The sequence below is a fragment of the Ascidia mentula genome, chromosome 7 (genome assembly GCF_947561715.1).
Source record: "Ascidia mentula chromosome 7, kaAscMent1.1, whole genome shotgun sequence".
In the NCBI taxonomy this organism is placed as follows: domain Eukaryota; kingdom Metazoa; phylum Chordata; class Ascidiacea; order Phlebobranchia; family Ascidiidae; genus Ascidia; species Ascidia mentula.
The window spans coordinates 17185341-17246444 of record NC_138572.1 but is presented as its reverse complement, the minus strand read 5'-3'; the positions used below and the strand labels follow the sequence as shown (position 1 = coordinate 17246444).

Below are 61104 nucleotides of genomic sequence, written 5' to 3'. Positions count from 1 at the left end.
CCAAATGATCTAGTTTCGTGCCTTTCATCTATAAACGAAACCTAGTCAATTGCCTTTTACATAGAGCGTACAAAAATGTGCTCCACTTACCAAGGATTGCATGATGAGTATTGCAATATTTCTCGCATGCTCATTAATAATGGCTTTCCATCCCATTTCATCTCCACTTGCATTAGGCGTTACGTCAATTGTCGGTATACTACCGTGAACGTGAAATCTAATTCTGGAAACACTTTACATCCAACACCATAAACCAGCACTGAACGTGGATGACAGCTCCAAACCCCTTTACCTATTCAACATCTAGGTCCGTACTGCAGCCTGACACATTGCTAATGATGACGTCGCTGCTGTGCTTTCATGTTGTTGTCACGTGACATGCCTCTGGCTTGTTGCGCGCTGTTGCTGTTTCCCTTCTGCCTGCTCAGTCCTTTATTACCCCGACGCTTTTCTTGCATGCGCTCATTGTAGTACCGATGATGAACCCAGTTAGTTTTCGAAACGTTTCCGTTATCAACTCCAAATATTTTGCACCCAAGCATGTCAAATTTATTTAGCAAATTATTTCGCAGACTGATGTTTTCTGTATTTTGTAAGAGGATAATCAGACCGCTGTAAGTACAACAAAGATTCTGCGACTAGATGCACACACTGTTGCTAAAGTCTTTAATTGTTTCACAGAAAAATGGAGGAAAATAATAAAAAAATTAATGCGCTTAAGTTGGTCAGTCTATGTTTGCACACGATTTCCAACCACGGCTTTGGGGAGCCATCCTGCATATGGTCGTTCGTCATTTTTGATAACCCAGAAGCTATATCAAACTGGGTATTACATAAACTGTTACGAGGTTCGGGCCCAAGCAAGTTAAGGTTAACCACACTAAGCGTTTCGGGCCCAATGCAATGGCCTAACGGTCAACCACATTCATACACAAGTGTTGCGACCTATATGCCAATTATGAGCCTCAATCCGGGTCTTGACAATATTATTTATGATCGATAGGAAATCCTGGCAAACATTCCAACAATATTTATTTCCATTAACAATTTTGGATACGAAATTAACATGCGCAATTATACCAACGCCAAACTGAGTGAATTTACGCCCAAACGTTCAGGCAGAATTGAACAGTACCAAATCACAAAACCAATGAACTGAGATGAGCGCAGTACAGCTGCGCTGCCCTGCCTCGGCCCTCCGCTAAACGCACACGGAAAATTACATTATTTAAACCGTAAAGAAATAAAGTGATCTAAAAATACCAATTACCCAGTGGAGTGAGACGCCAAAATGACAACTGGCCATGCAACCTTAAGTCCAATAATGCAACCGTTGACATGTTCGTAAAATCACGTTACAACAAGGTAAGTTTAATTTTGTCATGACCGGATCCGGAAAGTTATCAATCAAATCCGGCCGGATAAAGTTAAGGTTAACCACACTTTACAAGCGTTCAGCTAAACCTTTGCTAGCTAGTCGGTAACCACATCACAATGCAATGGCCTAACGGTCAACCACATTCATACACAAGGTAAGTTTAATTTTGTCATGAACCTCATCCTTGTGCAGAACGTTCCGACTATCTTCGTTGGTTAACCACACTTGCGTTCAACTGTGCCTTTGCCCTTACAGAATGATTTATGCATTTAAAATTGATCTTCCTTGGCTTAATGTAGTGAATAGAGTAAATAAAACCATTGTTTGCATCGTGTGCATTCAATCCAGACAACTTCCGAAGATTCGTCACCTTTATCTTTGCACGATTTGCACACACCTTTGTTTGTTGTATTAGTAAGGCATTTGTCAGCAATGACGTTTAGGATTTGCAATCGGTACCCTTCTTTGTAGTGCTTGAGCTACAGTTGATATGGTGTGTTCAAACATGCAAGTCAATCATAAAGCCAACCACACAAATTTCATCTGCAGGCAATTTGTCATCAAGCGATTTCAATTCCAAAAAGGATCTTGAATGAGGTCCATTTTGCAACGCTTTTTTATGGGATAATAAATTTTAATGAAGCCAGTTATACTTTTGATTTCTGATACTTTGGGCTAAGCCAAATTGCGACATGGAAACATAGTATTAGGCTCCTTCATGATACGTGCTTTGCAAAAAGAACTTTCTTTTGAAACTTTTAGTTGTTTGTTTTTGCATTTTGGTAACTTGGTGCAACGGTTGCATCATATTTGCATACTTTCCAACACGAGAGGCATAAGTATTTGGTTTGGGCCGCTTACGCGGTAGTTCATCATGAGAACCTTGTAAAGGTGTCGGTACTTTTCTTTTTCTTCTCAAGGATGTGAATTTTGGTGATTGTATTATTCTCAATCCAGCATTAATGGAACATGCCTTGGAAATCTCAGAACATCTGAACACCCTTTTTCCAATAATTGCTCTGTAGTCACACCATATGAAAGATCTGAGAAAAATTTAATCAGGTCAACAAATTTCCGATGTGTTTGTTTCCAACTTTTGGTGTCTTTTTCTGAATTAACTTGCGAAGTGCTGTGTTTTTAATGTTGTTGTTGAGTCAACAATTTCTTCAACATGTGTATCATGACAAACATTTCCAGGAGAGATTTGATCCACAACAGCAGGATCCAAAACCATGTACACTGACCACTCTGGTAGGCTATACCAACCAATATCTGAAAGCATGGTAAAAACTGCAGTAGTGTAAAATCAATGCATGTTCACTTTGGAAATTCACTACACATTGTTTCCTATTCTACAAATTCTACCTTCCTCAACATTCACAGACTATCCTATTCGTTTAATACAATGTTGTACCACCATCTTTTGTAGATAGGTGGGAATGTTTTCATTGTAACTTCTGTAATTGTTGATGACCGCAAGTTTTCTTGTTGTATCTATTCAAAATGTGTATTGTCATTGAGCTCTGGTAAAGCACTAGTGGTAAAACACAATAACTTACTTGTTCCAATCGTTTGGCAAAAAATCCTTGTGTAAAATAGTAATTAGTCCAGACAGGGACTTATCAATCGGACATGACATTCTTTTAAAACACGATTTTGTCTCTCCACACCATTGTTTGTGCGAATGAGAACCTTTAACTCAGTTACTTCGCTTGAAAAATAACCCAAAATGTGTTTGGCGTTTTGTTCCACGCCTGACACTAACGCAGCTACTTCATCTGTGGTCCACCTCGGTGCACGCTTTTTCACTTTGTTAAAATCTATCGTCAAGTGTTGCTATCTTAGCATGAAATACTGCAAGTCAACAAAAACACAGGCAAAGAGGTCCTTCTTTCCTAAAAAGTGACGCATTCTCTCCTTTTCGTTGCTCGGCATACCATTTTCCGTATCGCGTTCCTCGCTAATGTCTGTTTCAGCGAGCTCGGTAGTGTAGCGAACAACTTCTCATCATGCCGCCCCTGGTTCAAATGTGACTTCATACGAACGAAACGGAAAAGCAATCACGTGAACAATGCAGCATCCGAGTGTGTGGTTTTAATTTACCAAAATGTTTTCATGTATCTAACTGTTATTTGTTAATTTAAAGATTGAAACTAAAATAAATTGCAGAAGCATAAAAAAACAACAACAAGAATCAGCAATGGTAAGTGGAGGATGAAATTTTGTTGGAGAAAATACGTGAATCAACTGACCAGGCGGCGAAAGACGTAGGGAAACATTATGCAAGTCCTTTTATGACAATGGCAAGGAGAGTGGCCAATTTGAGTCGACACGTTACTTGTAAGTTCGTGAAAATGGTTAAAATAATAAAAGGTGGTATTAAAGCTCAACGGTATCGAAGATTCATGTCATTTTTGGAGGAAGTCAATGCTGAATTGAGCGACCTTCCTCAATACACATGCAAGTATCAGATGGTTGAGCGCAGGCAAAGTGTTAAAGGACTGCGCAAAGAAATTCTTTCATTGTTTTGAGGAAAAGTGTATGGAAAACACCGATGCCTTTTAAGCGCAGGTTCAAAGCAATGAACTTCTTAGTGGCTTGGCTTTTCTAATTGATATAACAAATCACTTGAATGTGTTAAATCTGAGTTTGCAGGGGAAAGGAGAGAGCGTTTCGAATTTAGTGGCTCATGTAGAAGGTTTCCGCTCGAAGATGGACTTGTTCAAGGACTGCTTGGAAAGAAACGATCTGACTCATTTTGCTTGTTGCTATGTCATCAAAGAAGAAAACCCAAGTGCCAATTTTACTCAATTCGAAATTACTATGGATTTGCTGATCGATGATTAGCAGCAGGTTTGCGGACTTTTGCGATCTCAAGATTCCTCTTTTGCTATTCAACAATCCCATGGGTGTGAGAGTTAGTACAACGATCCGTTTTTGCTGTCAAAGAAAATGGAAAATCCTGTAAGCTTTTGAAAGTTTGTGTCAAAGGAGAGGTTTCCCCTGTTAAAAGATGCTGCTCTGAAGCTGTACTCGATGTTTGGAAGTACATACATTTGCGAATCTACGTTTTCGGCATTGAACAATAATAAAACCAAAAATCGAAATCAACTTGGAAACGAGGCTCTTCACGTTGCCTTCGCATGGCCACAACTACGATTCCCGTGGATGCCAACGTTATCGTCGAGAAATGACCTCGATCACAGACGTCACATTGATCAAAAAATTATGTGGCAAACCGTAGCTGAACAAAGGCGTACATTTCATAAAGTTAGTATGTTTGCCATAGGCTATAGATAATTTGCCAGCAATAAGCCTAAGAATTTAGGCTATTTGAAAACATTGGCCCACAAGATAAAAAAAATGTTTTTGGCCCGCGATGAAAAGAAGTTGGATCACGCTGATCTAGACAAACAATCAGCGTTGCCATGCTAAGTTGTACGGTATTCGATGGAATAATTGTGGCCGGACAAAATAATGGCATAACGTTACAAACGTTGTGCCGACATTACAGTTTGCTTTTTTTTTGATGAAATATAGAATTGAGAGGCTAGCGTAAAATGTCGACCAAACAAGTAAATATGAAACTTTTGCACAGCCCACACAATTGCTAAAGCTTCTTTATCAATTTGCGAATAGTTTTTCTCGGACTTTGACAGAGAACTCGAGATGTATGCAATGGGTCGTTCACTGCCTTCCGGCATTACATATGACATAACTGCACCAATGCCGTACAGCGATGCATCACATGCTAACTTAATTGGCAAAATTATACGTCATAATGCATAAGAGCCTTCAGTTTTCGAGCTTTGTCAAATGACTGAATGCATTCCATGGACCAGTTCCATTTACGACCTTTCTCTACAAGTTCACATAACGGATGCAAGAAAGGTGACAGATTGGGCAAAAATCGATGACAATTAACTAGGCCAAGAAACGAAAGATGCTGGGACACATTCTGTGGGGTCGGACAACTTGTGACCGCCATAATTTTATCTTGTGATTTATGCAATCCCTCTTTATTCCTTTAGGCAAGGGATATTGCTCTGTGGAAATTGAATTCTTCATTTTTAATGGCCATATCATTATGTTTGTATCAGCATCGGCTTTTTCCAAAGTGCTAGCTATTACTTTCAATTAACAATTGCCGCTGTGTGGTCTCGGGAAGTATACCACAAACAAATCTGAGTTAATGCATCGTCCAAAAAGTCACCATACTGACAATTTTCACTTAACTTTCCTGATATCACGCTTTCCAAATTTGAAACGTTCAGAAATTTGGAGGGTCGTAGGGCAAATATGTCCTGTTAAAATATTCACGTTTTTGAGTAAGTTTTGGATGGTGAAACCAAATCTTTTACAAAACTATATACGGCACAAACAAAATTTAAAAGCGCCGGTACCTTTTTGTCATTGGGAACATAGGTGCCGACTTGACTCAAAATCATGAGGGGCGAAATTATTATGACGTCAACGCATGTGGTGTGAATAGTGATAGTGTATGTAGGTGTTGCCCAGCTGTATACTTTTTTGCGCAGAATCAATAGCTACAACACGTTTATTAACGTGGAACAAAACAGAACACACAAGGTTTTTACAGCACACACATGGGGAAAAACACTATTCAAGCGAAAGTGTTTTGTCTGACAATGTTGGCAGAAATAAATTCGGCGATTAGCTTTGTTTTGTCCAGATTATCAACCATTTCCTTGTGGGACGACATAATACACGCGTGATTAAGGCGTTTTTTGTGTCATGGTGCATCGAAGATACGACTTCACTCGGCGCAAAGTGCTAAAGGACCGTTCGGCCTGGCAGGACGTGCAGGGCAGCGTTAGATATAATTTCAAAAGCTTTGCGGTGTTCGGAAGAATCACAGGCAAAGTGTCATCATCACAGAACAATTTGTGAAGGCTGTCTGGCGTAAAGTTCCCTAACCCTTTATGTTGCTTGTACGCGCTAAATTGGCATACCTCGGTCATTTGATTAGCTGCGTTTATATCAGGAAATTGTGTTGCAATTGTTTCTTTGGTGATGTCAGTGTTTTTTCCGCTGAGTACCTTTTCAATGGTTTCCACAAATTGCAAACCGTGAGCGTCGTAACGGGTGAGGAGTTAAGAGGATGCAATACTTCGGTTCGTTAATCTTTAAAAAATCTGCGTCCTGCTTTGTGCTTGTGAAAAATCCTTCGGCGTTTTCTGTGGATGCTGCATCAACTGACAGAATGTCAACCAAGTTACCCAACAATGTCTTGCATTTTCCAATCGACATGTCTTTACTTTGAATGGCAACATGTACTGGATGGAACGATAAAAGCAAGCGTTGAAAAAAGCAAATCATAAAGTACATGGAAAAGGTTTCCAGTGACAGCAAATAGGATCTTGCTTTGTTTCTGGTCAGACTATCTGTCTCGGTATTCGAAGTCACTTCGTGCAGCCAATCGAGTATGTTTTCGTAGTTTGCCAAAAACGCATTGAGAGCTGGAAGTCGCAAGGCCCGACGAGTTGGACAGAGAGGACGTAAAGTTAACTTAACTTCCTCGTTGTCAAGCGTGAAGTTCTCCAACATCGCTAGCCGTTTTTGGGAACCTCTAACAAAGTTCACCACAGCACTTAATGCATTTATACCATCGTGGTTTACATTAAAAACGTCTTGGACAACTTAATTCAGTTGGTGACCTGGGCAGTATACATATGGTGCAAGACTGTTCTCTTCTTTGAACAGCATTTGATGGCCACGCATATTTGCTGCGCCGTCGTAAGCCTGTCCACGACAATCATGAATATTTATATCTAAGGACAACAAGGCAGTTTTTATGACTGAAAACAATGATTTTGCATCAGTTTTTGCGACGTTGTAGAACCCAAGAAAATCGTCAAAAATAGAAAACGTTGAGTCGACATAACGGACACAGATTGAAAGTTGTTCTTTACAAGACGCATCTGTCGTTTCGTCTGCAATTAAACTGTAATATTTTGCATCTTTCACCCTAACTACCACATTGCGTAACACTTGATGGGCACAAACTTGCAAAATTTCATTTTTGATGTCGTGGATCAACCACTTGTATTTTTGAGGTCTATTCAGCCAGGTGTTGACATGTGAGCTGTGTTTCTTCAAGATATCCATTAAAACAATTAGGTTTGAACTTTCATCGATGTGACCCCTTAACGCTTGCCCCTGCTGCGCTAAACCAATAATCACATCGAAGATCGCTCCGATCGCTTTTGGTTCCTTCTTATTTCCCCAACAGTCCCAGACCCAGGTGAACTAGAGTTGAATAATTTTGATTCCTGGCATTCCTTATGGTATTTTGTGCAAGCATGTTTATCAAACGCATATTTTCCCTTTTTTCCAATTGTTAAAGCCATCGATCCACACTTTACCTTTATTTATGAGAACGGTTTGTGTTTGGGGGCAAACCTCTTGCAAGACTAAAATGCACACTTACAAAAAGAACACGTCGCAAGACCTGTGGTATCATCGTATGATATCCAAGAATGATCGTCTATCCAACTTGTTTGAAATTTTCTTGTGTAACCTTTGGTAGAAGAAGATGTCGTTTCCCTATTGCTTTCACCTGAGGTAGAGGTCTCTGCCAACGAACTAGCTTGCGAGACATTTGTTTCTTCTGTTTGTTTGCTTTTTTTGTTTATGGGAACAAAAAAGGAATCAATTTTTATGCGTGCTGGTGGTCGTTTAGCCATTGTGTAGATATAGACTTAGAAACGGTCTTGTACGACAGAAGAATGTGCATTGTTGAGGTAAAAGACAATTGACGATTGTTTATGCGTTAATGTAATAAATTGAACTCACGATTCTTTGTTGATAGTTGTGCGTGTGCGTATGCTTTGACGACGTCAACGAATGTGGACGCAGAATAAAAAAAGTTATACATCAAAGCGGCCTCCGTGATTGGGAATATCATTAGTTTTGAAGAACTGTTCAATCCTTTCCATGTACGTTGGCCATGTTTCCTTGTCAGCACAAAATTCACCAACACTTGCCAAGTAAGCCGATCCCATCCTCATCGCCAGTGTAAAGTCACATACTCGCAATCCCCGCGTATATCTCTGTAGTGACCTCTCGGGGAAAGCGAGTGCTTATAAAGCGGTCGTTACGCTTTAGCGAACACACTTCATGATTTCATAACTTTAACCTCACCTTTGTGGTGACGTAATCTGACGGTATTAGTATTTCTTTGCGAAATATATTGCGAAAAATTTCTTAGTGGTTGATAACAGCGAAATTTTAAGCAAAAATGAACAATAACTCGTGGGATACCGAAATCGTTCAACTAGATTCGGACCTAAACTAATTATTCGGCAGTTCAGTCGAAGAAATTTGGATTAATTACGGCGAACCCTTGCGCCCAGAAAGTGGTTCTACATCTTTGTCCCTTTATTACCATAATTTTGGCGGTCTTTACTAGCGTTCAAATTTAATTACTTACCTACTGTCGGGAGTGGACAAAACGACAGTGCTTCAATAAATACTAAATGACGCGATAATAATCTGATTTCCACCAATGGTAAGCAACTAGTAGGGCGATTTCGACAGTGGCATCCAAAACGCACAAAATGTTTTGGTAATAATAACACGATTAACCTTGCGTATCTAGGTTTTTTACAGAGGGGCGAAATGTTTTTGAGAATTCTCCGACATTACGGGGTAAATTAAGGATAACTGTACGAACGCAAGTGTTGGCGCAAATCATCATATAAACGGTGGCTTCCTTGCTTGCGCCGTAGTTTTATTACTACTACTTTGAAAGAAAGGCTAGAAACTATTTGTAACCAAAAGGGATCAAATGTGGGTTTACTTTATTAAGAAAACATACAAATAACAATTATTTTCCATGCATTTGCGAGTGCTAACAGTTGTTTTCCACATGTGACGCCCATGATAATAACAAACATGCAAATGTGTGTTATTTAGGTTTTGAATATTTCAGATCAACATAATGTGGCCGTGGTAACCAAATACTCAATAATGATAATTTTCGCCACTTAAAACCTCCTCAACATTTATTCGCATTTCACTTTCATCTCTGACGTCATAATTCCACCCCATGATCTCTTCCAGTTCCACCAACTCATAGCGTTGTACAGAGTAGAAGTTCTCGACCACCGACCATTGAGTTGGGCATGTGAACAACTACGATGCCACCATGCTCCACCACAACATGCAGCACAATGACTAGGTGACCTTTAATTATAATCAAGTTGATTGTCAGTAACTATGTGTTATACCATATTGAAACTCGGTTGCATCATGACTGAAACTTAAAGCAACTCCCTGTTTCAGATGATTTTTAATTTTTTTCCGGTTAACTTTGTAAGCGAAAATCAACTATTTGAGAAAATGCATTTCTTCTTTTCCGACACAACTCGTTTTGCTTCGTTAGTAAACAGAAATATAATCAGACACGTTGTATCTTTATTACTCACAAATCGTTGTCTCTGCCTCGAGTTGAAAATTTCATCCCATTATTTCTTTCCAAAGAATCTCCTATATTTCCCGAATATCCGGACACATTTATTCTATAAGAACTTCCTTCATCGCCAATGCTGAAATTACTGCAAAGACAATGACATAAAGTTGGATTTCATGCAAAGTAGTTTAAATAACAACGGATATTTCGTTGTTTTAAATCGACCCGCTCATATTGGTTTATTGCATGGGGAAATAAATGCTGACAACATGTGTGACACGTTGTATTAGGCAAAAAAACAAGGTAGGATTAGAGCTTCGAGAAGGAATTTCAAACTTAAAGTAAAGTTTACGAACGACTTGAGGCAAATTATACGCAGCCTGAAATCTGTTCCATTTACAATAAGATGCGCCAATAAAGCTTACGATGCTGACAATGCAAAAGGGATTTGGAATATCTTCCAGGACAAGCCAAAGTCAGGATGGGTTTTTGCAGACTTTTCCGTAACACGCGTTTAATTATGTTCTGTTGTGACAGAATTTATTTTGCAGAAAAACATCCGTTTAAGGCGATTACAGAGAATTTATGTAGCTGAAAGACAACACGGATCAATGTAACTTTACAGTCAAGATGACATGAAACGCCAAGGCAAAAGTCGGTACTTGACACTCAAGATTTTGTCACAGTGAGACGGCCCCCAACGAGCGCATAAACTTATCTGGGCAACAGACTTTCTTGCAATACTGCGACTATCGCCTCCGAAATTTTGAATCAAACGAAAACAAGGTTTTCTGCAGCCACATTCTCCAAGCGCAACAAGGTGGCGTTTGACCCAATCAGAGCCCCATTGAGTTCGGTCCCAGCAATCCGCGACCAAGCGATCGCGTCCCTAAACTCTTTGTTACATAAATATGCCGAAAAACGAAGAAATACATTAAAACACAAGACTATTCTGTGAATCCCAAATCTGACGCAATCAAGGGGTATTCCTCACATTGCCATTTCCAGTAAGAAATTGTACTGTTAAAAAATAAATAAAAGGCTTCGGCGCTGTAAAAATCTACGCAGCATCTTACGGCATATAATCAGTGATTTATATTATACGTGAGCTTGCCGTACTTTTGCCGGCAGTCTACTAAATTTTATTCGATTCTTTTTATTATTGTTCAAGCAGACGGATAATCGATTTTTTAATTATAAATAGAGTGTAAAATTACTATCATCACTGCAATGTTTAATTAACTGTTTCTATGTCGTACATGACGTAATTATAGGTAAAAGGTCATTTGTGAACTTCCCCGTTACAAATTAGAGCTACTATAAATATTTTAGGATTTCTTTTGTATTTATTTTTGTTGGAACGCATTTGCCAGGACTATGAGGCGCAAAAAGCACTACTGTCGAAACAATTTACATCGAGGAAGCTTTTTCTGTTTTTTTTTCAGCCATTTCATATAGACCCTACACAAATAGAGCAGTGATGTTGTGTAACAATAAGAATCGTTTTGTAATAAAAAGAATGTAATTGCTCGAGCCTGCTGTTGCTGGTTAAGTACAATGCCGCAGTACTTCCAACAGTTTGGTGTTCCGCAAGATTATTTCAGTAAAAAAAGTGTTCCGTGGCTCACAAAGGTTGAAAAATACTGCAGTAGTCAAATAAGGAATAGAGCTACATATCGTTTCTAAGATTTTAAGTGATTTGAAGACCAAAGATTCCCATGAAATGTTTTGAAGTTGACGATCTTCATTCATAATACAGCAGGGAAGAGTAATTGAAAAAATATTCAACGATGTTTCTCCAATACAAATTATTCTTGGACACTCCGGCAGCACTTTTCACTTCATCCCAATTTTACAAACTACATTTTTAAAGATTTTCAACCCAATAAATCACACCGCTGGTATTACTGGCTTTGCAGATAGATATTTGAGTATTCAAATCTAATCCTTTATTTTCAGCAAGAAAAATACTGCATACATTTTGTAACAAGATACCTTTTAAATTGTGAACCTATTCGGTTCTGCTAAGAAAAAAAAAATATTGCAAATTTTCTATCCCTGGAACAGATTAAAGGTCGTCATATTTGGAGAGAATCGGTGTGTCAACATTGAAAGACTTGGAAAATCAAAGTCCAGGTCCGAAAATTTCCTGAAAGCTGCTAAATATGATACCGGTTAGTGAATTATTTTAATTTAGTTTCCATTTTGTCACAGAATCTTCTATGCCTTGTTCATGGAAATTTTAGAGAGTGGAGAGAGGCCCCCAATTTATTCAAGCAAAGAGCTCGTTCATATATCTGTTGGGGAAGTTATAAAGGTTATGTGTAGTTATGAAAGTTAAAGTTCACTTGAGAGAAAAGTGGAAAAACAACGATATTAGTTGTAGTGTTAAGTTTTGGATTTCGAATGGTGTATTTTCTTAATTATATGTTGGCACTGCGAAATTGTTGAAAAATAAATGATTTGTATTTAGACAACAAAAGCTCCAGGCTTGAGGAATCTTAAAAAGAATAGCAATTGCATAAGTAGAGAAATATACAGATGGCATTCCTTGGTCACACCACACTTACAAATCAGCTCTGCTATAGGTTTGAAAATGAAGTCTAGAAAACATAGATGTGTTGGAAACAGGGCAATGGCACAAAGCAGGAGAGAGAAGTCTGCAGCAAGATGGAAGCCCGATCTACAACTCCAAATCATGGATTTTACAGGAATTCAAAAAAGTTAAAGATAAGAAACAAGTTTCCAGGTAACACTTTTTGCCAACAAAGGCAGGGCATAAATAATGGCCAAACAATTCAAGAAGTTATGGAGAAATGGCCGTTTGGAAAAAACGTTTGCTTTCTGTTACTGATGATAATTATATGGATTAATTAAATTTCACGTAGAAAAGATCGGTTTCATTTACTTCAAATTTAATGGAATATTTACACAAAGTATGATTTCGTAAATTACCAGAAAAAAAACAATGAAAAAATGCACAAACATTTTACCATGACATGTTCGTGATGTTTTTCTGTTTACTGACAGAAAAACAGTGCAGCATCAGGCAAGTTATCGTTGGACCACTAAATTAAAAACGTTCAACACGCATAGTCTTCTTACCTATACTCGGCAAACCCATGACCTCCAGAAAAATTCTCAACATCAACACGAAGGCGACATCTCGTCGCCGCACTGGTGATTTCGTGCAGTTTTTCCAAACCTGGTGAATTTAAATTTGACTGTTCATTTTAACTGACACTGTCATAACGTCTCATAAAATTGTTACGTAGCGTGTTTGAAACGCTTTGCTTGGTAGGCCTCTATATTAACTAACAATCCGTTCAGCAAATGCATTCAAATTAAAACAAACTATTATTTAAACTTTTACATCAAATTTGTAATTAGTTTCTGCTTAAACTTGCGAGACGTTTGGCTAAAGTTTGCTTTATTGGAATACAAACCCATCCAAAATTCTGCTGATAGATTCCCAAACCCGTTCTTGTAATCCACCCAATTTTTATTGAAACTCATAGATCCATCATAACGACGCTGGAACACCTGGTATTTATCATAACCAAGGTAAGGTGTTTAGACAATAACTTCGACCACCAAACGCTTCCCAACCATTCGACATATGATACAGTTCTAAAAGAAAACTCACCAGCCAACCTCCACCATACATGTCGCAATATCCCTGGAAAGGTAGAGGAGAAGTTAAATTGTAGACTCCGCTTTGGTTAAGTCCGTTTTGTAATGCCTCCATGCAGGTTGGAAACGGGCCTACATGAAAATTGTAGGTTTCGAAAACCAATAATTTTAATTAATTGCATTACTTTCATGCCAAAAGAAACACAAAATTCTTACATTTGTTTTGGGTGATTTAGCGGACAATTTTTTTCTTAGTACCATATATTACAGCTTTCAGGGCAATTTTCTTACCTATTTCACAGTCCGACCCGATCAACCCGTGGTTGCAAGAACAATGTTGGTCGTAAACTCCAGACAAACATTCACCGTTGTTAGAACAAGTTCTCAAACAATCTTTGTTTGAAAGTTTGATGATTTGAGCAAGGTTAATCATAAGTAACTGATAGATGGCTTTTTGCTAACTTACGAGTAAACGATAAGTATTGACTTGATAAACCACACGATTTGCTGGTTATACCACCCTTGGTCGAACCAAAAAATGAGCGTCTTCCGTTTCTAGAATAAAACGTCACGTATCCTCCACTTTCTGAAAATATTCATGGTTGATTTAAAAAAAAAACACAAAGTATTAAATACAACTACATACGTGACAAGATTCCAGCGTGGATGGCAGAGGCACAAACCGAAGAGTTCTTGTTGTACGAATTTGTTCCACAAACGTAGTTGGACAAACAACCAGGTGGACAAAATACATCAGTCACAGAAAACTCACTGTTTCCTGTCGTGCTGCATTTCACTGTCGATTTTATAAATATAACGGTAAATATATGCACCTAAATGTCAACCGATGCATAGCTTACTTTTAAATGTGTACGACCATTTTGCCAACGAACAAGATTTGCTTCTCACTCCGTTCCTGTCCACTCCTTTATATTCATGTATTGGGTCACTTTCGTATACTTCAAAGTAGCCTCCATCATCTAAAATAATTGGTTTGATATCAAAGAAACTCCGTAAAACCTTTTAGATATATTCATGCAGCTGGCATGTTTAAACTATTTTCAATGTAACTTACTATCCATCAGTCCTGCATGCATTGCAGCCAGACAAAGGGGACCAGAGGCGTAATCATCACTTCCGCACAAATCCGAATATTGTCTCCAGCAGTTGGGTGGGCAGATTACTTTTGAAATTGAGTGATTTAAATCTGATAACTTTGTGTCACACGTTGCTGCATTCAAGTATATAAGTAATTTCCGTAAACTCATCCAAATAATTCCATTCATGCTTTTAACATTAAATTCGAAACAGAACTTACCTATCAGCGAATTGCATTCATTTAGATATTGGCCATAAAACATCAGGATTGGAAAAACTTGTAAGTAATACTTCAACATGGTTTCTAAAAATCTAGAAATTGACTGAACATATTGCTTAGAATGTGGAACCCGGCTCTATTGCAAAGGAAATAAACATAAAACCTAAAAAATATTGATATGGTACGTGGTAATCACTTCGAAAAATACATCATAGAATTTAATCTACGCAGTCATCTGGAAACCAATAAAATACAACGTGACTTATCCGAAGCCTAATAACTAAATTTCTAGCTTACTCTCGTTGATATTTGTTTCTCTTGGAATAGTAAATTTCCAACTGAACGCTAACAAAGCGTGAGCTTTAGTCGAACCAATTGCAACGTGTGAGAGACACACACAGCAGTTCCGAAAATATTTTGGATCCCACTCGACAAAGGTCCGGAAATGATGATGTTACAAATCAAAGCAGAAAACATCTGCGTTATTTTCAACGAAAACGTCTGGCAAATCGCGCTCAAAGCTTCTTCCAGACCGAGAAATATAAACACAACAATTAGCCGGAAGTGGCGTGGTTTCTAATAAAATCAGAGACGCAATTAACGTACAACCGATTTAATGCGGCGCTGATCAAACGTTTTGATCAACGTTTTTACTTCCACTACACAAAAAATTTGTGTTTATTGCATTTGCCTATTATTCTATTGTTTATCAGTCGAGATAAAACGTTCGAATACATGGAAACACTTTCAGTGTTGCATCGTGTCTGAGGTACAATTATGACAACCAACTAGCGTCGGGAATCTAAGATTATACAAAAAAAGAGTCGAATTCTTTAAGTTATAACCTTGCGTGAAATAAAAGTCAAAAACCGGATCCCAAAGTGGTGCCCGTAAAAATACGCCGTTGAAATTGCAAGCTCAAATTATTTACACTCAAAGCAACCTTTACCCTTCAAATATATTTTTAAATGTAATCTTTCTTTGTTCAGTGAATAAATGCAACCACGTTCACATGCTCGCCAGTGCGGATGAGAATATTCAGTGGGGTTTCCTCGCCTGTAAGAACACCATGAGACTTCTGTCCTGTTTCACGAAATTTCAACCGAAGTATCGGGCATTTTGGCTTCATTATTCTGCACAAAAAACAAAATGAAGAAAATTTTTTTAACGACAATAATAATAAACTTACGTACTGCCACACTTCATTATTCTGCAAAAAAAATGTAGCATTATAAATGGTTCAAATTTTCAAAGAACAAAAACATATAACGTATGTTATACGAAAGTTAACAACAAGGCAATTCCTGAGTATAACATAACAATTGCAGTTTATGTAAGACACGAGCACTGCAACAGCCTAATTTTTAACAATAATGTAGTGACCAATGTAAATGTCAATAAAGAAGTTTGAATATATTAGCTGTGCAACCAGCATTAAACACCACTTAACCACTTTCTCTTGAAACTTAAAAAATAACCAAAGATTAAATTTATTTGAACCAAAAACAGTAATGTACGGTGACTGCCGTATTTGTACCTCAAACAGCCACTGTGTTTAACAGCATATTCACTGTCTTGGCTGCGAAAACTAGTCAACTATAAGAATCTCAAATAACATGTACTATCATCAAGGATATATTCATCGACTTGATATCCATATGCGTACATGCGTTTTGTATAGGAAACAGAAAAAGAGTTACTAACTAAAAAACACTGAAGCAATGAGGCGCCATTGTAAACACTCACCGTCACCGCGTGTTATAAATTGTTCGGTTAATATAACTCCTAATTCCTTTACTTCAAATAGAAAATAAATAAGGATTGTTGCTGTTACTAGTTTGACACACACGAGGGGCCAAATGGATCGTTTAAATCTCGTGTTAAAACATGCAAGATTTCTATTGGCAAAAAATATTACATAAACGTTAAGGGGTAACTTTTCGCTGTTACATACCGGCCCCTTTAAGCATTGGTCGTTTGAAATGCTTAGTAGAACACACTTGAAAGACCTGTATTTGCCTGGCTTACTTACAACTTACAATTTCTTTGAAGTATGTTGGAGGTTCCCATCTGCACAATACACAATTGACAATAATTACTACCAGCGAATGTTCATCATATCGCCTCTTTTGGCATTTTGTCTAAACTAAAAGCAAAACAAGTGGGTTACATCAATATTTACAGTTATTATGTGTATATGCACAAAAGCCCATATACAACCATTTACTTACTCTTGTAACATCCTGAATCCCTTCAGGATAGGGTATCTGCCTAAAATTACACGAAATACTTAGCAAAATTGTGCATACTCCACCACATTCCCCTTTGGGCATATTTTTTCTTTTCTGCGAAACAAAATATATTTCAATCGCCAACTCTTACTATTGCTTGTATGTTCACCCCTCTTTGATTGCTATCTCGAATAAGCTCCATTTGTAAGCAGATCTTGTTGTGTTCTTTTTTTTGTTGGGTCATCATGTCAGCTAGACCCACCTATTGAACCACTTCAGACTATATTTTTGCAAATTTCTGATTCGCCCTTATTTCAAATTTAACTTGACTGTACCCACAATAACGATATTACATCAATATTTAAAAGGTTTTTGCATTACAATTACCAAAAGCTTTTGTTGTTGATGATTCTAAATGGGCCATAAATTGAATTATGCTTATTCAGTTGCCTTGTTTGGGCTGCTCTTTTTCTGATACTTCTTTTAGATCTTCCTGTTATAAATATTAGTTGTAACCAACTGAAAAGTTAAAGAAATGAAGCATTTATTAAATTACATCCATATAAAACTCATATCCATCCAGTGTCTGGGGTAAAGCCAGAGGTTTGGATCATAGTATGTCTGACATAGCAGTCAGATGACCCGGCTCAAGAATGATTAAATTGATTGTTAATTTCGAAACACTTCGTCTTCATAAATTTCCATTTTCTTCTAATTTGGTCTCTGTTTGTAAGCAACAACAGCAGTAACACAAACTTCGTGGAAAACACCCCTGACAAAAATATGATTCTTCATTACTCCAACAGGCTGCATCGTGATATTTTTATTTCTTCTCGCCTTGCTGTCTGTTTGGGGATATAGTATTGTTTAATGATTGTGGGTGAAGCAGTCCACCGTATTGCGACCTTACACGGGCTCATACCCCGACAGTGCACTTCTTCTTACTGGGTACAAATCAATGACGTACTTGTCCTGGGAGCATCGTTCCCGTTTGGTGTTTCCTTTCAGTAATGATAAAAGAAGTTTTATCCCAACTATAGCATGTGTGTCTACCAAGCAAAAATAAACAAGTTTAAATTGGTGAAGCTTTTTGTACCTTTGAAAATGAAAGCCAAAGCTAAAATGCTGTTAATCATTAGTAAACGTTTCGAACACTAACTGTGTTCATCATCAGTACTACAATGAGCGCATGCAAGAAAAGCGTCGGGGTAATAAAGGACTGAGCAGGCAGAACCTGCACCTATTACACATTTTTGTACCTATTACACATGTTTCATGAAATATTCTGTTAGTAGATAAATTTAAATGAAAAATGTGCATTTGCCACATCTGTAAAAGGATGTTCTTCATTAATGTCTGGAGTTGTTGCGATTATATTTTTTTTCCTTATTTTTACTTGCACACATAATGACTTTTTACAACGTATTTCAACATATTTTTGAAAGTTTGATTGTGATGGGACACGTGGTTGAAGACCTAAACATAAACCAGTTTGAACTACTGAACAACATATTCTTGTACCAGACCTTCGCTGACTGTAATTAATATCAGTCTCACTCGTTTACATTATAATTACCGATACCTTTCGGAGATGTACAGCACCATTATGAAAATGTTCTGAGCAAACCACTGAGCTTATGGTGGGTCATTATTACTTCGCACTGGATTTGTTAGAAATCATTATCAGCTGTTATAGCATTGTTCTGTCCACAGTTCAAACCACCGAACTTCAATATGTGTGAAAACAAAGGCAAATAATTATTTTAAAAATTAATTTGTTTTATGTTTACTTGGAAAACTTTAAAACATATCCCCCTGTTCCTTCAGCTGATTTTATCAATTTTAGACATTGTCCAACATTCCAGCTCAACAAATGTCTTGCCAGGCTTACTTTTGTCTGCCATTGAAAACAATATTTTAGGGTAGGGATTATCAATTTTAAGAATTACACCAAACAAATTTTAGAAATGAAATCAAACAACTGACATTCCTTGGAGAAAACTATTGAGATAAATATATGCTGGAATTAATGTACACTGTTGCGTTTTAATGCGTGTTCTTCTGTAAACTCCGTAATCTGACACCAATCAGGTCATCAATCTTGTATTAAGATGGCTGAAACGTACGCAGCAGTCCAAATGAAACCACAAGTAGAATGGAATAATCATGCAAGCCAATGTGGCCCATATAAGGGCGGAACAACAGGTTACGGCACTTTAGTCCTTTATTGTTTTAGAGCCAGGGCGGTCGTTGTTTAAAGGTCTGTAATTATTACTCTACCACGTTTAGTTTGACCTTTGTACGTGGAAACCCGGTCACGAATATAAACAGTTCCAATATTACAATGTTCATATTAATATACACTGTGTTCGCTACAACACCGCTTCAGTAGTAAGTTTTGTTGTACCAGTTTAAACAATTGCAAAACACGAGTCCATAACATGTCTTGTCCAGGTAGTCTTAATTATATACACAACATAGTGGTTGTGAGTTATATGAAGTTTGTTTACATTGATCAAAATCCCATGGACATACCTCAAGCAAATGGCTGAACACAGAAAAATAGGTTTGTTTGTTGCACATGGATTAAGGGCAGAATATGGCTTGCTAATTGCGTCTGTGTTTGACCAATGTCTTTTCCATAGTCTACAAACACAACCAGCTTGCCATTTTGAACAAGCAAATTTTCCGTACTTTTCATGAACCACGAAAATTTAACATTGTACTACACTATAAAAAATATTGGCTCACCTGCGAGCCAAAGTCTCTTATCTTTAAGTGTATTGGCTCAATCTTCCACTTTTGTACCCAGATTGAGCCAATTTATTTGCGGCTTACATTGGGCCATTTAATTCTGCCTTTGGCTCATTTTTAGTGAGCCATCACTTTTGGACGCATATAGGTATTTCTATGGAATAAATTTTGGTGCTGGGAAATGCCCACCGTGTAGACCTGAGTCACAATGGAAATTCATACATCACCAAGCAAAGCAGTGATGCATTTAATTTAAATTTATAGTTGAATGAGCGCACATGTGCGTGCTGTTGTCACGGCAAATTTTAGGGTGTTTGGGGCAGTTTTAGTGGTGTTTTGGGCTATTTCAATTAGTTAGTTACTTGCTGGTGGGTGCTGCTGAAAATTATGTTAAAAATGGAGCAAAAAATTCAGGCTGTATTTGTGGAAAATGAATCGTCTAAGTGTCCAATCATTCGTGATTTTATGAAAGATCCATCCCATATCTACAAATTTTAATCAAAATTAGTCTCCGAAAAATGGTTTAGCCACCCCCCTAGGGCCATTTGCCCCCCTGGTTACTCAGTTTTTTTGGTAAAAAGAGCAACAAAAACTGGAACTGGATTTTGCAGAAAAATGAATCGTTCAACTACCCACTCATTTGCATTTTTTGTAAGTTCCAACTCTTCTCTATGCAATAGCATCAAATTTAGTTGCTGAAAAAGTGTCAAAGCCCTCCCCCAGGGCTGTTTATACCCCCCTGTTGGTCATATGATCTTCCGGGAGGCCCAAAAAGTCCTTGCTCTGTACAGTCTCATCCAGGAGCAAAAATTTTTTTTCCACTTAGAAGAATTTAAGGTCTCTATGTAAGTCACAATACCCATCAACGGTCATTGGGAAACAAGCGGAACAGTCGCTAGATGCATTACAGCTGAGTGCCTTGAAAACAGGATTTCTCCAATTTAATATGGGTCCTTCAGGGGAAATTTCCAATTTTTCAAATGGTGAAATAGACATTAAATTTACACTAAAATATGTTTATTTATGTAATTTAAACATCATAGGAGGATTTTAAACCTGTTCCAGTCATCCATCGCCACCTAGTGACAAAAATAAATTTTTCCAATGCCTAATGTACATAAATAAAGTTGACTTCCAGCTTTCAAAACAACTTGAAATATAGCTTAAAATGCAAGCATTTCCTTTATTATTATTCCGCAACACATTTTGAGTCAGTTATAACACATAGTTTTTGCAATGTATTCTTCATTAGTCATGGCATTTGTGCATGATCTAGTTTTGTTTAAGTATTTTGTGGCCTAATTACTGTATTTATTGCCAATACTTCATACAAAATGATACTCAATGCAGAGGCGTTTTAAGTATGTCAAGATAACTTCATATATCTTCTGAACGATTCTTAATGAAGCAGGATAATTGCCTGCTTGGCAAAAATCTTGAACTTTTGATGTACTTTTCTTCCAAGGGAAATGGAAAAGGTATTCCGCCTGGATAATTGGTCCTTTCAAAAGCTGTTTTGTATGTTGAGTAAATCTTGCAAAGACTTTTGATTTGTGATGCTGGCAACTGCTACATGGACCATCAGTGTCTGTTGTGTCAGAGCTTGGCCAAGATGTCTCGCTTGTAAACGAGCAATCATTCTGAAAAATAAAACGAATTATTAAGTAAGTGGCTTGTAAATAAGTACGAAATACTTGCTAACAACATTCAATATTTTCATTCCAAAATCGACATTCCAAATAACCTTGTGTCAAACGCATTTATTGTTAACAAGACATATTTCGCGAAATATTTGCTGTCACATTGTTAGCTCACATTGTGCGGTAAATGAATTGCGTTTCTTTCTTTGCGGTTATTTACAATTACAATTAATGGAAAACTTCACCAGTCAGCTTCTCAAATGTGGGCATTAGCTCGACTTCTACCATTGTTTTTGTATTCACATGTAAATTTGTGACATGTTTGGAAATGCTTTTCCACTCTATTGGAAATTACCAGCTATCTCATTGTTCACAAAAGTCAGGCAAATTCCAACATACATTTACGAAAGCCAGGCAATTGCACCACACATTCCTTGGCTATTTTTCCTGAATTATTTTTGGAAACACTGGTGCTGAAGTCAGGATTTTAGTCAAGCCCTATATAAACTGCTACAAAATTCGAATAAAAAATATATATTGTACACATAAATAAAAACAACTAACAGTAAACCGGTGAAGATAATCTCGACACAGAAAAGCAAACCAACAAAAAAAATGGAATTTTACAGAGGTAAGCATTTCGTTTTTAACATACATGTGTTGCGTAAAGCGAGCAAACATGGAAGCTGTCGACACGAAACCATTGCAACATATTTTTTTACGCCACAGATAACTTTTTGTATGCATTATGGCCTCCAGCATTTTTTGCACCATTCTATTGCGTAATTGATTTTTTATTAAATTCATTTGTGAAAATGACCTTTCCACAGCAGCATTGCTAAACAGGAGGGACATAGCGTTTTCTCTATGTTTTTCTGTCTCAGAATGACTGATCAAGTCATTGCGATGTGAACGTATTTCACATTTGCAGAATTTGCAATAAGCCTTTGTATTATTTCCAACAACAGGTTAGATCCAACTTGCTATCTTTCTCCCAGTCTAGATTGTACTGTTTGACGTATTTTGCCCACTTTCCCATGCTCTCCTAAATGTACCAATACTTTGAATCAAAATTTTGCATCATAGTATGGGGCACGCAGCGTTTATTACAACCTCTTTGTTTGGAAACTGAATTGTTTAGTTTTCGGTCTTGGATCTTGTGTTCCTCTAAGTACAATAATGCTCACTACGCCATGCAATTGTTTCTTTTGTGGGTCATAATGCATGTTGAATAGTTGACAGTGTCTTTTACAAAACCCACCCAATAAACCGCAATCCGCTAAAAAATCCGCAACTCGATGTAGAAAATCAGCCCAATTGGGCGGGGAAAACCGCCACCCTGATACCAAGACCCGGAAATTCTTCGTGCAGTAACTTTTTTCTTGACACAAAATCTGTTTCATAGAAGTTATTTCGAAACCAAACATCAGCAACAAAGTACTGAGAAGTTGCGTTGAGCAAAGGAACGGTTGCCAACAAATTAGCTAATGACCAACAAGACAATTCAGCAATCACAGTTTCAGGAACATTGACAAATCGCATGAGAAAAGGTTGTATCATTACACAAACACCTTTTCTTGTTAATCAGGAACATTCAAACCCATATTGAATTTCGTCACTACTTTTGTCCTCACCGTATATACTTTCTAGAATAGTTAAATTGAATCCAGTATACAAAATCCTATTCTGTTTTAGCTTTCGCACTAGCGACTGCAATAACAAAGCACAAGCAAAGGATAAATTTATTGCACTTTAATATATTTAGTCTCTCTACGTGCTTGCCTTTCAATTTTTGCTGTTTGTGCACTGTCAAATAGGCTGGTATTAAGTTTATATTAGGGCCTGCATATTTTCTTTTGCGTCGATTTGTGCAATGTCCATTTTCAGCTTTAATAGCATCGATGTTGTGGGAGAATTTTTCAATGCAACTAGTGTTACTTCTGAAATCGAGATCTTCAGTTGTTGTCATTGCTCACCTAATCTGCATAACTCTCCCGTTTTCACTAAACCATAGCCTTTTGACGACACATATTTATGTCTGTCAGTTATTGGATTACAGACAAGTCCCTTTTCTTGCGATCTTTCTTTTTTGGCGTACCTGGATATCGTCCAGGATTGCTCCTTTCTCTTGTTTCCGTCTTGGTTAGACGTTTGTGAAACTGCTGTTTGTGTACCGTCAAATAGGCTGGAAACGTCTCCTACGTTGACCTGCTTCCTGAGGTGTCCATGGACGATTGGTTGAAGATTGCATCCGCGTACGAATCAAACGTCTTCATATCTTTGAATGTAACTAATGCATCTCCCGCACAGCGGGCCTCCACCGATTCTAAATTCTGAAACACGTGTCATACTCGCACATACATGGTTTATCCTTAAAGTGCTCATTATCATCCAGTTTATTTTCTTTTGTTGCTAGCACATAAAGCTCAATCTAAAATCTAATCGATCACAATTGCAACCTACGAAACAAAAAAATACGTCACAAACCTTTCGGAAAATGGTAGAAGTATTGCACAACACGCTTGTTTTTTTTGGAGTCGTTGAAGGAGAAGCCATTTTAGTTTTTCCTTCCACCTTGCTTAACATCAAAAGACAACTGTACATCAAGTCTCCGATAGTCCGATATTTATGGAGACATATCCCATGATTTCGAAAAACAATACGTCATATGCCCGATTAGAATGTTGACCTAATTTCGACAGGAACCAGAAATATTTGAATACAGCGATCCACTTTATTATGCACTAATATTGGATTGTTATGAGCTTGCCATAAGCAGTTAAACCTTAATTTTGACTACGCCTAAATTTCGACCCGGCAGTGCTTTTATATCAATATTTCATTCAAACGTGATTGTGCTCATAATTAATTTTGTGAACAATTGAATCCATTGACGTGGACTGTCTGACTGTAAATGAATTTGTTTGTTTTTCACTTATCTCTGTCTGTGCACTATAACTCAACATGTCTTGCATACAACATTTAAAAACATACCTGGTATGATATTTGACTCGTGTAGGCAAAACTGTTGATGATGCCTCAAATGAAACCCCAGCCAGTGCAAACGCTTGGTGATCGAGTGAGGTGTATATGCCACTATGCTGTGCGAAGATTGCAAAACCCTTGTTTACAAAAACATCAAGAAACAAATCTTTTGGTTCTTTATTGGTGACATCTGAATATAAACAACAATGTGAGTGACACACATCATGCATTTTGTGAATATAAATTTGAAGGTACAACTTTTTGTGAAAAGAAATGTACTTTATTTCAAGTAAAAACAATGAAATAAACTTCAAAAAACACAATGCACAAATATGATTCACATTTTGAGCAGAAAATATGGGGACTGCTTTTGCATCCAGGTAGTTTGCATGTTGCTCTTCTCGGGAAATGATCTAGATTGTCCAATCTTATTGATGCTAGTGGGTTCGGTTTTGTGTGATGGTCTTCCTCTCTTTCTACAACCAATCTCTTGTCCTTCTTTTGAAATTGTGTCAGAAACAGAATACTTGAACTCGAGTAAAGACAATTGTTTTTTAACCCAACTGTGTCACAAAAAGTGGAAAAAAGTTCTGTGATAATATTTTTTGGATCCGATTTTTGTTCTATACAGCCCTATTAGGGAGTCGAGCAAATCAACCCCACCCATAATTTGGTTATATGTATGGACTAATTTAGGACATTCCACATTTCTCTATTCCATCTTTTGATTGAAGAAACTGGCTGGTCAGAAATGTAACACATAACTCTTATTACTGCATATCCATCTGAACATTCTTTTCTAATTCTAGCCGATTGGCCCTAACTGTACCCAAACAATATACTCCTCTTTTCGAAAGCTCACCCAGCAATGGAAGGGAGGTAAACCAGTTATCAAAATACAACAGGTGATTTTTGTGAGATGTTATAACTTTAGCTAAAGTCAATACAATGTTGGAGCTAGCTCCTAAATCAATAGAATCATCAGGGGGATTAATCCCCCTGAAAAAGTTTGTCAAAAAAGTTTCACTTTCCCATCTGTTTCTTTCCATTAGCAACATTATTAGGGCTAAGGCTCTTATTGCACATCGTATGCCTGAGAAAGACTGGGCTAGAATCAACAAGGTCAAGGCAGCCGGACAGTTGGACCAACCCTCTAGAGAGGAGATATGAGCAGAAAAAGAGAGAGTCCACCTGCAAGTCAATTTGACTTAATGTCAATGGATGACTCAGCAGAAGAAGGAGAACCCCCAGCAAAATAGGCAAGAGCAAGCTCCAGGGGGGGGGGGGGGTCATCAGGCAACAACAAATCGATGGGAGGCACAACCCAAATCATAATGAACAATCCACTGGTCACTGGCACCATAAAGCTAACTACAAAGGGGTTTCTATGGTTCTATAACAAACTAGCAACAGACGGAGCCGGAACATTCCAGGATATGTGGTGTGGAAACAATAACTACGATGGGACCAAACAAAGCCATTGTACACAGTGCAATCATCACAAAACAAATGTGCCTAGGCAACGCTGAAAGGGGAACAAGCTCAGGACATAGATGGAGGTTCACCTACTCCAATGGCCCAGGAACCATCACCGACACAGGATTGTCCACAATACTAACACAAATCGGAAACTTCGAAACAATCAAGTTCGCCAACTGGAATATGCAGACTCTGAACATCAACAGTAAGTGGTAGAGCAACATCACTTATACCTGCATGGGACAAGGACTCTATGTGGTACGACAACGCCTTCGACTACGGAACAATCACCAACAATGCATATGCAGACCACGATAGAATCGACAAAAACGAATTCCCATTGCAATACAACAGTTCAGTCACAAGATACAAACTGGGAGAAGACATAACAACCATTCCTTTAAAGTTCCTACAGAGGGACAGTCATTCCATATGAGCAGGATCAGGAACCGGCATAACAATGAGGGAAGGATACGAAACACCGTGGTACGATTTAGACACGGTCTCAACACCAACATGCAAAGTCCTCAATGCACAAATGACGGTGCACCAAGAATCAATAGCAAAGAATTTAATGGCAACGTCATACACAGCATCAACATCCGGGTACGCGGACAAAGACGACAACTACATGGCAATACCGTACACCATGTCAGCAGAGATCATTGTGAAGAACCGGCGCTGAGCCGTACATGTACCACTTGGTACAAAATAACATGTACCGTACCGAATTTGCACTGTATATATTTTGTGTTTATGTTTTATGTTGTTCATTTACGATTTTAAGTTCTTTCAGATTGCATGATTTTTCTTCATTAAATTTACAGATGGATGACAAGTTGTACCATATCGAACAGATCGTAGGGAAAATGAGCTGCCAGCAGAGTTCACAAAACGAAAGCATATTGAATGCTTGTTCCAAATAGCAAAAGAGGTCTCTCCAAATCTTTCAAGAGCAAGTTCCGTTTTAATGTGCCAGAAGAACGGACTATTAAAATAAAAAAAAAATATTGATCTGCTAAGCTATGCGAAAAGGTTATTGCTATTGTTTTCAGCAGAACAACATCGAGATTGCTTGTAGGCGATCTTCGCCATGCAAATGAAAAATAACTCAAATCTTTCTTGTTATGCACGCGTTTCTTGTACATTTCAAAACTTCAGTAACAGTGAAACAAATACATTCGCCACAACAACTCTGCTAGAATAGATCAGTTTGTTGAAAATTATGAAAAAGAAATCCAAATTTCTAGGTTGGAACAAAAATTTAAAATAAGAAATGGGCGGGGTAAAGGAATTTATTCCTCCCAATACCATAATGTGAAAGAAAAGACAACTTCCAATATACCATCTGAAGACCATGTTTAAAACCAGTACAATGTGGAATGTTGATGAAACTGAACCCCAAAACATATTGCTCATATGCTGTGGCACAAAGTACAATTGGATATTCAACACTGCAACAAAGACCAACACAGGATAAAATATTTCTTGGATAGACATTATGTCCACATGTGACCACCTCAAAAAAAACACATTTGTTTTGTTCAAGCATATTGTATAAAGCCCTTACCCCACTGTTGGCTGAATTCCCAAAATGTAGTGGATTTATATGTTTTTTGTCAAGTTGGTGCATCAACGAGAACCAACTGGTACCTGGCCATGGATCATTTTCTTTGGATGTTAGTAGCCAAATATTACAGGGAAATAAATTCAAAAGAATGGACAAAGTTTTTCAACATGCCTTACTCTCTAGTCACCCCATTAGTCGACAATTAAGGCTGATTCCCACTGGCTAACGATACGACAACGATTGGGAAATACCCGCGCCTCGCCCGATTTCGCAAACCGTCTCTGATGCGACGTTGCATGCACACTGGTACGATCGTACGTTGTGCTTCGGTGTGTTTTATATATAGTTCCAGTAAAGTTAAAAGTTCGCGTGCAAACCTTCTTCAAAGCATTTTGTTTATAGAGAAATAATTAATAATGCTCCACAACCACAATGTTAATGCATTGAAAATTTATTCACGCTTTCAAAACACATGATTTTTTGAATATGTGGGTCCTTACAGAACATGCTTTATGTGAAAAACAACCCAATTACAAGCCTAGTAAGTAGGTCACTTCATTACCAACTGCTTGAAAATATAATCTGTTGTTTTTTCTCTTCTGTAAACAATAAATTTGTCAATTTTGTTAGGAACTAAAGGTGTTACCAGCAATACATATAAATATCTGACAATATTAAGTGCTTAAGCATCAAGTACAATCTAAAGTATGGGTATTCTGCTAGCAATCACTGTTCCATAAGGTAATTTATCTTTTTGAATTGTCAAAATATATATTTTTTTTGAGTTTAATTATTACTGACAAACCACAAAAAGCTACTGACACTACAATATTAAACATTATGTAACTTGAGCAAAACTATACTCACATTCTGTGTCAAAAATTCAATGGACAGTCAAATTCCTGGTCCTAGTAATAGTAAATGACTGTAACAAAAGCACTTTTTGACAAACTACTGTTGCTACACGCTAACATCTTGTACATATTCACTCTTACATATATTGAGTCCTAAAATTGCATTTACTTGTAAGCTATTACAATTGTTACAATGATAGTTGTTTTAATATAACAGATGTTATAAATAATTAAAAACTTTCATTTGTAGTTTGATCAGACATAAATCATCACAAATTTGTTGTAAATATCATAAAAAATGAGGAAATTTTTTTTTATGTATAAACTTGAATCATAATTCACCAGTAGTGAGCATCAAAACAATCCTAAATCACTTGTGAACAGCACAGCGAATCATATTTTCAACTCTACAACAAGCCATTTCGTTACGATGCACGACGGAGTAAAACTCAATTCTACTCGATCGTAGCGTCGTTAGATCGACTTCTTTCGTCGTAGGCGTCGCCGCCCAATGCTTCTCCGACGGCGCTCCGACGCAGTGGGCATACAACTGCTCCGACGGTCGTTACCGTCGTATCGCAAGGCCCTTACGACGCGCTTACGACGGCAGTGGGCATCAGCCTTTAGTCGTTAGATAGCGCACGTTAGCTGACACAATTAGCGATTTAAAGCGGGAAAATAGAATCTATCGCTCTATTGTTGGACGCTATCTCCGTTTCGTGTTCTATTTTACTAATGGTCAACGGTCATATCTGTGGATGTGTAATGCAATAATATTGGCGATGAAATGATTCAGGTAATTCAACCCTTAAATTAACATAACAGATATAACGTGGGAATGGCAAGTAAAAGAGCGCATGAACCATGTAAAAAATATACATGGTATTCTCATATATACACCGGTACCGACTGTTACACCTCGTGATAGGGCACTAACATTTTCATTGGAAAATATACAGCAACTTCCTGGAAAAGTTGTCATAGGTAGCTTAAACTGCCATATGGAGGATATTAAAGAAGGATTCCAGGTATATATGTATCTACTTTTATTGTTATTGTGCTGAAAAGAGTTGGGATTGACACTACATTGCAACTGAGTGTATTTTTTATAATAATTGAAAAAAAGCATTTTTGCTACTCTTTCAGCCCACATATGGTCAAACAAGGGGCCAATAATGTGTTAGACCAACGTTTTTGCTTGAAAATTATGGTTTACGTGATAAGCAAGGGACAGTAGGCAAGTGTTCATGCGCTTCAGTTTCCTGCATAAAATTTGCGGAATTAAAATGAAAATTTGTAGTTTGTGTTTCAAAAATTTTAAGCTAATTGAGCAATAAACAAGAAAACTATAGCGTCACATCATGGTTGCATAAAGGGGCATGACCATTGAGGGTTAGCCTGCTTCGGAAGACAGTAGGCAAGCACTGCGCGCTTCTGTCTCATGCATCAAATTGAGAACGTTTAAATAAAAATTGTGTGGTAGAACAACTGGAATTACCTTGTAGTTGATGTGTTAAAAATTTCAAGCTAATTGAGTAATAAACAAGAAAACTATAGCGTCACATCATGGTTGCATAAAGGGGCATGACCATTGAGGGTTAGCCTGTTTCGGCAGACAGCAAGCAAGTGCTGCGCGCTTCTGTCTCATGCATAAAATTGACGGTATTTAAACGAAAACGGTTTGGTAGGACAACTCGAATTACCTTGTAGTTCATGTGTTAAAAATTTCAAGCCAATTGAGTAGGAAACAAGAAAACTAGAGTGTCACATCATGGTTGCATAAAGGGGCATGACCATTTAGGGTTAGCCTGTTTCGGTGGGCGGTAGGCAAATGCTGCGCGCTTTTGTCGCTTGCATAAAATAACATAATTCTTTTCCGTTGTTCACAAATGAGGTTAGCGATTTTGGGGTGCTTTATTTTCGATGCTCGGGGATTAGTACGAACTGCGAAGTTACAAACCACATCAAAATCTTTACTTCAACATCCTTTGTGTGTCTATTGTTGTTGTTTGTGACGTGAATATTGATAACAATGATGATTATGAAAATAATATCCAGAAATAATTTGTGTCACACTGTGACTTTCGTTGGTACTGGTAGGGCCAATAAATTCCACTTTTCTGTACAGTGTTTGTTTTATCCAATTTGTAAAGCAACAACGTTTAGTAGTCAAAATGATTTATTGTGAAACAAGTGTAAAGCTGCAAACATATCACTGCCAAAACAGATGTAAACTGAAATGAATTTTCTCCTGCTAATCAATACAAATGCGCGTCTGAAAGAGTAACTAATTCTAAACACTGGTTTAAAATTAGCGAAGGCACAATTACATTGCACTATCATTTCAGGAAATAAAATATCACATCTGTTTTACATATACATATATATATCCAAGAGCAGTTAAACACACACACATTAGTATGTTTTTTTTCACATTGATTTAAAAGCTTTGGTACAAATCCTGCTTTCCTTCAATGCTTTCATGTTACTAGTTGGCCTGAACTACTTGTGGAAAAGCTGTTCTTGAAGTTACAGCTGGTATTTTTCACTACACAAATTGCAAAAATTATCGAATATTCTGCATCCGGAACACACTTCCATCTTCTTATATTTGTAGTTGACCATCTATTGCTTGACCACCTGAAAATAAACCTTGTTGTTTTATCGGTGCCCATGCCATTTTATTTCTTTTGTATATTGTTTATACATAGTTGGTTAGTAGCACAAAATACACATGATTTTTTTCCAATATTGGTGTATAGTATAAAAACTAGGATACCATGGATTAAAAAGCCCTCCAATTTTTACTTAACCTTGCTCATGTACCAACATAGATCACTTCAATGCACACTTACCAATGAGTAAAATATAGCTGGTGGCTGTTCTTTGTTGTCTACAGCATTTTCTAAGAAATGCTTGCATCCCACTTGTTTCCTAAAACATATTTTTTACGTCATTTGGCTCATAGCCATTATAAAAAAAATTTAATTAATCTAAGACTCAAAATTGATCCAATCCGTGCAACAGCAAAATCATATTTGCCTCAAGTATCAAAATATACAACAAAAACTACCAATAAAACAAAATATTGCCACAGGATGATCGTGCACAAATTAGTGACCTATCACAATCCCACCTGGAAATAAACCAAGGCCACATTTATGCCAGGCTGAATACCAATTGTAGTTCGCAAAAAACATCAAGCCTTAATTAAAGAAGAATACATGCACAGTAAATTTATTTTATGAGGTACTGATATCAAATTTACATTACTTTCAAGTTCGGTGTTAGTATGCTAACCCATTCTTAGACCAATCAGTTCGCTATCCAGTGTTTAATAGATATCAGTGATTTTATGCTAGTCACAACATCCGGTTCATTACTTTGACATTAGCAGAGGTCATTTTGTCGACAGCGTAATCACAACTGAACGTGCGAGGGAGAATCCAATTGGATAAGTACAGTTGGTGTTTACGACATACATAGCACGTCCTATTACTCATTTATTTATTTAGAAAACTAGTAACACAACTTGTGTATCAGAAAATGAGGTTCTGTACATTACCTTACTGCAAGGCTTGCAAGACCGGCGCCTCGCGGACACTATCCCGAATACCATCAAATATGAGCGATCATTCAGAGCCGCAGCTCAAGTCGTTGTCAATAGGGATGCACCGAAAGTTCGGTTTGCCGAATTTATTCGGCCGAAACTAAGGTTTTCGCAATTATTCGGTTTCGGCCGAATATTTAAGCAAAATTCGGCAAAAACCGAAACTTTTTTACTGCATCTAACGCTGATACGCAAAGTTTAGAAAAGGTTAATCATTGTTTAGCCTAAACTGTACGAATGTGTTCGTTTCATTTGTTGACTTTCACAGAAATGACAAAAATCAACTTTAGCAATAGAAACAATACTCAACATAGAGACAATAATGCAACATCTTCCCCAACGGAAATTAAAGGCACGAAACTAAAATTACATTGATTCAATAAGCCGTTTGGGTGCAACAACATTTCTGTTTGACCTGCGTGGAAGAACGGCATTGGTTGACGATCCACCATCCGGTGATACTGCAGCATGAGGTGACAAAGTGACAATATTTTGAACAGGCTCGTTGCTACTAATTACCGGCGAACTATTAGAAGGAACATAAAACTCATTATACGGATGTACAGTTGCATCAAATCTTGAATGCGAACGGTTTCTACGATACAACGCACCATCGTTGGATTTTACAAGATAAGATCTGGGAGCCACACGTCGTAGAACTTTACCACATATAGACCATTTTTTGTTGGCGTTGTTAAAAATTCTAACAGAGTCCCCACACTTTAAGCATGGAAGAGAACGAACATTGTGTCTGTTGTTGAAGTATTTTACCATGTCCTTCTTTTCCTTTCCAAAATTTCTTGATGGTAAGGACTTAACCTTCAGGTTTTCGGTTTGAACGGGCAGGTTGTTTCGAATATATCTTCCCATGAGCAATTCTGCTGGTGAGTAACCACAATCTAATGGTGCACTTCGGTAAACAAGTAGGGCTAAATGAAAATCTTCGCCACTTTCTCTCGACTTCTTCAATACGTTTTTAACCACTTGTACGGCTTTTTCAGCTAGGCCATTTGATCGCGCAAAATATGGGCTTGAGGTTTTGTGTGAAAATTTCCACGCGTTGGAGAATTCCTTAAATTCTGCACTACTGAACTGTGGGCCATTGTCTGTAATCAAATTAAATGGAATCCCATGTCGTGAGAAGGCTTGTTTCATACAACTTATAACAGCAGCTGATGACGTACTTGCAAGCTTGAACACTTCTGGAAAATTGGAAAAGTAATCCACAATGACCAAATAGTCCTGCCCATTCCAGAAGAACAAATCCGCGGCCACATTTTGAAAAGGAAATTCGGGTTTTTCGTGAGGTTGAAGAGGCTCACTTGGAAACTTTGGCCGAAACATCATACAAGTAGGACATTTCATGACAAGATTGTTAATATCTTCATTGATATCTGGCCAGAACATCAGTGCACGTGCACGATTTTTGCATTTTGCCATTCCTAAATGGCCGACGTGAATCTTTGCTAGCAAGTTAGCGCGCAAACTCTGTGGAACAACAAACTTTAAACCTTTTAAAACAACTCCCCTGTTACTGGATAGTTCAGATCGATAGTCCCAGAATGGTTGTACTTGCCGTGGGCACAAACTCCGTTTCTTAGGCCATCCACGGGTAATAATCTCCAACAGTGCTTGCAGCTGAACATCTTTGCTGGTTTCCACTTTAACATTGTCCCACACCGTCTCATGTATTGGAAGTGAATCAAGCACCATTTCCACATAGGCGTCCACAGCATCAGATTCGTGGCAAGAAGCGAATTGTGGGCAGCTTCGAGATAAAGTGTCTGCAATGAACATATTTTTTCCTGCGGTAAATGTTACTTTATCATATGCTTGTAGCTTAATCATAAGCCTTTGCACGCGCAATGGACAATCATTTAGCGATTTAGAAAATAGACATATCAAGGGCTTGTGGTCCGTTTCCACAAAAACACATCTACCGTAAATATATTGATGAAATGTGGTGCAAGCAAATGAAATTGCTAGTAGCTCCTTTTCAATTTCGGCATATCTTTTTTCAGACTTGCTAAGTGAACGAGCTGCAAAAGCAACAGGTGCCCATTGACCCAGAAACGGCTGCAATAAAACTGCCCCCAACCCTTCCAAAGATGCATCTGCTGATACCTTAATGGGCGCCGTAGGGTCGTAGAACCTGAGAAGAGGTTGACTTGCCACCACATGTTTCAAATTCAGCCATGCTGCCTCATGCATGTGTGTCCATTTCCACTCACTCTGTTTATTTGTCAGATCTCTTAAACAGGCTGATTTCGCAGCAAGATTGGGTATGAACTGCCCCAAGAAATTTACCATTCCGAGAAAGCGTTGTAGGTCTTTAACAGATGTCGGCCTTCTCATTTCTACAATCGCAGCAATCTTGCGGGGATCCGGCTTTAATCCATCTTTACACAGCAAATCCCCCATGAATGTCAAGCTTTGAACGCCGAACAAACACTTTTCTTTGTTTAGTTTAAGGTTGGCCTGTCGTGTAGCTTTGAGGACTTTCTCCAGCCGATCGTCATGCTCTTCCTTAGTTCTTTCCCAAACAATAATATCGTCCATAAATGTGTCCACACCTTCTATATGTTCACATAACAAATGAATTGCTTTGTGAAAAACTTCGGGGGCCAAAGATATGCCAAAAGGTAAACGAACAAAGCGATACCTCCCGAAAGGCGTGTTAAATGTACATAACTTTGAACTCTCTTCAGTTAGTTTCATTTGCCAAAATCCTGACAACGCGTCCAGCTTTGAAAAATATTGGGCATTAGCAAACTGAGACATCAATTCTCGTCTGGTGGGAAGCGCAAAATGTTCTCTCATAATTGCTTTATTAAGGTCCCTAGGATCGAGACACACGCGTAATTTCCCATTTGGTTTATTGACAACTACAAGAGAATTTACCCATGCAGTGGGTTCGTTGACTTTTTGAATTACACAGAGTGCCTCCATTCGCTGAAGCTCAGTTTTCAATTTTTCTCTTAATGCCAGCGGCACTCGGCGACACGCGTGCACCACAGGCATCACCTCTGGGTCCAGTCTTATTGTATGTTCACCTGGAATGCAACCAAGTCCGACAAAAACATCTTTATAATCGTGATCAACTAACGTACAACTTGATTCAACAGATTGGACACGATGTAATAGGTTAAGAACTTCGGACCCGTGAAGGCCAATAATCAAAGAGGCATTTGTATTGTGCACCACAACAAAAACCAACTGGTACACTTTTCCATCCCTTTTAACAGATAAGTTGCATTTTCCAGCAACCGGAATACGATTACGCGAATAGTCAAGAAGCACAGTTTGACAATCCACTATTTGCGCCTTTTGTTGAAGTTGTTTAAGAGCGTGGCGTGTAATAATATTTACTTGCGACCCAGTGTCAACTTTGAAGTGCATTAATGACCCATTTATCTCAAGGGAAACATGCCAATCATTACACGAATTTGTACTCACTGAACTAAGATGAAATTCTTCATCTCCACCCTTGAAAACTTCCGCAACGCCTCGGTGACTCTGATTAGGTCCAGTGGGAACGTCACAACATCTCGAGAAGTGATTCTTGGCACCGCATTTGAAGCAAACTTTGCCATAAGCTGGACATCGGAACCTTTGATGACGCCAGTCGCACAATTTGCAATTCTGGTGCTTGTGCACAGCTTGATTGGCACTCGATTGATGAACATTTCCGGGGGCTCACTGTTGATACATCCTGCTTGTCTCTGAGTAACCTCTTTGGAACGATAAACGTTAATGGCCTTTAGTAACGTAAGTTTCTCCTCCCGCAGGAGAGCTTCACGGACTTGATTACTGGCAATACCACACACTATTCGGTCTCTTATGAGTGATTCTTGAAGATCTTCAAACTCGCAACTTTTCGCCAGTAGTTTTAACTCCGTGGTTAACTGATCAATATTTTGTTCTGGCTTTTGCCGACAAGAATTAAATTTATACCTCTCGTAAGTAACATTCTTTTTTGGGCAGCAATACGCTTCAAACTTCTCTATAACTGTAGCAAAATTAAGTTCATCGCCAGCTTCTAATTTGAACGAGTTGTACAAAGTAATACCTTCTGATCCAAGAGTACAAAGTAATAAAGACGATTTCTCCTTGGAAGTTTTCCTCTCGTACCCAATTGCAGTCACATAAAACTCAAACTGCTGCCTGAAGCTTTTCCAATTTTGTGCCACGTTTCCCGTCCATTGCATCGGACCAGGCGGCTTCAAAACTTGATCCATCTTGAGTTTACTTCCGACACCATGTAGTGTTCTGACACACGTAAGCACTCATTGCTTTGCAGACTTGATTGTAATGCGCCTTAGAGGTCACAAGCGTTCTTTTATACGGTAGCAATAGAAACAATACTCAACATAGAGACAATAATGAAACAGTACAGAAGACGAGGTTATTCTTAAAAAAGGCTGTATGATAGGATATAAGATCTAATCCAGTATATGTTTTGTTTAAATTTATTGCGTTTAAAGAGATGGATACCAAAATTAGTTTCGGTTTATTCGGCCGAATTAATTCGGCAACTTTTGCCGAATATAAAAATAGCTGTTTCGGTGCATCACTAGTTGTCAATACACAAACACCGAGCTTTGTCCAAGTCGCTGCGGTAAGCACAAAAGCATCAGAGATGGGATTAGTACTAAAAAAGTTAGAAGACATGGAGAAACGTTCCAAGGAAAAGAACGCACAGTTCGAGGACACCTTATCGAAGTTACAAGCTCAAGTGGATGCCATAAAGCGCGAACGACCACAATACAACAACGTGCGAGAACGGACTTGCTATGGTTGCGGTGGACTTGGCCATATGCGGCGCGACTGCCCGCACACGGGTATGCGCACAAGGGACGTCAAAACATACCACGTACACCTTCGTTTTCCAGATCGATTCGTCGCGCACCGGAGATAAAATGTCACTTCGACCAAAAACGTATAGCTCGAGATGCACCCAAATGTTTGGCGCCAAAGTCGGTACAAAAACCCACTACACCCGCAGCGCCGTTGCGGTTTGTCAACTTACTGGTCGGCCGGACGAGAATGTGTGCATTGTTGGACACCGGCTCCAGTGTCTGCTTGATTAATACCCTAAAGTGGCATTCCTTAAGCGCCGAGCAGCACGACCGGGTAAACAGGTGCTCAAAGAAGAACTTAGTCGGGGCCGGCGGACAGCAATTGGCGGTAAAAGGCTGCGTCGAGCTTCCCCTCCGAGTGGGAGGATTGATGACTCACGCGAGTTTTTACATTGTAGACAATCTTACGCACGACCTTATTCTAGGATTAGATTTCCTCCAGTCAAACAAATGCCAGATCTGCTACGAAGCCAACGTGCTAACAGCGGGGGATGCAAGCGTGCCACTCTCGCATTCTCCGGTGCCGTTGCCACAACCTTCCGAGGTGTACGTCGTCGACGATGTCATCATCCCCGCGTTTACCGAGGTATGTGTAACAGCAAACTTTTGCCAAAAGCCGCACACCGGGGAAACCCCTTTTCTAACTGAGAAGATAGACGGGTTTGTGGAAAAATATGGGTTGTTGACGGCTACGAGTATAACGATGCCGCAGAGTAACACTGTTGGGGTCTATGTCGCGAATTTGGGGGACGAAGCGGTAGAAATACCAAGCGGGTCAAGGATCGTCCAGGCAGCGCCTGTTTATGCCTTTGGCAATGTCGAATGTCCAATGTCTGGCGCATGTGTGGTAGTCGATGGATCGTCGGCGAAATGTAAACACCCGGATTGTTTTGGCGGCTGCGCAGAAATTTGTTCGGTGTCACCACACGAAACAGCGGATAACCGTGACCCGTTTAAGTGCATTATAGAGCAAGCTCAGATCGGAAACCACCTAACTGAAGAACAAAGAGGAGAGCTGTTTGCCCTTCTTCGCGCCAACCAGGACGCCTTCTCAACATCTGACGTTGACCTTGGACGCACGGATGTGGTGCGTCACGTGATCGACACAGGAAATAACGCTCCAGTGCGACAGCCACTCCGCCGCATGCCCCACCACAACAAGGCGAAAGTGGAAGAGATTTTGGCAGAAATGGACAAACAAGGACTGATTCCGCCGTCTAAATCGCCGTAGAGCAGTCCGATCGTGTTGGTTCGGAAGAAATCCGGTGAGACTCGTTTTTGTGTCGATTACCGCAAGCTAAACGAGCTAACTAAAAAGAACAGTTACCCGATCCCCCGGATAGACGACAGCCTTGACCAAATGTCGAACGCGGCGTATTTTTCTACGCTAGACCTGAAATCTGGCTATTGGCAGGTCGCTATGGATGCCTCTTCGCAAGAGAAAACTGCGTTTACCAGTCTGTTTGAAATTAAAGTAATGCCTATGGGTCTATGTAATTCGGCAGCGACCTTTCAACGCTTAATGCGCATGGTATTAAGCGGGATCGAGTGGCGGGGTGCCTTAGCGTATCTGGATGACATTAATGTTTACTCCAATACTTTCGAGCAACACATAAATCGACTAGCTGACGTCCTAGAGAGAATTCAAAGCGCGGGGCTGACGTTAAAGCCGTCTAAGTGTTCGCTTTTCAAAGAGGAGGTGGCTTTTTTAGGTCACGTGTTGTCGAAGGACGGAATACGATGCGAACCCAACAAAGTACAGTCGGTTTCCGAATGGCCAACACCGCGTAATGTGAAAGAGATCCGGCAGTTTTTAGGCCTAACATCTTACTATCGCAAATTTATTCGTGACTATGCGAAGATCGCAGGTCCCCTCCACAGGCAGACAGAAAAAGGAAAGCGGTTCCAGTGGGACGACCAATGCCAGGAGGCCTTCCCTCAGTTGAAACGGTACCTTACGACCGCTTCAATAAGTCATTCGTACTTGACACGGACGCATCCGATACTGCCGTGGGATGCGTCCTTAACCTAACCAGGGGCGGCATGATGAGCACACCTCGCTAAGTTTAGCGAGCTCGCTATTGACGCAAAACCTCGCTAACGCAACTTTTGGTATGACGAGCCGCGTTCTCGCTAAGCGATTCTCGTTAAGTTCCTCGCTAACTAACGAGGATCTCAGATCACTCGCTAAACTAATTTTTGTCGAAAAACTGCATTACGGCAGCATATTGTGCAATTATTTGTCATAAAAATAGGCCAAAAATAACCAAGTATTCATGGGATATGTTTCACTTGGGGGTAATAGTTTAATTTTGCTTGCCTGCATTTGCGGTATGTTTTAATATTTTTGTGAAGATTTCTAAAAGCTTTAAAATATAGGGTATTTAACAGCAAAACAACATATTTTTACAAAAATAATCATCGTTGTGAAAACGATCGAGAGAACCACACCATTCGAGTATATATTAGTGTCAATTTTGCATGGTTTGTTTTTCATAACGTCTAAGTAAATACAATATAGCCAATTGTAAATTTTCTGACGATATTTCTCAACTTGTGCATTTTTTAAAATTTTGACAATATTAATTGGGAGACTATGAGTATTTTAATACCTATCGTACGTTTCCGGCGTGTAAATGATTTAAATAACTCGCAATGTGTGGTAAAATTTTAATTTAAAAATTTTATAACAATTAAAAATGAGATTGATCAGTACAATGTTAGGACATTTGCTTAACTGTTAAGCCTAAAACAGCAACAATTTGATTTGTGATTTCGGTCTCATATTGTCGTAAACTTACCTAAATAATGTAAACGAACAAAAAATGTGGGGTAAATTCGATATTCTATACCGCATATGCGCAAGTTATGTCAAATTACGCAACTCGCATTCAGAAACATGGGACTTAAGGCGACGCAAAGTTCCCTTTCTCCTGAAAAGTAACGCATTCTCTCGTTTTCTTTGCGCCCTTGTACGAGGTCCTAACGAGATGTGCTCGGCATACCATTTTTCGTACCGAGTTCCTCGCTCGTAAACGCCTCGCTAATGTCTGTTTTAGCGAGCTCGGTGGTTTAACGAACGAGGAACTTCTCATCATGCCGCCCCAGAACCTAAATGTCTGGTATTAATGTCCATAGATTCTTATCTACTATTTTTATTCAAACACTACTCATTTTCTGCTCTACTTTATATTTTAAATGTTTTATTGCATGATATTCTGAAGTGCACTGGAAATATTGGCATGTTTAATTATCATGATAATCTATAAACAAAACAGTTTAAATAGGTATCTGACCTGTTTTACAATAAATAATATAAACAAACTTAACACCAACTTCCAAAAGCCCAACAGGGACCTACATGTACACAAACACAACTTTTTGACCTTGCTGGACGAATCTCGCAAACGTTCGCTAACTCAAAATAAGCGTAAATTTAATACATTCATACGTTTCACATGCATTTACCTATCAATAACACAGCAAAAACTATTTAATGTGATTATCCGAGCAATAACACACTAAAAACTGTCTACAACTCTCGCACGACCGCAGAAACCAGTTGAAACACATCCGCCTCCAGTTTTGAAACGAGCGCGACCGGTGTCCAGGCCTGTTATAGAGGACGCTATGGTTTGAAGTTTTGTCGACTGGAAAAAAAGTTTTGTCGACTAGCGTCTCTTTGGTTGAATTTTGCTAAACAGCCTGAGATGTGCTTAGAAATCCTTGAAGCACATAGATGTGAAAAATTGTTTTGTCGTGTGTATAATAATGCAAAAAGTTTTTTTCTTGCGCCATGTGATTCTAAAAAGCTGGGCATATTTGTTACTACTGCGGAGGACACTGAAACAGTTGTATTAAAACAAGATGTTAGTATAACAAAAGCTATTGCTTTGAAATTTGGTCGTAAATGCATATTTATGGCGGTTATGCATGAAATATGATGTCTGTTGTTTACAGATAGTGCTGTGTGTGGTATTAATTGCAGGTTCAACATATTTTGTTAAAAATGTTGTTGTAATATTTGTTGATGAAAAAACAGCTGAAATTGTACATAACTCATGGATATTTACGCAGGAAAAAGTATGTGTGTTAATTTGTTGTATATAAGTTTGAATTTTTGCTTATGTTGTTTTTATTTCCAGAACTGGAAGGCGAAAAAGGTGAATTGCCAGGTGAAAAAACTGGGGACAACACCAAATAAGGATTTTGTACAAATCAGGTTTGTTCTATTATAATTCTACAATTGCATAAAGTTGTAAAAAGCTAGCATAGTGCCACTCAACAGCTGCACTGGTGAGACCTTACAGGTCCAAACAGTGTGTCTACACACCCTGTCTGCAGCTTTGCAGTAATATGGCTTTTTTGGCCCTGCAAACATCAAATATGGAGAGCTGTGATGAGATTGAGAGACCTCAAAAAAATAAGAAGATTTCTCGATGAAGGTGAACGACACATGACATTCTAATCATAGCAATGTAACAAAGTGGTGATCTGTGTAGATGTACCCATATGTGCTCTTCCAGATGAAGACATAAACAACGAAGTGGGAAAAGAAAATGATAGTACTAATTTAAGTTTTAATTGTGTAGGTAAAGAAAAGAACGTCGTTTGTTTTTCCTAATGAAAAAAAAGGTAGTTGATTAGCCTTTAAAAAAATTTTCATTGGCAGGCAACACACGAAAAAGGTCACTTTGTTCTTCAATTGCTGGTAAGAGGGTTTGCAAAACAACCTGAACTTGTGTTGAAAAAATATTTCTGTTTTAGATGAAATGATGCAGCATACAGAGGGTATGTAGCAAATTTTTAGTTAGTTTTGCATTTAGTTCAATAGTTTTTTGTGCAGCTGTAACAATCCAGACTATTGCAAGAGATATATGTGACATGAAACAAGAAATAAAAATGGTTAAAAATCTCTTGGAAAGCAAATAGGAAGAAGATAATGCAGAGTTTACATTTCTAAACAAGCCTTTAGAAACATTGGAAGAACTTGAAAAGCTTTTGTTGGAAAAATCCTTTAAAATTCATTTGTAAGTAACTTGTATAGGCTGCAACAACACTTTACACAAACCTTTATCATTAAGATCAATTACTTACGAAGTCTTGGAGTGTAGAGATGTGTATTGTTTGTTTGTTTGAATTGCGTGTTCAACTGCGAGATGCGTTTCCCTGACTCCTGACTCCTCTTCGTACTAACCAAACTTGTGTTAGTATGTTTTATTCACCAAGACAAAAGGATATATGTTCAGAATACAACTCAACCCCAGAGTAGAATAAACAACGTGATTCTACGCCAAGGCGTACCAACAATGTAGAATGAATCAACCGTAAAAGCCACAAATTATATAGGCAATCGGTCATGTGGCTTCCGTGAGAACCACGATACTTAATTACGTGTTACAACCAATTTTCCTGGGCAGTTCCGAGGACTGTGGTATTTATCTGGGCGGTACAAAATGACAAGTCACTCTGCCTTACCTCATGGAAAGTTACCCAAATGAACATTACGTCAAGGCATAAACGTTACACTCGTCTCAACCCAAAAAGTGTTTTACAGAATAGGCAAAGAACAACGATATAAGAGAGAAAAGAAAAATGAAAAACAACGACGTAACGAAACACACATACAAAAATACAAAACACCAAAGAGTAATAAATGGAGTACGTGGCAAGAAAATAAAACAAAACAGGCACAATGGAATTAGTGTGTTAAGGACAATCTATGTTTTCTTTTGTTTTTGTGGTATAATATTTTTTTATATATATTTTACGAGGTTTTTGGGGTTTTTTTTTTGTTTTTTTTTTTTTTAACACCACTAAATGCAATCATTCCTCAACTCTCAATCCAAATTAGGATAAATTTGGCTAACATTGGAAGCAGGAACCAATCCTACATCCGTTCTCCCATCAGGTCCGTTAGCGTCAGCCATTCGTTTATCACGATAAGCGCTTATTTTTCCCCGGGCTATTTGTAATCCGATTGGCAGATAATGTTTAAGAGCCCAAAATGTTAGGATTCCACCCCAAATCAGTGCCAAAAAGAAAAAGATAATCATGATACCCCCTATAAAAGGGCTGGTTATGTTGCTAATGGCAGCAATAAAAACATTTGTTACCACGTTTTCTGCCGTTCTCGTGACAAAACCCATATCAGCGTCAACATTGCTCTTTAAATTAGAACTTATGTAATGATATAGCTTATCATGTGTCAATCGAGCTTGCGACAAAGCCATTAACATGCTTGTCATATCATCTAGGCCAGTGGAAGGTCTAGGGAATTCGTTCATTATAGACTGATAATCAACGGTATGTGGGGTGTAATGAACAATTTGATGAATTAGAAAAGAAAGGTGTCATAAGAGACAGTGAAAGTGTATGGGCTTCGCCGTTGCATGTAGTAAACAAAAAGGACGGTGGTCTGAGATTATGCGGCGATTTTCGAGCTTTAAACGCTGTCACAGAAAGTATGCAGAGACCTATACCCCACTTAGCAGATTTTGTAAATGGGTTACATGGAAAAACGATTTTTACAGCCCTCGATCTGAAATCTGCGTTTTTCAACATTCCTTTGGCGGCCGATTCTATTGCCAAAACCGCAATTGTCATTCCTGGGAGAGCTGTCGAATATTTAAGAATGCCTTTTGGTCTTCGAAATGCTCCACAATCATTTCAAGCTTTTATGGATAAAGTCTTAAAAGGGTTACCGTTCGTATTCTGCTATATCGATGATTTACTGGTGGGTTCAAGTTCTGCCAAATGAACATTACGTCAAGGCATAAACGTTACAGGAGGTTCTTCGGTGGGAGATAAAGTAAGAATGATGATGAGAAGAATGGGAACTAACAAATTGTGGTCTATGTACAGTTACAAAGGAAGAAAGGGAAAAGATTCGTTTTGCCAATCTTGTACAAACAAGGCAATTATAAGTATGTGATTTGATTATCAGGGAAAATAAACATCTTTGTTGTATTGGGTTGTATTAACCACATATAAGATATTTCTGATTGTAACAAAAAACATTTTTTCTTCTCCACAAAATTTTAGGGGGAGGAAATTATTTATCCAGGTAATGTTTTCAGCTTAAAAATGCCTGCATTTTTTTCCTTAATTGTCACGTATAAATTATTATAACAGGTCGGGAACCATTCATTTAGCTATGGTAGTCAAATTTTAATGTTATTTGTAGAGGCATGTTTGAGAGGTACGAACACAGATGTCAAAGCTATCGAAAAAGAAATCAGTTAATTTCTTAAACATGTACCAAGGAGACAGGGTGGTGACCTCTACCAGGTACATGTAATGTAGTGCCATGATAAATAGAACTGCAATGTAAAATGTTTTTGTTGAAATAAAAGCCAATATTTTCCATTTTCAAAATAATAACATATTTTTCCAATTTCAAGTTATGGTTATGTATGTTGTCACCAAAGTTCTTCAGATATCATTTACACATTTCAGCCTTTACCTCAGCACACACATATCCGCAAAATATCGTTTTTCTTGCCTGCAAAAAATGATATTTTACGTATATGTGTGTATTGAGGTAAAAAAAAGGTATTTTGCAGATATGTGTGTGTTGCGGCATTACTTCCATAACACTGTTTGTATTATTTTTGCAGTCCCTGAATTCAAGTTACAGCAGCAGTGCCAGCAGCTCATGTGACACCACTGCACTCCTTTCTTCGGATTCCGAATTAGTATTAATGTGCTGACTTTGTCTAAATAAATTCTTTCTTGAGTAAGATGACTGGTGTTTCCTTGTTGTTCTGGTCATAACTACGTAGATGAGCAACACACAAAAGATAACTATAAAGGTTATCAATATAAAAGCCCATGTAATTACTAAATAATCAACGTTTTGTACCATTGTTGTCCAACGTAACAAAATACGAACCTCGATCAATTAAAACATGAACTGCAACGTAGGCGAAAAGTTGTAACGCAACGGTGAAAACGCGTCGCTTTAACCACTACTGGAGAACGCTCGGAAGTATGTTCACAAAACCTTTTTGAAACCAACGCCAAATGTTCTGCAATGATATACGTCACAACGTAAAACGGACGTATTTCCAAGTGGACAAAACTTACGTCAACACAACGTTCGCGCAGATGTAAAACAAACGTAGGTTTTTGACGTAATTGTGTACTACGTATTCTCCACGTGTGTTAACCACGTTTTCAAGACATCGTTTCGTATCGTATACACAACGTTTAAATAAACGCAAAATAAACGTTTGTTATGAAGGTGACAGTGCATTACGTACACTCAAGTACGTGTGCAATGAACGTTTTTAGGATATCGTTTCGTATCGACACTTTTATGTATACATAACGTTTGATTAAACGCAAAATAAACGTTTGTTAAGAACGTGACAGTGCATTACGTACTCTCAACGTGTGCAATCAACGTTTTCCAAAACGTTTTTAAGACATTGGCGACTAAGTTGTAACACGAAATCTACGTTGAAAATACGTCAAATTGTTTGCTGGGAAGTTACTCGGATACCGGGCTATGAATCAAAAGCTGAGATGTGTATATAACATTAGGGTTCCAAGGCACTTAGTGCACTGCATGATGACTCATTTAGATTCTGAAGGGATGCGTTTACGGAATGTTAAAAGGAAGCAGAAACATGAAAAACATTACTTCACAAGGTCCATTGTGGGTAATATCACTGGATGGTCATGACAACCTCTGTGGATACCAAAATTCAACTTTTCCTCTTGGTATATATGGATACATGGACACATTTTCCAGGAAAATTTTGTTTTTTATTTGTTACGCATTCTAATTCTAACCCCCTCATTATTGGGAAAAAATATCTAGAGTTTCTGTTTGACCTGCAATGACTTTCACATCATTTGAGGATGGACAGAGGAACCGAAACCAGCAAAATGGCAACGATCCACTCTTACCTATTGTACCTTGTTTCAAATATGGACAATCCAACAAATGCAATATTATATGGGTCATCAAACACCAACAAAATTGAACGTTGGTGGCGAGATTTGCATGAGAGGCTCGAAAAGTTCTTGAAGCATCAGTTAAATGAACTCTTGCATGAAAAGATTTATAATCAACACAACCTACTTGACAGACAGTTATTGTTTTATGTTTATCAGCCTATACCTACGCGCGAATGGGGTGTGTTTGTTAACTATTGGAATAGTCATCGTATTAGAGCTCAAAGAGGGTTGGAATTACCATGTGGTGTTCCAAATCATCTCTATTCTTTCCTGAGTATTATGGTGCTTCCAGAAAAGGGTTTGCAATCAGTCAGGATAATCTGAAAACTGTTGCAGTCTGGAGTCATAAGTGCCCCAACCACATGGTTAGAAGATAATGTTGCTGTAAAGTGTAGAGAAATCATGTGTTCTCCACACGAAATAGACTCTGCTCATGCTACAAATGCCTACCGCTTTTTGAAGCAGCAGTTTACATGTTAACATTTAAAGTTGTAACATGAGCTTTCTCTGTTCCTGTTTTGTAAAATTGTGTGAGTTATTACGACTTTTTACTGGTTATAATATTTTCGTGCATGTCTGCACTGTTTCTATGTGACCAGATCTTCTCATGTCAAAATCGGATTACACAATTCATTGGAACTTGGCGATACACTCAGCTGCCTCACAATAAATTGAATAAAAATAAATTTTGTGACCAAATCTGTAAGTTTTACATATATTGTGCTTCACAAGCAGTTGCCTGAATTCACATTCACACAGACTAGAAAGAAAAATCTAAGCTAACCATTTAGTTGTTGTTGGAAAAAATCATTTGCCAATTAAAAATCCCATACCATTTTTTTTCTCTTTGAATAGTACCAGTAGATCTTCATGGGCACCGACCACAGGATGGCCTTCAAAACTTGATTTTGGGGATGCCATTTTGTGAACTGTGCAATGTGTGTTAAATTTATGCTTAAATTTGTAAGTTTGTGTGTTTCGAGGAACATGGAAAGCACCTCCAGTCACTTATCGCCCACTAGTGACAAAAACATTTTTTTAGTGCTGTATGTGCATGAATTTGTGTGGTCAGTTCTTCAAGCGCAGTCATTCTGTTGGGGGCTTTTCGATGCGATCCCGGTTAATCCAGTGAAATACAATTGGTAAACTAATCTAAAACACTATGCGCCAGACCAAAGCAGATCTATTACAAGTAATAGTCCCACAGAAAAATAGTTTTCTGTCAGCCTCAGTGCAAGTGCTGATAATACCAAATTTGCCGCATTTAATTGAAAAGCAAAAGCGATTTCAGGGGCGGCATGATGAGCACACCTCGCTAAGTTTAGCGAGCTCGCTATTGACGCAAAACCTCGCTAACGCAACTTTTGGTATGACGAGCCGCGTTCTCGCTTAAGGATTCTCGTTAAGTTCCTCGCTAACTAACGAGGATCTCAGACCACTCGCTACATTATGGCAGGATATTTTGCAATTATTTGTTAAAAAAATATAGCAAAATAACGAGGTATTCTACACATACAGGCTTGCAGTTGGCTGTTTAGTTTCACCCGCATCGATAAAAGCTGTATAACAACAAGAACAATACGTCCCAAAGGGAAAAAACACTGCTACCAACAGAGATACTATATTAATTTCTATTAAAAGACATTTTGGTAGAGAATGACATTATCACTTTAATAAAATTCAATGTGGGTAAGATTTATCGGGCTTAGAATTATTGCAAAATCTGTGATAAGCTTTCGTAACCACAACGTTGATTTAAAATGACCGGCAATTATTACTATATGTTGTTGGAAAGTATTAGTTACCACGTTATGTACGTTTTAATGTCTTTATGTTGGAAACAGCTTTAGTGATAGCAGTATTTTTGTAGTGCAAGTCATAATGTTTACATCGGAGCGAATTCACAAAGGATCACAGAAACTATCTCACAAGGAATATCATTCCAAAGGCCTGGCCCAAGAACATTGACACAATCTTCCTTATCAAAAGCGTTGTTTGGTTCTCCCGCAACCCAGTTTGTCCATCCCTGGTCAGCTGTGACTCCATCTTCCCACACAAATGTTCCTTCTGTTTGAATATCGGTCAATCCTATCGTTCCAAACTGATTCCCGAAATGAGCAGTCACATTCCTAATAAAAAACAGTTAATTTTTCCCTTTAGTTACTGTGTTTGTTTCACATTTTTTCACCAAAAACATATATCCAAGAACAAACAAACAAACACTCCACTACAGTTTTTCAGTTTCCAAGTTTATAGGAAAGAAACTTTGTTTTATTTTAACAATTGAACTAATTAAAAACTCAATAAAAACAACCTGTAAACAGTCTCATTTCTCATTCCAACCGATGCAACTCGACCACCGATGTTTGAACATTCCGACTTCCCGTGTTCGAACCCACGAGTGTGAGATAGGATCTTGTATCTATAACCGTTGGTTGCAGTGAAACTTACATTCCAATAGTTATCTGTGAAAATTGTTCATGTCCTTATTAGGGTTTTTCGATATTAAAACTTTATGAAAGGGAGCATTCTCGAAAACGTATCGCTCGATACTTACCCAACTGGAGTCGTCGTACTTGCTCTGTACAAAGAATAAATCTTGTTAAATGTGATCAAGTTTAGTAAGTGACATTTGTGTTTACCTTGAAGTCCGAGAAAGGAACTGTGTTCCACCGAATCTCCTTTCGCTCCTTTGTTGCCACTAGGGCCCTGTGTCCAAGTAGAATATTATGTTTGTGTTAAGTTAAACTACCAAGTAGGTAAATTTGCCTAATGTTGTGAAAGTTAGGTTTCTAAATTCCCGACCAAACAGTTTTACAAAACGTGGAACTTACCATTGAACCAGCGTCACCGACATTTCCCTTTTGTCCCGATGGACCCTGCAGTAAAAACAATTAAACATAAATCTAGCAAAGTATAAGTTATCGAGAATAGACGTCGTAACACTGCCGAAATCGGCCTGTTCAGAGTTGCAAACGATCAGCGTCAGTCGGAATTAAACCCATGTTTTGAGTAATACGCGAATAAAGCTTGGGGCTACAACGCAAGTTGCAAAACAACATAATCCTTCTCGGCGCAATCTTCGAATAAACCACAAAGTACAAGACCACGGTTTCGGAAAGTTTATTTTCAATGTGTTTATTTGCCTCGTGCTGGTTTGACAACGATTCAATTAAAATTTGCAATTTGCCAAAAACATTAATCAAAAAAAGCAATTGTTATTGGCATTTTTGCCCAAAAAGTATAACAGGCCTCCCACCAAAAGTTTTGTGAAGCGATGGATTAAAATCTAAAATGTCGACATGGCCACAAAAGTACAAAGGTGCAGATATTTCCAAAACAATTTACTTCTGCTATCTGGTCAAGGGCGGTGTGTTGTTTGTTAGATCTTTACCGACAAAAACATGGTTTTCGTTATTAGGTAATTGTTTTAAAAAAATACACATAGTGCCAACAGAATATATTGAAAAAATCGCAACACTACATTGATTTTGTGGAAGGTTAGACAAATGTCATGGCCAATGCAGGCCCCACGAGAGGGAAATTAGGGAATTTCTGTCGTAAAAGGCTGGGTTTCACCGACAATCTCATGCAATCTAATTTACAAAAAAGGTCCTCGCACCGGCAAATTTGTTTCTCTCGTGGGCCCTGGGTCAATGACAACATTGCCACATATTAAAGCTCACACTCACCATTGGCCCTATGGCGCCGTTTTCTCCTTTGGGTCCCATTGGTCCCTTAAAATAATACAATGTTCGTAAATTTCATAAACATTTCAGGTTATACAGGAAAGTTGTTAGATGTCACCACAGGTTTTTGTGTAAAAACTAGAATAAGGCGAAACGCGTGTTGTAACCAAGTGTTTGACTAAATTAATTTTTTTTTAAGGACGCATATTGGTATTTCTATGAAAATAAGTTTCGGTGCTGGGAAATGCTCACCGTGTAGCCTGTGTCACAATAGAATTCCATGCATCGCCAAGCAAACCAGTGATACATTTTAGTTACATGCTGTTGTCATGGCGAAATTTTAGGGTGTTTGGGGCAGTTTTAGTGGGGTTTTGGGCTATTTCAATTAGGTAGTTACTTGCTGGTGGGTGCTGCTGAAAATTATGTTGAAAATGGAGCACAAAATTCAGGCTGTATTTGTGGAAAAATGAATCGTTTAAGTGGCCGATCATTCTTGATTTTATGAAAGATCCATCCCATATCTACAAATTTTGATCAAAATTAGTCTCCGAAAACATGGTTTAGCCACCCTGGTTATTTAATGTTTTGACAAAAAAGGCAACAAAAATTGGAACTGGATTTTGCAGAAAAATGAATCATTCAACTACCTACTCATTTGCATTTTTTTGTAAGTTCCAACTCTTCTCTATGCAATGGCATCAAATTTGGCTGCTGAAAAAGTGTCAAAGCTCTCCCCCCAGGATCCCCTGTTGATCATATGATCTTCCAGAGGGCTCAACAAGTCCTTGTTCTGTACAGTCTCACCAAAAGGAGCAAAATTTTTTTTTTAACTTTTTTAGGTCCCTATGTATGTCACAAAGACCCATCAACGGTCATTGGGAAACAAGCGGAACAGTCGCTAGATTCATTACAGCTGAGGGCCTTGAAAACAGGATTTCTCCCCTTTAATACCCATATAGGTCCTTAAACAACGAAAACTAAGTACTTACCTTCACTCCTTGCAACCCTTTGTCGCCTTTTATCCCTTCAAGATCAACCTCCTTCCATTCAGTAGAGTAAGGATTAATGCAAACTGTTGGAATGCGGCAGGTTTGATTTTCTGCAGAATCCTAGCATGTTACTTCCAGTAAACCAGACGAAACGAACAAAAAGCCCACAAAGTACAACATCTTGTTATCGGTAGTAGCGTAACTTGCAAATACACTTCAAACAATTAAAACATTGCTTTGTGTAACACACGCATAAGGCTTCGGGCTACAACGGCCCAACCACAGATTAAATCAATGACAAAACTACGTTTGAAGCTGCGGAGAGTTCGACGATCCGTTTCAGCGTGACTCATTTAATTTTACACTAACACATTCACGAACAACTCCTGTTCCTGCTGCTTAATTAATTTGCTGGGCAAGTGGTCTGCGTTCTGTTAATTTTCAATAATTTGAGATTGGAAAAATTTGGTTGTAAGTTTATTTTTTGATATTTGCTTGTGTTTTTTTTGTGTGTAAAAGAAGTGGCAAGTTACAAAATCTGCTTGTAGATGTGTTGTCGTGGCAACGCGTGGTATTTTGCCACTAACTACGCTTCACCCCACTTACCTGGTTGACAAATTATTTCGTCTCCATGGGCAATGTTATGTCACACGTCATTTTGGGGAGACACCACCTTATTTGGATCATACGAGTCTTGCATGCAAATGACTTTGACCATGGGAACACCACTCGTGGCAAACCACCACTTGATTTTCAATGAGATAAGCAACTTTTGGTCGCAATTACACGAATCTTCCATGCAAATGGGAGATTTACTACAATCACTTTTGGAAAGTGTTCGCGCTACGGCTTTCCCATTTATTTTTATAATTTTATTGAGACTCACAAAGCTATTTGCCAGCTTGGGTTGTTCTCGCCGATATCGGAATGACATTTTGAACATGTCTACTGTAATATTTTGGGTTTCCATCTTTAATCCTTTTGTGCAAGACTTTTCATCCTCGTGCGTCTACAAAATAGCACATCCATCATGAACACACTATGATAAAAACTGTTGCACATCTGAATTTAAGTTACTCACTATTGGATTGTTACTGTTTTGATCTTTTGAATTTGGGTAAGTTTAGGACCTATATGGGTATTAGATTGGAGAAATCTTGTTTTCAAGGCCCTCAGCTGTAATGCATCTAGCAACTGTTCCGCTTGTTTCCCAACTTTATTAATTTGTAGAAACATACAGGCTTGCAGTAGGTTGTTTACTTTTACCCGCATCGATAAAAGCTGTATAATAACAACAACAACAATACGTCCAAAGGGCGAAAACACTGCTCTCAACGGAGACATTATATTCATTTCTATTATCACTTAAATAAAATACACTATGGGTAAGATTTCTCGGGCTTCGAATTATTGCAAAATCTGTGATTAGCTTTCGTGACCGCAATGCTGATTTAAAATGACCCGCAATTATTTCTATGTTGTTGGAAAGTATTAGTACCCGCGTTAATGTACGTTTTAAAGTCTTTATGTTGAAAACAGCTTTAGTGATAGCAGTAGTTTTTTTTAATGAAAGTCACAATGTTTACATCGGAGCAAATTCACAAAGGATCCCAGAAACTATCTGACAAGGAATATCATTCCAAAGGCCTGGCCCATTAACATTGACACAATCTTCATTATTGTTGTGGTTGTTCGGTTCTCTCGGATGCCAGTTTGTCCAGCCCTGACTAACTGGGACTCCATCTTCCCACACAAATGTTCCTTCTGTTTGGATATCGGTCAAACCAATCGTAATCGCATGAAGCTGATTCCCGAAATGAGCAGCCACACTCCTAATACAAACAGTTAGTTCAAGTACAAATAAACACACCACTACAGTTTTCGTTATATTTTAACATTTAAACTAATTCAAAACTCCATAAAAATAACCTGAAAGCAGTTTCATTTCTCATTCCAACCGAAGCAACTCGACCACCGATGTTTGAACATTCAGACCTCCCGTGTTCGAACCCTGGAGTGTGAGATAGGATCTTGTATCTATAACCGTTGGTTGCAGTGAAACTTCCATTCCAATACATATCTGTGAAAATTGTTTATGTCCTTATTAGAGTATCCGCGCATATGGTGTTTGTGTTTTTCGATATTAAAACTTTTTAAAAGGCAGCATTCTCGAAAACGTATCGCTCGATACTTACCCAACTGGAGTCGTCGTACTTGCTCTGTACAAAGAATAAATCTTGTTAAATGTCATCAAGTTTTAGTAAGTGACATTTGTGTTTACCTTGAAGTCCGAGAAAGGAACTGTGTTCCACCGAATCTCCTTTCGCTCCTTTGTTGCCACTAGGGCCCTGTGTCCAAGTAGAATATTATGTTTGTGTTAAGTTAAACTACCTTTTTAACTAGTTAAACTAAGTAGGTAAATTTGCCTAATGTTGTGAAAGTTAGGTTTCTAAATTCCCGACCAAACAGTTTTACAAAACGTGGAACTTACCATTGAACCAGCGTCACCGACATTTCCCTTTTGTCCCGATGGACCCTGCAGTAAAAACAATTAAACATAAATCTATCAAAAGTATAAGTTATCGAGAATAGACGTCGTAACACTGCCGGAATCGGCCTGTGGTGACCGACGGATATTCAGAGTTGCAAACGATCAGCGTCAGTCGGAATTAAACCATGTTTTGAGTAATACTCGAATAAAGCTTGGGGCTACAACGCAAGTTGCAAAACAACATAATCCTTCTCGGCGCAATCTTCGAATAAACCACAAAGTACAAGACCACGGTTTCGGAAAGTTTATTTTCAATGTGTTTATTTGCCTCGTACTGGTTTGACAACGATTCAATTAAAATTTGCAATTTGCCAAAAACATTAATCAAAAAAAGCAATTGTTATTGGCATTTTTGCCCAAAAAGTATAACAGGCCTCCCACCAAAAGTTTTGTGAAGCGATGGATTAAAATCTAAAATGTCGACATGGCCACAAAAGTACAAAGGTGCAGATATTTCCAAAACAATTTACTTCTGCTATCTGGTCAAGGGCGGTGTGTTGTTTGTTAGATCTTTACCGACAAAAACATGGTTTTCGTTATTAGGTAATTGTTTTAAAAAAATACACATAGTGCCAACAGAATATATTGAAAAAATCGCAACACTACATTGATTTTGTGGAAGGTTAGACAAATGTCATGGCCAATGCAGGCCCCACGAGAGGGAAATTAGGGAATTTATGTCGTAAAAGGCTGGGTTTCACCGACAATCTCATGCAATCTAATGTACAAAAGGTCCTCGCACCGGCAAATTTGTTTCTCTCGTGGGCCCTGGGTCAATGACAACATTGCCACATATTAAAGCTCACACTCACCATTGGCCCTATGGCGCCGTTTTCTCCTTTGGGTCCCATTGGTCCCTTAAAATAATACAATGTTCGTAAATTTCATAAACATTTCAGGTTATACAGGAAAGTTGTTAGATGTCACCACAGGTTTTTGTGTAAAAACTAGAATAAGGCGAAACGCGTGTTGTAACCAAGTGTTTGACTAAATTAATTTTTTTTTAAGGACGCATATTGGTATTTCTATGAAAATAAGTTTCGGTGCTGGGAAATGCCCACCGTATAGCCTGTGTCACAATAGAATTCCATGCATCGCCAAGCAAACCAGTGATACATTTTAGTTACATGCTGTTGTCATGGCGAAATTTTAGGATGTTTGGGGCAGTTTTAGTGGGGTTTTGGGCTATTTCAATTAGGTAGTTACTTGCTGGTGGGTGCTGCTGAAAATTATGTTGAAAATGGAGCACAAAATTCAGGCTGTATTTGTGGAAAAATGAATCGTTTAAGTGGCCGATCATTCTTGATTTTATGAAAGATCCATCCCATATCTACAAATTTTGATCAAAATTAGTCTCCGAAAACATGGTTTAGCCACCCTGGTTATTTAATATTTTGACAAAAAAGGCAACAAAAATTGGAACTGGATTTTGCAGAAAAATGAATCATTCAACTACCCACTCATTTGCATTTTTTTGGAAGTTCCAACTCTTCTCTATGCAATGGCATCAAATTTGGTTGCTGAAAAAGTGTCAAAGCCCTCCCCCCAGGATCCCCTGTTGATCATATGATCTTCCAGAGGGCTCAACAAGTCCTTGTCCTGTACAGTCTCACCAAAAGGAGCAAAATTTTTTTTTAAACTTTTTTAGGTCCCTATGTATGTCACAAAGACCCATCAACGGTCACTGGGAAACAAGCGGAACAGTCGCTAGATTCATTACAGCTGAGGGCCTTGAAAACAGGATTTCTCCCCTTTAATACCCATATAGGTCCTTAAACAACGAAAACTAAGTACTTACCTTCACTCCTTGCAACCCTTTGTCGCCTTTTATCCCTTCAAGATCAACCTCCTTCCATTCAGTAGAGTAAGGATTAATGCAAACTGTTGGAATGCGGCAGGTTTGGTTTTCTGCAGAATCCTGGCATGTTACTTCCAGTAAACCAGACGAAACGAACAAAAAGCCCACAAAGTACAACATCTTGTTATCGGTAGTAGCGTAACTTGCAAATACACTTCAAACAATTAAAACATTGCTTTGTGTAACACACGCATAAGGCTTCGGGCTACAACGGCCCAACCACAGATTAAATCAATGACAAAACTACGTTTCAAGCTGCGGAGAGTTCGATGATCCGTTTCAGCGTGACTCATTTAATTTTACACAAACACTTTCACGAACAACTCCTGTTCCTGCTGCTTAATTAATTTGCTGGGCAAGTGGTCTGCGTTCTGTTAATTTTCAATAATTTGAGATTGGAAAAATTTGGTTGTAAGTTTATTTATTAATATTTGCTTGTGTTTTTTTTGTTGTGTAAGAGAAGTGGCAAGTTACAAAATCTGCTTGTAGATGTGTTGTCGTGGCAACGCGTGGTATTTTGCCACTAACTACGCTTCACCCCACTTACCTGGTTGACAAATTATTTCGTCTCCATGGGTAACGTTATGTCACACGTCATTTTGGGGAGACACCACCCTATTTGGATCATACGAGTCTTGCATGCAAATGACTTTGACCATGGGAACACCACTCGTGGCAAACCACCACTTGATTTTCAATGAGATAAGCAACTTTTGCTCGCAATTACACGAATCTTCCATGCAAATGGGAGATTTACTACAATCACTTTCGGAAAGTGTTCGCGCTACGGCTTTTTGGCTTTCCCATTTATTTACTGGTGCATAACACGGAATTTTATTGAGACTCACAAAGCTATTTGCCAGCTTGGGTTGTTCTCGCCGATATCGGAATGACATTTTGAACATGTCTACTGTAATATTTTGGGTTTCCATCTTTAATCCTTTTGTGCAAGACTTTTCATCCTCATGCGTCTTCAAAATAGCACATCCATCATGAACACACTATGATAAAAACTGTTGCACATCTGAATTTAAGTTACTCACTATTGGATTGTTACTGATTTGATCTTTTGAAATTTTGGGTAAGTTTAGGACCTATATGGGTATTAGATTGGAGAAATCTTGTTTTCAAGGCCCTCAGCTGTAATGCATCTAGCAACTGTTCCGCTTGTTTCCCAATGGCCGTTGTTGGGTCTTGTGACTTACATAGGGACCTAAAATTCAAAATTTTGCTCCTGGATGAGACTGTGCAGAGCAAGGACTTGTTGGGCCTCCTGGAAGATCATATGACCAACAGGGGGTATATTGAGAAGAGTTGGAACTTACAAAAAAATGCAAATAAGTGGTTAGTTGAACGATTCATTTTTCTGCAAAATCCAGTTCCAGTTTTTGTTGCCTTTTTAACCAAAATACTGAGTAACCAGGGGGCAAATGGCCCTAGGGGGGTGGTTAAACCATTTTTTCGGAGACTAATTTTGATCAAAATTTGTAGATATGGGATGGATCTTTCATAAATTCACGAATGATTGGACACTTAAAAGATTCATTTTTCCACAAATACAGCCTGATTTTTTTGCTCCATTTTCAACATAATTTTCAGCAGCACCCACCAGCAAGTAACTACCGAATTGAAATAGCCCAAAACCCCACTAAACCTGCCCCAAACACCCTTAAATTCGCCACGACAACAGCACGCACATGTGCGCTCATTCAACCGTAAATTTAATTTAAATGCATCACTGCTTTGCTTCGTAATGATAATGGCTGAATGGGTAGATGCTCATCTATGATACTATTGTCATTGTTTCAAAATTTCATGTTGAATCACTATTCCTTCAGAAACCTGCACTCATGGGAAATATTTAATAATATCAATACATGTAGGCTATAACATACATGAAAATTATATGTATGCAGGATTTATTAAAAAAACCATGGGTAGAAAGTGTTGTTGAAGTGGATATGATGTAGGAGATACAACTACAGTTTATCGTTTACCAAGAGATAGAGAAGAGAGGTTGAGATGGCTACATGCTATAGCAAGGGACAATATTCCAGACATTGACGTACAGGTATTATGAAAAATACGGTTCATATACACAGCGTTTAAACAGAGGTGGCCTCCAAATACCCAATTATATGGCATGTTAATGGTCTATAGTTTGTTATTTGATGTTTTCACGAGTTAAACCAAATGTCTGCAGAAAATCACTTAGCAGTATTTTTAAAATTGTCAGTGACAACTACGTATTCACAATGAAAGCAGATCACAGTGACATACTCAGCAACATCCTTTAAATTGACTTAAGTATTTTGGATCAACCTATGCCCTTTTGGGATTTCAACAGCATTTCATTGAAATTTGTAATACTGAAATATTTGTAATATGTATACAATACACTTTTACTGCCTGTCTAATTGACAAATTTACAATCTTTACTATCAAGCAGGTATAATAGAGCTCCTGCTTAGTCAAAAAAACTAATGATCGCAAAGAGATTACCTCATGGGTGCGATTGGAAAATCTCAAATTTTGTAAATCCTTTTTTTTATGTCCTGTATGAAAATTTCTGTATATTAAACAATGTTTTACCATTCACAATTTTATCTACAAAAATAAACTCAAATAAGTGTGTCTATATTATGCACTACTGTAGTTAGCCTTTTGCTTCGACTTTGTCGATCTGTCTTGCTGTTCTACCTAATACATCACTTCTCAAGGTTTTTTTTGTTAAAGCAGGACAGAGGCTCTTCCTTGAGATCAATATTAGGATTTTGGGACAAAAACAAATAATAAAATTGAAGGGACCTAAATGTACACAAACACAAGTTTTTGACCTTGCTGGACAAGTTTCGCAAACGCCCGGTAACTGAAAATAAGCGTTAATTTAATAAATTTTTACGTTTCACACGCATTAACCTATCAATAACACAGCAAAAACTATTTAATGTGATTATCCGAGCAATAACACGCCAAAAACTGTCTAGAGGTCTCGCACAACCGCAGAAACCTGTTGATACACATCCGCCTCCAGTTTTGAAACGAGCGCGACCGGTGTCCAGGCCTGTTATAGAGGGCGCTATGCGTCATGTCCATTACAACCGTGTTCTGTCACAAGTTCTTCCGTGCAACTTTTATTACATCATCTTAAAATGGACATTGTAAAAGAGAATACGAATGTAGTCTTAAATTGTGTAGCCAGATCCTCCTCCCAGCATGGATAAACAGTGATCTAATACAACAATCAATAATCATGCAGGTATTTGTATGTATGCCAAATGGCTAGCAACTGGTAAAAGTGTCCATATATGCTCATTTGTTCAGCAACACATCAGGCATGTGAAGCGAAATGACTAACGATAACTAATCGAAAATATTTGCAGGTTTGCCATCTACCCTGAATGTAAAATTTTCACACCGATGGCTCACCAGCAGCTTGTATTGCACAGAACAATACAAGAAAAACTTGAAAGGACGCACTAATAGAACACAAAATTAAACTTACAAAAAAAGCACATGTACTGAAAATGAATTTTTTTTTAAATACTTGAAAATGTTTTTTGCGCAAAAGAGCCATAATAGTCAATGAGAGCTGCATACAGGTGTACACACTGTTTCGACCTGTAAGGTCTCTGGTGACCATGGCACATGCTAGCTGGTAGATTAGCAAGCACACAGATTTCCACTTTGTGGTACCTTCGGTCAATCGTCGATATGTTGGGTACCAAACTGAAAATGCTGATTTGTACTTTTCCTTCAAGTCTATGTTAATTTACTCTTGTGTCCTAGCCTAATTTATAATTTAGTTTGTTTAGTAGATATTTGAACCAATAGTTTACCTAATGCAAAAAATGACATCTGTCCTGAATGTTGTCAATGTAGTGGAAAGAGTGGAGGACCAAATACCTCGGTCAACATTTTAAAAACAAGTTTGCAGAAGTGGCTGGATTCCTTGATGTTGTGGGTGCAATAGACTGCACCCACATACCAATGAACTTATCCGGTGGAGATGAAGCAGAAATATTTAGAAACAGAAAAGGTTTTCTTTCTCTAAATGTGCAATGTGTTTGTAATGCAGACATAATGTTTACCGATGTTGTTTGCAGATGGCCAGGTCCCACACATCAGTCTGGAATATGAACGATTTGGGAAGATTCAACAAAGAAATATAACAATAGCTCAAACGGACAAAAATGAACAGCAAAATTAGGAAACTTATGGAAAAACCTAAAATCCAGGGCAAGAAAGGAAATCGCCGAAAGCAAACAGATCTGAATCAAACTGGTGGGAGTCCGTATATAAAAAGTTGTTTTCTGTTGCAGAATTGATACATTTTAACAGCAATTCCATTCAAAATACATCCGCAGAAACAGTGAACATTTCAGTGGGTAAGTACAAACGTAAGAAAATATCAAATATTTTCTTTCCATTTACTCCCGCAGATGAAAAATAAAATGTGGATTTTTTTACAGAAGAGTCTACTTTGCAAGCCAGTTAAGTTCAGGTCGGGAAACACTGCGTAACATTTTTCTTTGCGCTCACCAGCAGCTTATATTCCAAGAAAAAGGACTCACTAATGAAGCAAGAAATTAAACTTAGAAAAAAAGAACAGGATTATAAAAAAGAAAATGAAAGTTTTTTAAAATCCTTTTTTTTGTTTGGGGACAAATTTTTTAAAACGGGAGTACTGAATTCCACGCTTTGATTTTAAAAGCTGTCTAATTAATACGTGTACACAAAAGGAAACAACGCAGCAATGTTTCATGCAATAATACGATTGGAAAGATCTCACCACCGTAGCTTAAGTTGGTACAGCGTTGGACCTGGTTAGCCCAGGTTCGTGAGTTCAAATCTCGCTCAGTCTTGTCAGAAAAAAGCGACTGACCAGTGAAGTCTGTAAACCTAACATAAGGAAACCGTGAATTAAACAAAGTATGTTCGCTCACAACAGAGAGATAAATGTGTGTTAGCCCCTAAAACAAGGCAGCTGGAATATTAGTCAATCACATAAACTGTCTGCTAACGGCATTGACGCGCGTAACAATATATAACAAAGGGGTTTGGTTGAAACTAGTTTTGAGAAAATTTGTGGGGAAATCATATTTTTTTTTTACCACACCGGGATTTGAACCCTGGGCACGAATACCGATCGGGTTTTTTGCTTGGTATCCGGGTCGGGCGCTTGGTCAATGCTGCCAATCATCATTTATCAATAATTATGCCAGATTTTACATGCGAAGTGTGCCAGACAGTGGTCCAAGTCGGCTCTGTGTACTCACAGAAGACGAAAGCATCCTGAAAATTACAGCGCAGGTTTTGCTTGTGTTTTGTGTAAAAAATAAAACCGTTTTTCCAATAAACACTTAATTGATCATTTGAACGAAAAACACGAAGAGAAAAAAGTAGAAAATATTCAATTCTGTTTAAAGAAAGACTTCGTGGAATGGAAAACGTAAGTGGAATCAAAAACACAAATTTGGCGTTTGTGATAAACGCAACATCACACAATTTACTATGTTGATCAGGAAAACGAGAAAAGTAAAACTTTAAAGGGCAAACTGATGAAGCAAGAAATTAAACTTGAGGAAAAATATAACGCTATTGGAAAAAAGAACACGATGATAACCTCGGATCTCGCAGCAGGGGTATCTCCAGACAAGCTGCTGGATAAAATTAGAAAGAGTGTTATGTCGAGAGACGGGATGCTTGCGTGAGAAAACGCGACATATTTAATATACGAAAGCTGTACAACATACCCAATATTGAGCGACATTACAACGACACGAATAGCTTGGACTTGTGGGTCAACGAGGTCGATTTTAACCTGAGGTTACAAAAAGCAAGGCCACCACAGTGATGTTTTGTTCTTTGCATTCAAACAGAATTTCAGAAAGAAATGCTTCAAACACATAGTACAAAGTTTACTTGAATAGACTCCACCCATGGAACCAATTGTTACAAGTTTTTGCGTGTAACAGTTATGGTTGTTGATGATGTTCATGCAGCCATTCCTGTTTTTTAGATTATTGCAAATATGGAAGATTGTCAAATTCTAAAGTATGCCTTTCCTGCTCTTAAAGCAAAAGTTGGAGAAATAAGTACAGCTATTTTTATGTCTGACATGGCCAACAACTTTTACAAATCATGGTGCATAGTCTTTCCACAACCTGTTAAACGACTGTTGGTGCAATTTGCATGATGACAGAGCCTGGAGAAGGAAATAACAAAAATGTTACAGGTAAGGAAGACCAAATGCTTATATATGTCTACCTAAATAGACATCTGCAATGTTTTTCACTACATCT

General features: G+C 38.2%; 2 protein-coding genes and 1 pseudogene across 4 annotated transcripts; 1 reads left to right on the top strand and 2 right to left on the bottom strand.

The window, feature by feature from the left end:
* Positions 1-40806: 40806 nt before the first annotated feature.
* LOC145909704 (uncharacterized) lies at positions 40807-46192 on the top strand (annotated as a pseudogene).
* A 1103-nt stretch (positions 46193-47295) lies between these two features.
* On the bottom strand, positions 47296-51484 carry LOC145908870 (collectin-11-like). 3 transcript variants are annotated; one of them, XM_082996193.1, is made up of 9 exons: positions 51472-51484; positions 51277-51399; positions 50391-50500; positions 49405-49449; positions 48547-48591; positions 48355-48421; positions 48270-48293; positions 48027-48177; positions 47296-47841 (listed from the first exon to the last, which is right to left on the bottom strand). In XM_082996193.1, exons 4-9 carry the CDS (start codon positions 49441-49443, stop codon positions 47598-47600), a joined length of 570 nt encoding a protein of 189 aa, XP_082852319.1. In that variant the 5' UTR covers positions 49444-49449; positions 50391-50500; positions 51277-51399; positions 51472-51484; the 3' UTR covers positions 47296-47597. The 3 variants fall into 3 exon arrangements, with proteins under 3 accessions (XP_082852319.1, XP_082852318.1, XP_082852320.1); XM_082996192.1 differs by lacking the exons at positions 51277-51399; positions 51472-51484 and having other exon boundaries at positions 50391-50580; XM_082996194.1 differs by lacking the exons at positions 50391-50500; positions 51277-51399; positions 51472-51484 and adding an exon at positions 50053-50135.
* A 79-nt stretch (positions 51485-51563) lies between these two features.
* On the bottom strand, positions 51564-54955 carry LOC145908689 (pulmonary surfactant-associated protein D-like). Its single transcript, XM_082996011.1, has 7 exons — positions 54740-54955; positions 53754-53798; positions 52882-52926; positions 52672-52738; positions 52586-52609; positions 52320-52470; positions 51564-52222 (listed from the first exon to the last, which is right to left on the bottom strand). The coding sequence occupies exons 1-7, from the start codon at positions 54917-54919 to the stop codon at positions 51973-51975; spliced, it is 762 nt and encodes a 253-aa protein (XP_082852137.1). The 5' UTR covers positions 54920-54955; the 3' UTR covers positions 51564-51972.
* Positions 54956-61104: the final 6149 nt, after the last annotated feature.

What these genes read in the sequence shown, in the direction of transcription:
- LOC145908870 (XM_082996193.1), bottom strand. Translation starts at nt 49,443, where the DNA reads ATGGGACCCAAAGGAGAAAACGGCGCCATAGGGCCAATG. An exon ending in TCGGTGACGCTGGTTCAATG is followed by an intron (nt 48,422 to 48,546) that starts GTAAGTTCCACG and finishes ACTTGGACACAG; the next exon opens with GGCCCTAGTGGCAACAAAGG. An exon ending in AGAAATGAGACTGTTTACAG is followed by an intron (nt 47,842 to 48,026) that starts GTTGTTTTTATT and finishes GTTTTTTATTAG; the next exon opens with GAATGTGACTGCTCATTTCG.
- LOC145908689 (XM_082996011.1), bottom strand. Translation starts at nt 54,919, where the DNA reads ATGTTGTACTTTGTGGGCTTTTTGTTCGTTTCGTCTGGTTTACTGGAA. An exon ending in AAGGGTTGCAAGGAGTGAAG is followed by an intron (nt 53,799 to 54,739) that starts GTAAGTACTTAG and finishes TATTATTTTAAG; the next exon opens with GGACCAATGGGACCCAAAGG. An exon ending in AGAAATGAAACTGCTTTCAG is followed by an intron (nt 52,223 to 52,319) that starts GTTATTTTTATG and finishes TGTTTGTATTAG; the next exon opens with GAGTGTGGCTGCTCATTTCG.